General features: G+C 30.8%; 3 protein-coding genes across 9 annotated transcripts; 1 reads left to right on the top strand and 2 right to left on the bottom strand.

Moving 5' to 3' along the window:
* Positions 1–3,090: 3,090 nt before the first annotated feature.
* LOC129957173 (uncharacterized) lies at positions 3,091–15,977 on the bottom strand. 4 transcript variants are annotated; one of them, XM_056069363.1, is made up of 3 exons: positions 15,499–15,977; positions 10,639–10,738; positions 3,091–7,237 (listed from the first exon to the last, which is right to left on the bottom strand). In XM_056069363.1, exon 3 carries the CDS (start codon positions 7,004–7,006, stop codon positions 5,510–5,512), a length of 1,497 nt encoding a protein of 498 aa, XP_055925338.1. In that variant the 5' UTR covers positions 7,007–7,237; positions 10,639–10,738; positions 15,499–15,977; the 3' UTR covers positions 3,091–5,509. The 4 variants fall into 4 exon arrangements, with proteins under 4 accessions (XP_055925338.1, XP_055925336.1, XP_055925340.1 ...); XM_056069361.1 differs by lacking the exon at positions 10,639–10,738; XM_056069365.1 differs by lacking the exons at positions 10,639–10,738; positions 15,499–15,977 and adding an exon at positions 10,282–10,610.
* A 9,690-nt stretch (positions 15,978–25,667) lies between these two features.
* LOC129956759 (uncharacterized) lies at positions 25,668–26,303 on the top strand. Its single transcript, XM_056068700.1, has one exon. The coding sequence runs from the start codon at positions 25,668–25,670 to the stop codon at positions 26,301–26,303; it is 636 nt and encodes a 211-aa protein (XP_055924675.1).
* A 465-nt stretch (positions 26,304–26,768) lies between these two features.
* LOC129957074 (uncharacterized) lies at positions 26,769–56,672 on the bottom strand. 4 transcript variants are annotated; one of them, XM_056069212.1, is made up of 4 exons: positions 56,470–56,672; positions 50,196–50,291; positions 42,335–42,901; positions 26,769–30,566 (listed from the first exon to the last, which is right to left on the bottom strand). In XM_056069212.1, the coding sequence occupies exon 4, from the start codon at positions 30,288–30,290 to the stop codon at positions 28,866–28,868; it is 1,425 nt and encodes a 474-aa protein (XP_055925187.1). In that variant the 5' UTR covers positions 30,291–30,566; positions 42,335–42,901; positions 50,196–50,291; positions 56,470–56,672; the 3' UTR covers positions 26,769–28,865. The 4 variants fall into 4 exon arrangements, with proteins under 4 accessions (XP_055925187.1, XP_055925188.1, XP_055925189.1 ...); XM_056069213.1 differs by lacking the exon at positions 42,335–42,901; XM_056069214.1 differs by lacking the exon at positions 50,196–50,291.
* Positions 56,673–60,948: the final 4,276 nt, after the last annotated feature.

Raw genomic sequence — 60,948 nt, 5'->3', positions numbered from 1 at the left:
TAGTTTTATGTTCAAAAGGATTTAAATGACGTCAATTCGAATAATTTATTTTCTTTCAGTCAATAAATATATTTTAAAATACTTTGATGTTTAAATTTTAGACAACCCTTTGGTCTAATGGAAATGTATTCTGCGAGATGAAATAAATAAACCTATCCTTTTAAATAAATCAGCATTTCTATCTTCTGCTATCCAATCTCACCGATTTATAAAGTTTGAATATTACAATTTTAGGAAAATCAATATTTTCATAATCTTAGGCGAATCATTCTTGAGAAACAATGGGAAATGACTGGTGTACCTTCTTTGAGACGGTCAATAGAGAGAAGATAGATAATCGAATATTGGAAGTTTTCCTTACAATTTCGGCAGTGAGTTAATTATTTTTCAAAGTTAGAAAAACAACTTTCATCTGCAAATACTATTACTGGCCTTTTCCATTAGAATGGACCATTTCTTGTATCAATTTTGAAATAAGACCTGTTGAATGAATAAATTCTATGTCGGCGCATCATGGTTCTCGGTATTGCTCCGTACAAAAAAAGCATTACTTTGTGGTTATTTTGCAAATTTTATAGATGCCTCGAAATTATATGCGACGTATTTAATAGAGTTTCATATCATTGAAAAAAGTTCAAACCGACAATTATTGACCATGATGCTGATTTAAAGAAGAAAGTTGAAAACTACTATAAAAAAGTAAAAACATTTTTGGAAAATTCATATTTACATTTCTGTTTATAAAATTGATCTTAAATAATGCTTTTACTTTTAATTCACAATATTTCACCCCAAAGCCATGTGGGCGGAATACCCTCACTCACTGCGTAGAACTGTCCATCGTGCAGGGTAATCCAGAGCAGATAATAACAATTTACGTCGCCACTTTCAAAAAAAAATGAAAAAAAAAAAAAAAAAATTAATTTTATAATTTTTACAGTATGAAATTGATTAAATGCACGTGTGATAAACATTAAAAACTTGAATACAACTAATAAAATTGAAATAAAGAAAAGAAATTTAATGATATCAATAAGTAAAACCGAATAAATTAAAAATTTCCCAAAACTGCGTATTTTTTAGCTGTTTATATATATATATATATTTTTTTAAAGAAAACCCTTTTATAGTGGTTTTAGGAATTTGACGGTTATTTGGTTTGAAGATCTTAGCTTCAAAATCAATTAATAAAAAAAGATGGGTTTTTTTCCCTCCAATATCAATGACAAATCAAACGATAAATTCCTACTTTCTATCATAAATCATTATCGTCTGCATTTAATTGAAAGAACAATATTTGCAAACGATAGTTCATTTCTTCAAATATGTTTAAAGTGCACAGATAAACTTTCAGTTCTTACCGAATGATGCAAAGTTTTGGAACCTGCTAAAAACTTCAACGCTCTTCAGTTACACAAACTTTGCAACATGTCTAGATTTGTATAGTGGTTCTATAATATTTGTACTTTGGAATTATTTATTTTTCAATAAATACTAAATTATTCAATAGGAATATAAAAATTACATATGGTTGCTTCAATATGTCACATTTCATTTTTACTTCATCGTAAGTGAAGTATAAAGAGAGTATTGTAACGTTCAAAAAACTCAAATTCGAAATTTTAATGAAACTATACGTTTTGGACCTCCCTGAGACAGTGAAACAGTCTTTTGTCATTTTGACTATCTTTAAGGAAGTCAACTCAAAAACGCTTTAAAGTAGAAAATGAAACTTCATAAACAGTGTTTTCACCAATTCAATCAAATGTTGAGAAAAATCTGTTCGGAGGAAGTCTGTCTGTTCTGCTGTTTGAGTACAAGTGGACTCAATAATTACAAAACGCAAAGATCCAATGAAAATAGAATTTAGCACACAAGTTCATCATCGTTCAATTCGTTATATTCTCTTGTGATTACAATTTTAGTTTTGTGTCAAATTTTGGCGTGAGTCGGTCTGCAAACAGGCTTCCTAAACAAGTATTTTCAAGATAGATTCAGTAAAACCGGCAAATTCATGCAAATATATATCACCAGAACTGTCAGTTTTAATTATTTTGCATTGTTTTAGTGAACGGAATTCAAGATATTAGTGGCCTTATCCAAGGCCCACAATTTAAAGGGGGGAGAACTGGGGGGGGGGGGGAGATTAATTGAAGCGAGTGCAAGAATGTTTCGAGAAGTGCATTCTCTCTCAATTTTATTTTCTGAAATTGTCTCTGATTTTAGTCCAAGGATTGAAAGGAATTTGGAAATAGTAACTTACACGAATAAAAATCTAGCTTTCCTTCCAGCTTACGGAAAAGAATTATTTTCTTCTATTGTAAATCAAACATTGAACGGCCAGTGCATTTTTTTTTAATATCCGATTGAATATCAGATATTATATTAAGGTTATTTTGGATTAAATTTACGGACGTAAAGCATGAAAAGATTACTTTCAAATTCAGTCAAAAAGACTTTGGACAATCAGAGAGGAGGCCATTTATTTCAGTTAATAAAATTTGAGAATCTATTTCAGCGATAGATAAAAAAAATAATTCTCAAATATTTCAGAAATCGTGTAGCCTAAACGTGTTGAAACAAGAAGTCAAACAGATTTGCTATCAGGTAGTTGGTTCACATCCAGAAAATATAAAAGTAAGAAGCAATATGATAAACATTTTATTACAATTTCAAATCAACTTTGACATGAATTTAAAAATTGCACAAAGAATTGAAAACATTTTCACACCTCGAATACCAATAACACAGAGACACATTTATGAAATTATTCCATTGCCTTTCAGTGCTTAAGAAAGCATGGAAAAAACAACGACATAACATTTAATATTTTTTACCAAAAACTTTTAGATTTCTCATAAAAAAAATCATTCCTTTAAACAAATATTTCAAAAAAATTACTAAGCTACATTGTCCAGTTTTGATTTGTAATATCACAAAACAAAGACATAATTTGCAGTATATAAAATATCCATACATAAATTTTATTGAATTACAAAATGAATAATAGAATTGTTTTTAACGAAATATCTTATAACATTAGAAAAAGAAAAAAAAAAGAAAATTGTAAATGAAGCGATTCTCCAAATTTTAATATCTTGTGGTAAAAAAAAAATTAATGAAAAATATTTTTCATTTATTTAATAAATGATTCATTCTTTCTTAAACCTTTAAAAAACGTTTCGGTCAATTTTAAATTAAAAGAAAAACTATAATGTTCAATTTTGTTTTGCAACATCACATATAAAATTCACAATATATGGAATATTCATTCACGTAATTAACTTTACAAAAAAATTAAAGGAACCATTTCTGATTCGAATTTCAAAATTACTTTACATAAAATTCGAATTCTTATTCCAACTAATTACAAATTCAGTTATGTTCAATTTTGTTTTGGATTATCATTCATCAAGGATCAATTCACAAAATGCATATAATATACACAGCACAGTAATTCACATTATATACAATTGATAATATGCAAAATATTCTGAATACACAATATGCAAATAACCCCACATCATATACAAAAATGCATTCTCTCTATAATCTCGTTTGGGACAATGTGGATACAAAAACCTTCGTCCAAAAAGGATGCAATTCTATACGCACGACCTATTCATACTTAACTGGGATGAAAATTAATAACCAACCATTTAAAATAAAATTACAAATTGAACTTACAAAAAAAAGGAATTCCTCTGCTAGGTAGCTTAAAATCTTAAATACGTCCAGCATAACATTATTCCTTAGATAGACTGATTTTGTTTGTTTTCCTTAAGAAATATCACTTCAACAGAAAGTTTTTCATTTTAATAAATTACTAGCCCCGTGGGCGTCCAGCTGTTCTACCAAATTATTTCCATTGAAAAGTAATTGGGAATGTCATAGAGTACCGATTCCGTCAATTTCTATTTCATATGAAAGTTAGTTAAGCCTTGATATGCCGTCGATGGTTCCCATTTCTCGACCACCGTCCATTCTCGAGTAAAACTGCAGAATCCCCTACTTCAGTGTACATTCTGTGAGGATGAAAAAACTTAAAAATATACATAGTCAACAACTACTAGTAAAATATGCAAAATACTGATGTCGCCGATTTTTACATCACATGAAAACAAATGTCTTCTACGTAGATTACCAGGTGCTGTTTACCTCCTTTTGCTCGATTTTTGAGAGATATTGCAAAATGAAATTTATATGGTAATGCCATCCCACAAGAAATGAGCCAAATTTCGCAAAATTAGTTTCTTTAAAATTGGCTCTAGAAAACTCAATAAAAAGCATCAAAACGGTCATCGACGGAGAATAGCATTGAAAAGATTAATTTAGTTGTGTCAGGCAACATAATGAGCTGCATCTTCTCACAGCAAACATATAGTAAAATTATAATTATAATAATATATGTAAAAGTAAACAAAGCATTATTTCAAATGACACTTGCAGAATAAAGATACAGCACGCAGGGTGGTTGGCTATGCTTGGAAGTAACGAAATTGTCAGTTGGTAACAAAATTAGATCCGGTTGCCAAGGCTGACAACCTTACAAAAATTATATGCTACAATATATCTGGAAAAGTAAAAGGTAGATAACTATTGGTGATGATTTTAGAAACCATAAGAAACCTTTCGAAACAAAAACTTTCGAATTTGGTACCAAAATTATGATAGAGGAACTTTGTTGTTGTTTTTCCTATCAAAATAGTAAGAACACATTTTAAAAAAAATTCTCATAAAAATAGAGGTCAAAGGAGGCAGATGAAACTAGATGACATATCACGGGACCATGATTTTTCCTATCATATAAAAATAGGCGAAATCGGATCTATATATGGGGCTAGGTAAAAGCTTCGTCAGTTTTTTTCCTTTTATTATTTTAAATAGATAAATATATATTTTTTTGTCATTTCGAAGTTTTCTCAACAAGTGAATAATTCATTCATAGCCAGATAATTCATGACTGCAAAAATTATGGATGAAAACAAAAATTTGTGTTCATTTCATCTTCTGAAAAATCGAACATAAATAATTAAATTAATCTTCACAATTACTGGTAGTTCATGCTATGTCAAACAAGCATTTTTATTTGTAGCTTTTTCTAGAAAATCAGTCCTTTCTTGCTTTTTAATTTCACTTCAACTTCACAATCATTTCAAAAACACAGGAGGCCACGGATTCAGCGTTTAAAAATAAAGATAATCAGTTCAAATCAATTCTGTTTACACATTCATTCGGGTATGTTGTTGTCCAGATTGCTTGCATTTCCCCCATAATAGAGGGAAAACTCGTGCGAAAATTTCCCTTTCTAGGGATTAATACGTCCTTAAGTGAAGTTATAAAAACCCTTATCGTTTACAGCATAACTTCAAAGGTATCCAAATTTCCCTCTCCTAATCTGAAAATTTTCAAAGAAATCCCATAAAGTACTACTTATCCCCGTATATAAATTAAAGTTAAAATCCATATTTGTTTTCCTTTCGGCCACGCACGTTCTTCGTTCTCGAACTTAATTTGCTCTAAGTAATTTCTTAGGCTGTTCGGAATGATCTTCATTGCGGCGTTTCCTCACCGCACGTCGAAATACTCTTTTGCAATCGGAGGCCCATCGATCGTACTTTGCTCCGCTTTGATCTGTACGAATTTCACGCACAAACTCTCGGAACCACTCGCTTTTCCAGTCCTCAGGAAACCGCAATCGAAAATATGCCACGAGACGGTCTTTGCTTTCATTCGCTAACTGGGATTCACGAATGAAGAGTCTTAGGAAATCCCACTTGCCTGCAGTTACAAGAGCAGGTATAAAGTTACACCCCATACTTTTGTTGGCCAGAAGTTTCACTTTCTCTTTCACATTCAAATGCCTCAAAATAAATTTTACGGTCACAACATCGTTGATCTTTATGAATTCAGGCAAGAAATGCGAGTAATGAGTCAACGTATAATTTTTATATTTCTTCGGACTCATGCGAAAAAATATTCGGAACAATTTCGGATAGTTGAATCCTGAAGAACTGTTATGGGCCAGAATGAAAAGCAACCGGCTGTACTTTTCATTTGTGAGAAGATAGAATTGCAATATATATTTTGCGTGTCTCAAGAATTCAAATTGCCAGGGCCAATCCAGAAGACACTTAAGGGTTTCAAACGGCGCACTACGACACAGTTCTCGTTGTTCACTTACACGCATATGGCTCATCAAAAAGCGCAAAACGTCGCTATATTTTTGGTACTCGTGCAAATAGAAACAACGATCAAAAGAACGCATTTTTGCTACACGTACAGCTAACCTTGTTATTATGTGTAATCTGTCCAAGAGGTTTAACTTGTGAAAAAAATACTGAGTTGCAGTTCTATAACCTTGAAGTGCGACATATTCAAACATATATTCAAAGATAGAAGATAAATCTCTTTGCTCTGGTGGAAGAATTAATTCCTCCTGATATCCTCGGCGATTTAATAAACAATAAAAAAAAACCACTATTCTAGGTTCTGTAATCGGCAAAGGGTTAACCTTAAAAAAAACTTTTTTGTACGAATAGGGTACTTCCTTCCAAAGTTCCTTTATATCTTGAAAGAAACAATAGAGGCAGGCAAGTTTGAAGCACTGCTCGGTGCTTAACTTTTTGTTGCGGATCAGTACTTGGGCCGTTTTCTCGTAGTCCACAGTCCCGAGGCGTGTCCAACATATATGTTCTAGGTTCTCTAGTCTAGACAAAACTCCATCATATTGCTCTAAAAAATTTTCATGAAACTTCACCCATTTTATTATTTCCCTAGAAACAGCTTTCATTGCTCCAAGCAAATCCTGCTCCAGCATTAGAGGCAACGAAAAATTAGCTACAATATTTCTCGAGATTTTATCTATTTCTGGCTCAAATTCTTCTTTAGTAGCATCCTTCATTCTTGCAGCAAACATATACATGTTAGGGCAACTACACAGAATAACCGCCGCCCTTCTGAGAGCAAGATCCTCTAATGTCTTCGGGTACAAGTCCATTGCCATCGATTGTAAAATTGTCTTTTCACTTTCCGACAGACGGTTCTTTAAAATCGCATACACGATATTTTATGTTCTCCTACGTTTATTGTTTTCCTTACAGATGACGCTCACATTTTATGTCTTGAAAATAAAATTCGCTGTTGGAAGTTGGTTCATACTGTAATATATGCTTGATGGTTAAGGACATTTGAAAACAGGTCGATCTGTTGTACCTATCTGCCACAATACCTCTATCTGAAACGAAAGAACAAACGGATGATCAATCTTTTCACAATAAAATTTTATTATTAAAAAATTTCGTTCAAAAACAAACAAACGACATAAAAATGCAACAGAAGTTACTTATTGCTAAGTTTGAGAGGTTAAAACAAAACCGGAACTTGCAAAAGGTGCCTATATTGTTTCATAGACTCGGTGCAATTTTCATCGCCTGTGATAGACAATATAAGAATTTCAATAAGTGAGATTTGTAAAAGGAGCTTGGCAGATTAAAGAGACTTGGTTTTCATGGAATTTGCCATGAAATGTCAACGGACATTTTTTTAACACTTCCTTGTCGGTATTCAGTATTTACATTAACGCATAGAAAGTATAATAAAAGTGCTGCAGTCGCTAAAAAAAAATTTTAACTCGAGATTTTGACAAATCTCCACGTTTTAGATCTCAAGGAATTCGAAAAACACACTTTTGGAATAAGTCCCCCTGCTACAACAATAATTCAAAAACGCTTTGAGCTAGATAGATTAAATTTAGTATGTGGTCTTACATATAATTTTAAGATTTATATCTAATTCAGAGCAAAATCTGTTGAGAGGAAGTTTGTCTGTCCGAATGTTGAAATATAATGTGACACGAGAATTATAAAGCGAGGAAAACTAGATTGATAAAATTCGGTACATAGATTTAACATTTTTATTGAAGACACCCATCTAAATTTTAGTTCAAATTCATCAAGTGGTTAAACGTCTGTACTTTCAGGAGCATATAAACGCATTAACTCAAAAAACACAAAAACACACTTAAATACCTGGGCTTCGGTATTGATTTTGTGACAGCATTTTTAACTCTATGTCAAATTTTGGTTTTAACTGGTTTGGAAAAAAAGCTTGTAAAACATAACTTCATATTTATTAGAGAGTATGCTAGAAAGTTTTGGGGAGACCACACATGCTGGTATGAAGAAAAATCCTGATGGGAGCGGTCAACTGAAATGAATTGGTGAACTTTTTATATATGTGGATTTCTAAAAAGTCAAGTCGTGATACAGATACGGCGTGCAGCTTTATTTGGAGAGCTATCAGTTATTTGCCTTACGTCTTCGCTGTAGTGGTCCAGATGGAAGATACATAGTTGATAACAAATTGAAGCCCAATTTTGTAGACAAGTATATTTTTAACCTTGGGATTTTTGACTCTGAATTGCGAACGAGATAAAATTTTTAATGACGACTTTTGATTTTCTTTTGTTTCTGACTTTTAGGACATATAATAAAAACAGGAAGCTTGTTTTTTCTGCCAAAATTGACTGTAACTGGTTAATAATCTGCAACATCCTGATAATTAACTCATGTACAATTTCACAAATATAAAAAGGTTACAAAAGAAAAATACCATTTGGAGTCGATGAACACTTGGCAAGAAATTCACAGGCGCGCTTGCAAAACAGTCCGCTGCAACTCGCCGCGAGGCCAATCAAGTATCCGATATCTTATAGAAATCGGAAATGATTTATATTTTCAAATGAATTAATTTTCGAAATCAGAGTGTGTGTGCGCCAGCAAACAATCTGAATTGACAATGCCGAGAACATCATTTTTATTTATGTGATATTTACTTGCTGACGTGTGGTCATCGCTGGCGATTCGATTTCGATATATCATTGAATGCATTAGAGGACCAATGAGATGCAACAAGTTTTAATGACCATAAATGTTGAGCTTTTAAATATTATTTTTAAACTAAAAATTTTTTAACTAAAAAGTTTCTTAATGTTTTTAAAAGTAAAAAAGTTTTTATTCTTGCAATGTTCACAGATCGGAATTTTTTACATGAAAAAAAAAGGGTGGGGAAGGAATTAAGAAACTACAAAATCCCTGTATTTTCCCGGTATTTATGAAAATTTTCAAATTTCTCTATTTTTAAATGATTTTCGAATCCCCTGCATTTTCCCTGCGAGGCGGCAACCCTGTCGATTTTCTATACTCTGTTTCACCCTAACTTGGCAGTATTGTTAAAGGTAGAAAATGTGACGCTCCGCTTTGGGAAAGAGTTCCCCATCAATTCCGACTTTAAAATAGTTAAAATGCGCAGAAATTTATCAAATAATATCATAAATTACAGAAATCATTTTTTTATCAATATGTATTTAAAATTATTCTCAAGTTAGAAGTGCTTATATGTCAAGTATTTTGTAAATAAAGCGAACGAATAAAACTAAAAGATTGACATAATGAATTTCACTTTGGCTAGAACCGGTCTTCAAGGTCAAATATTTGGCGCGCTTTTCTTTTACGTCTCCGCCAACTCAACTTCATTCAGTTCGCAACCATTATCATCTTTCGTACTTTTTTATTCTCGCTTTTTTAGCAGCTGATATTTTTGATACTATTAATCGCATTAGTAGTTATTAGTTTTGTTTGGTGAATATTTATTCGATTCGTCATTTCTATTAACTTTTAAAATGGTTGAAAAAGAGAAAGTGTTATCACCGACTACGCTGTGCACACCTTCAAGACGAGTGAAAAAAACAAAAAGTGCAGCACGCAGAAATATATTAAATGTTTGTTCTCGACTCCGAGAAGACCCTTAAGATTCTATCAATCAAATCGTCGATAAAGTTTCGCATCTTACAGATGTTTCGCAATGAACAGTTTTCCTTTTGAAAAAAGAAATAAAAGCATCCTTTAAGTACCCCTGGAAAGAAGCGACCAGGCTCAGTAGATAAACATTCAGGTCTTGTAAAATATGATGATTTTACATTATTCTGTATTTGACGAAAAATCCATGCATTTTTTTGCAGAAATGAGATCCCAACATTAGATAAAGTTTTAAAAGATGTGAACGATGATATAAATATCTTTTCGAAAAACATTAGCCGAACTACGCTTTACAGAATATTGAAAGATATATTGTTTTCTTTTGAAAAACAGTGAAACGAAATGAAATAATTTTAATGATTTATTAAAATAATGTGTCAATAATATTGAAAAAATAATGAAAATAAGGAAACAATTAATTCTCTGATAAAGTGATAATATGATAAAGTAAATAAATATTTACCATTTGGCGAAAAATTTGCGAGATAAAGTTTCGCCAGCGATCTGCATTTCTAGTAACTTTGTACTTTAAAGTAACCCTGTTCCCCTGATGACGACTGCGATTCGGCATGCCTAGAATTTACACTACTGCCAAGTTAGGGTGAAACAGAGTATAATAATTGGAAAACCATGTCATGGCTTATACATTCAATGTAGATCGATGCGAAAATGTAACGAGATTCCTCTTGTTGTTTGAATAATCATCAAAATAAATGAAATTTACAAATACACAGCAATTTATCAAACTTAAAAGGATACAATGTTTGAAAATAATCACACTCTGGCGAAATAAGAAATCATAGATTTGGTACCACCTTACCTTAATCGCAGAACTCTTTTCTTTGTCATAAAACTATCTGCAAGGAGGAAATGTTGTAGAATTGTGACAATGCCTCCCTCTTCAGGCTCATTATCCATACCTATGAGTTATTGTTCTGTATTAGTTAATAGACGTGAATATCTTTTGGCGTTAGACAACTACGAATTCAACAGACAACATCAGTTAGTTCTTGACGACAGAATAAGGGTCTTCCTTATCGAGTTGCTATTTCGGTCTCAACCCCCTCCGTGTCTTCGGGTAATAATACATTCAAATACGACATTCCCCATAAAATGGCGATCTATTACTCTGGCATCATAACACATTTTCATTCATTTGACTGCAGATTAATTCTCCTGCTGTCTACGCGTGTACACTTTCCAAAAGTGCCGCTCAACTCTTCATGTATACATTCGTTAAAGAAGGCTTTTCACTTGGTCTTCCAAAGAGAGTGCAAAGTTGGCCAAAAAGATTTTCGATCCGCTCTATCTAATCACTTCATTGGGAGTACTTCGACAGTCCAGGAAAAAGGTAAAAACTGTGCGTCTCAATCAATCTGATTTCTTTAAAAGAAATAATAAAAAATGACATGGATCTTTACATCGCGACATTGCTTCAAAATGCAATGTTGTCGCTCCATTGTTCATTCTATTGTCCTCTAGTGTTCATTGAATTCCTAAAAGCTTGAAAAGCTCAGAAAAAAGAGAGAAATGAAAATGTGTGTCGCGATCCGAATGCAAATTTATAGGCAAGCCGTAACGCAAAATTCTGTTTCCAAGCAGTTCCTCTGCTGCAGTCGGAGCTTCCTGATCGGGAATAGTAATGGTTCTGGCCACTTGGGAAAAAAAAAAATCCATCAATCCAATTAATGAATTGATGCCACTGATCGTAAGACAGATTCTCTAAAAAATAAAATTCTCGTCAAAGGTTAATATTTCGTGAGTATTGTACGCCAATGCAATGCAAGGCATTCTCTGCCCAAACTCCACAACTTTTTTGCTGGGTGTGGGCGATAACACCTTTACTGGAGAGTATGCGAGAAAGTTTCGGGGCAACACTCCTGTTGATTTAATAAAATAACTAATTATTTCTATGTCAATGATTACTCAAAACAAATCGTAATTAACGACAATATTTTAATATTCAGTGAATACAAAGATTCTTAGACAAGGGAAAAACTCAAATTACCGAAAAATTCAAAATTTTGCAATTATTGTTTTTTTTAAATTAAAAAATAAAATTAAAAACATTCATGTATTTTTTTTTCCATAGTTCAAGAACATTTCATAGTAAAAATGATTTCTTTCATCAGTTAATAATTTTAAAAAAATCTTTTGTTTTATACAAATTTTATCACTATATATAGCTATATATATATATATATATATATATATATATATATATATATATATTTTGCTAATTTAATTATAAAGAATATTTTTAAGAATATCTTACAACTATATTTTTCAATATTTTAACGAAATTCAAATCATTTTCATTATTTTTTTAAATTTTTTATCTTTGGTTTTCTTCCTTTGATAACAGAAAAGACATAAATATTGGACATTTTATTTTCAAATTAACAAGGTTTCTTTCCCTTGTATGAGTCTTATTAAAAGTCATTAATTATATTTTTTTAAATTTTATTTTGAGGTATTTACAGCAATAGAAGTAAAACCCTTAAAGCACTAGAAGCCAATATACACAGAAAAGGTAATTAAAATAAATCAGGAAAAGAAACCAGCCGTAAAGAGTTTAAAAATTCATTTGATACAATTACAATATTATAACAATTACAATATCAAACAGCACATTCAATGGTAATGAGCCCAAACAAAGCCATGTATTACACGTAATATATTGTAGCCATCCCCGGGCTTTACTTGGCAACTTTAAATATATCCAAAGTTGCCAAGCTCCATTATACCTACTGCAACCTTAACTTTTATACATAATGAACCGGGCGATTAAATTAGGGGCTGCCAAAATATATAAATACCAAAGAAACTTTCTACTCGCATTTAATTTCAATAATATTTGAAATACAATTTTAATTGCATTTTTAGTAGGAAATCACCAGATGAAAGATTTATTCAATGATAAATCTATATTAAAATAAAGACACACAACTTACTCTGAAAAATACAGCCAAACTTCAACACATCAAAAAATCTCTATAAAAATAAATTTTTTCAGGAACTTTGGATATCCATTAACAATTTAGTATCGGTATATTTAGAATAATTTCTAAAAATGTAGTAAAAAATTTTATGCATAGTTATTGCAGTAAAAAAAAGACTATTGAATTCTTTTATAAATGTAAATGTAAACATGCCCAAGAGCACACTGAAATTTTGTCTGATCTGAACACTGCCAAAGGAAAGGTAAAAACCATGGATAAGTCCTAAGGCACATCACCGATTACAGTACAACTCTTCCCATAAGAGGTTGTTAAGAGTTAGCTGATACTACCTCAAATCTAGAAGTGGGAGGATAGATTTCCTTCTTAAGGAATATATTTCAAATAAAAAGGGGAGAGGGGAATCCTCTTCATCAACTAACTTTTACTGAAATAGAAATTTATTGAAAATTGGTCATTCTTTTACAAAAACAAAGTTTATGCCTTCTGGTGAAACATGTTATTTTTAGTTTCTATTCGCCTTCTCCCAATTGCAGTGAAATTTTAATTTAAATTCAGTTCAGTTTTAAAATTTAACTTATAGGGAACATATAGATTAATATATATAATTTTATAGAAAACAAGGCTCTAAAATAGAAACTACAAAGACCAAAATAAAAGTTCAACTCAATTAAGGATACAGAAAGCAAGATGAAAAATTTGTTCAAAAAATAATATTCTTTGAAAAGCTTTTGAACCTTATGAAAAGAATATATATTCCAAAGCTCTTTCATTTCATGGTATTTACATAGTAATCCAAAAAATTAAGCAAAGTTTTTGTGGTTAATGGCAACCTAAATTCATCCATGATATGTTTTGAAAATATGTCTAATAAATCATATTAATAAATTATGAACAATTGAATCTGTTTCTCAAAATACCATTAATACAATTAAAATAAGAGAGAAAATACAGAATATGTCTTCAGATTTTTATAATTTTTTTTTCATTCAATTTTTAAAAATAAACTGCAGAAACTGTTTGAGTAATTTTTTCACTCTTTGCATAGGTTTGAGCATTTTTTTACTGTAGGATGGTCTTCAATATTAAGCAAGTGTATAAAGTTTTATTGTAAAATTTTCATTTTTTTTTAATGAGGTTGAAAACAATTTTTAAAAATTACAATCAATTTTTGGAAACGACAACTTAGTTGAAAAATGAATCTATAATTTAGAAGAAATTGAAAAATAATGTTGAAAAGGCATGTGAAAGAGTTAGGACAAAATAATTCAGTGCCTTAGAATCCTGAGAAAAAGTAATATGCAAATGGAATCTAAACTTTGGAAATTAGTAATCAATTTATTTTATCAATTTGCTCTTATGAGACATAAAGATTGTTGCGATTGAGAATGTTACACAAATTTTAACATTTTTATCTTTAAATTCATTTAATAATAATTGTTATCTTAATAATTTGCTCGCTATTTTTAGTAAAATATGTGAATTTTTGAACCAACTGGATTAACATTTACACTTATGTTTATACAGTTCATATGAAACAATGCTTTTAATCTTAAATCATAAAATCCCAGTTAAAAGACTCTATATGTGGAATTACTTGCCATAGGTGTAATATTGCAAAATGAATTTCTGGGAAAATTTTTTGCTAAAATGTAATAATAAATTAGTAGTTAGAAAAAAAAAATGGGGGTGTGGGATAGAAAAAGGAATAAAAATAACTCCTACTCTTCACTTAATATATATTGAAATTTGTTTGGTATAATCTCATTACTAAATTTACTATTAGAAAACTCCCTTTAGTAAGCAAATTAATTTCTCCAATCACACTTACTCTATTTTTTCAATCATGTACCACTTATTTTCTATTAATCAATTTTTATCTATTTTATTCTAGTTCTTTTTTATTTGTGAAAATTTAAATGATTTTCAAACTTAAAGCAAATCAAAATAATGAAGAACTAATAGTTTTATTTCATTATGTGGTAAAACATTTCATTTTTTTAGAATAAGAATTAAAATAAATTTTTAAACTATTTTTCTTTTGGTGATTTTCCAATTTGCATGAAATTTCATATTTTGTCTGTTAAAATTTTTCATTATATTTTTTTTCTTTAAAAAAACAATTGCATTTTTCTAATTGTGATTGATAAATACGCTTCTATTAAAGAATTTGATTTTTCTAGTAGCCAATAAATAAGTTTGTAAAAAAACAAATTCTATGAATTATAAAATATTAGAATAATATCAATACTTAATCGAATATAATTGTTCAGATTCTTATAAGTTTAATTATATTATTAAATTATTTATAAGCATAGAAAATCAACCTTAACAGTATTAGATATAAAAGTGAATGCAGGGCTGTCTGGAGTCAGATCAGATAAATAAAAACAAACAATTTTTTTAGAGTTAATAAAATAAATATAATTAAACTAATATAAAACATTAGCTCTAAAATTTCAATACATTATACAGTCTGAGGTATTTCTGGTAATTAATTTCACAATGATAGATAATTGATATATTTCTTCAAAACAGAAGTGAAAAAATAAATTCTATCTCACAGTTGGTTTTGTTTTACATTCGAGTATTATTTTTTCTTTACTACAGATAAACTACAGTTACGCATAATAAAATAAGAATTATTCGAGTTGTCAAAAAGGAAATCCAATATTAATATCTATAAACAGTTCAATAAATAATCTAATGCACATACATACCAAGTGATACTCAGACTTCTTTATAGAATCGAATTTCAGGCAATTTTTCAATATTCACCAAAAACGAATTAGTTTTACGAAACTAAACGATGATTGTCCATTTTAGCTTTTTCGCCACTTTATCTCGAATTCACAATTATTTAACCATTTGGTTTAGTAACTCGAAACACAGTTCTTAATCTGACTTTAGTTGCAGCACAATGCAATTCCGTGACAAAAGAACGGTTTGTTTGCTGATGATGATGTTTGTTAAAATTTGGAAAAGCGGTATAGATATAAATGGTTAATTCATTCAATAATAATCTGAATTGAATGTATATAAAAAAGAATTTCTCATATTTTCTTTTGAATATAAGAATTAAAGGAAGGCTGTTATTCTTGTTTAGTTTCAGAGAAAATATCTATTTAACGTTGATAGCTCCGAATTGATAATCGATATCAGAGGCACGCATTTCATTTCTCTCTGCTCCGCTCGGGGTTGCAAGGGATAATGGGGGAAATTCTCATACGAAGACAAATTATACCCTCGCTGCGTGACGCGCTTGCTGTATGGTTGCTCTGCAGCTAAATGTTTCCGCCAAAAGATGAAGCCAAGAATTTGAAACTTACTCGCCAAGAATGTAAAACAATTTTTATATTAATGTCATGAGCGAGGATAATTTCTATAGGATAAAATATGCCTATGTATATGTAACCTAATATATTTTAATTGTATTGGCTCATAGCATATGCCTGGAAAATAGCGGAGCTTCGGATCCTTCTTTTTATTATTAAATAAACGACAGTAACTAATATGATTTTATTCTGCAAACAAAAAATTAATTTCTATTCTATTTATCATCGATTGGTTTTCGAAATGAAACTGTTTGTTTGTATTGGACCAGGAATGAAATAGATATATTTCAAAAAACTTAAATGGAAATTAAAAACGCGAATTTCATGTTGATGTAATTTTATTCTCTTGCAGTATGTTCGTGATTTTGGCTTTGTCTGCTGGAGAATTTCTAATTTGTTTTCTTCATTTAAAATCCGTTTTAACATTCAGAAATTTTCTAAATTGTTTCATAATGTTTTCATTTTTTTTTCATTTAATATGGACTTAAAATTGAATTAGTATTTTACATAATTCATTAGAATACATTTAAATGTTTTTCATAGAAATTATTTATTAATTTAGAAAACATTTTATTTCTAAAAATAATGAAAATAAAATGAAATAAAAATTCACTCGTTATGAAGCATTAGACACCAAGTCAAGTCATTTTGAAATCATGGCCGGATAAACTAATGGGTAAACAACAATTACACAGCGGCGAAAAATTAGTGTTTAGTTCGATGATTGCCTTTAAAGAAATGTGGTATTGCAATATTATGTGGCAACGAAATAGTTTCATCATTGCATGCAAATGGAAAAAGATTTACCCAGACATGGATGGATTTCAACTATTATTTCACAAGTATCTGCAATTTTAATGCAAAGACAATATACCAAATTTCATTCATTAAACTCGTTACGATTTCAATGATGATTTTTAAAGACAATGCAATAGGCACTATCCCAAGAACGATTTTTTTTTAATGTTCGGATTAAAAGTGACCTGAAACACCATTAACCATTATAATCTAAAAGATGAATCATGAGCTACACAGTTTTTAATTAACGTAACATAGGATCCTCACAAATTGTTTAAAAATGACAGGGAATTGTGACTAAAACAGAGCTGCTTAGCACGAAAAGATAAAACAAGTTATAATTCAGCTTACTTGTTGTTCAATAATTACTAGTTTAGTTCTTGTTCAATAACTATTATTTCCTGTTCAATAAGTTACTTATTCAATAAATACTAGTTTATTTCTTTTTTAATAAGTTGCTTGTTTATTAACTATAAATTTAATTATTGTTCAATATGTTGCTTGTCCAAAGAACCACAAGAGTAAAATAAAGCAATATTTTAATCCTTTAATTGCAAATGGCGCAATATTGTATTTAAAAAATGTTGGAGTTCACATTCTATGTAAGATATATCTATATATTTAAAACAAAGTCGTAAATCGTGTTAGTTACTCCATTTATAACTGAAGAACGGCTGCACCGATTTTAATGATATTTGATTTTTTGGATTCGTCTCAGACCCGAATAGCAGAATAACCATAAAATATCGTAAAAGTTCACGAAAAAAAAGTTAAGGGGAATCGTAGTTTAACTCCCTTCTTCGCCTTTAGCGATAACGCGCCAAAGATGGCCACACCCGTTTTCTCTTATCTAGGACTCCTCCGAAAAATACGGCGTAAGCTCATGGTTGGCGAGTTCGCGATTTTTGAAAAGTGCGTCAATCGGGGGGTTAAACTACGATCACATCAAATTTAATCTTGATCTTAGGGGTATTTTTTAGGATTTGGTAATACTGCAACAATTGTCAAGTAGGTCAAAACTACTAACTAAATGATTTGTTTTGTTTTTACCAATTTAATGACTGAGCTTCGTAACAATATTAAAAACATTTTAACAGATTGAGAATTCAACTATGCTATTACCGTACAGCATTTTCTTAGTAAACTGTAAGATAAATAATTGCAATTGGAGAGGTTCGATAATGATGACGGACCTTTTTTGTATTTTAAAGATTTTATTGTTTCTCCGCTTTCGGGAGTTGGTTTGAGCGTTGCCTTTCGGCTTGCTGCTTCGTCGATGATGTTACAAAGACTGATCGTTGTTAACATATACCGCTAGAGGGCGTTACAAGTGAGAGGCGGGGCAACATGCTTACGTAACATACTCCCGCCTTGAAATTGCACAATTTCAATATTCAGACACTATATGAATTTCACATATGACAATGAATTCGACAGAATTATTACAAAAAATGAATAAATGTAAAAACAAATAAAAAATACTGAAATAATTCTTATATATAAATTTACACAAAATAATACTGAAATAATTCTTATATATACAAATGAGTTAAAGTCTCTATATATTATTTACAATCATATACACATATAAATCCAATTAATTTTTTGGACGTAAACATATTTGACTAATGCCTCTTTTAATAACACCATTCAAAACTCTTATCACAACAACTCTGACTAAACCATCTGAACCTTTTATTAATTCTTGAATTCTACCCAGTCTCCATTTATATGGAGGCAAATCTGGATCTTTGATTACAACCATATCATTAAAATTTACATTATTCTTAGCAAACTGCCACTTGTTTCTAAGATGTAAATTATTCAAATAATTACGTTTCTAATTTTTCCAAACTTGTTGTACTAATTTAGTTAATTTTGCCATTTTGACAAATAATTAATTTCCTCTGAAAATTCAGAAGGTTGCACCTTGCTTACCAAGAAGTTGGATGCTGTTTGAATTTCCATTATTATTATCTTACCTTTTTTACATTTTAGAAGAACACTTCAAATGATTAATAAATCTGAAAAGATAACTTACAATTTTAGTATAGTTGTTACTTAAATTTAAAATATTAAATAAAATTATTAGAAATATTAGTTAGCAAATTCAATTCACATAGAGTTTTGACTTCTTTCATAAAGTCGTTATTGATTGCATACACTCGCGATTTGCTGCACTAAAGACTTGTTTTCACTTCACAGGATTTATTTTTTGAACACACATAGATGACTGCAGCGTAGGCCTTATTTGAGGCATCACAGAAGCAATGTAGATCTATGGTGGGTGGGTGGGTGGAAACCCATTTGTGAAGTTGCATGCCTCCTTTACTTAAAGGTTCTATTAACTGCTGTTGTAAAGCCTTGGTTTCTGGTAAGTTATTTGAACCAGTTAAACTGTCGTCAACATGAACATCAGTAAGAAGTGCTGATACTTGAGGAAATTCACCTTTTCCCTTCTCAGCTAATGCCTTGAGTGTTCTGGAGGCTAAAAATGGAGCACATTTTGTTCCATATGTCACAGTCCGTAGTCTGTATGTTTCCACAGGAGCAAATCTATTAGGTTTATACAGAATTTTTTGCAAGTCTCTATCTGCTTCTGCGACCAAAATTTGGCGATACATTTTCTTTATATCTGCACTAAATGCAAACTGATATGTTCGGAATCTTGGAATGATGCAAAATAGTTCCTGTTGAATTGTTCCGCCGTTCAATAAAATGGAATTAAGTGAAACTCCATTGTTAGAATTTGCAGATGCATCAAAAAGGGTGCAAGGGTGTTGATGTGGTTTCTGGGCGAAACACGGCATGATGAGGAATATAATATTCACTATTGGCAATTTCAGGAGAATCTAAAATTCTTTCCATATGATTTAACTGGAAATATTCATCCATGAAAGCCTTGTATTGTATTGCCATTGTTTTATTTTTATCTAATCTTTCCCAAAGTAAATTTAAACGCCTTTCCGCCATTTCTTTTGAATCGCCTAATGTAGAACGTTTTTCTTCAATTATTGGTAATTTAACAACATACCTTCCGGTACTATCCCTCTTATGAGTGGAAAGAAAATGTTCCTCACAGTAAGTTTGTTCATATGTTTTTGATTCGACTGAATCATCTGTATTATCATCAGGAAAAGATTCTAAGTTAAAGAAATTTTTAACAGAATTCTCCAGATTATCATTTTCAAAAATTAATCCAGAAAAGAAATGAGAATTTCTGCCGTTGATTGTTCCCGTTACTAAATATCCGAACACACTGTTTTGTAACAAGAGTGAATTATCATATGATCTAAATTTTTCTGCCTTCAATAAATCAAAGAACAACTCACATCCGAGTAATGCATTAATTTTACTAGGAATATGAAAAGTCTCATCCGCAAGTTTTATCTCACTTGGGAAGTTAACTTTTGAGATATCAATTTCTTTAGAAGGAGTTAAATGCGTTATTTTAGGCATAATGAAAAATGATACAGTTCTGGAAAAATCATTGCTTTCATTAAAAATGGTAGTGGTTAATTTATTTTTAACGAAGAATTCTCCTCCGTTAATACCAGAGATGGATGCATTAACCTTTTCCCGCTTCAAATCTAAAGAATTTTCCAAATCTGCAGTTATTATGTTTACCGAACTCCCAGAATCCAACAGGGCTTTTATTTTTATTTTTTGACCAAATGCATCTTCAATAAATAACTGCGCGGTGCATAGAATGTTTGAACATAGTTTCGAGTTACTTGTAAGCGCTGACTCATCATCAGGGGTTAGTTTTTGTCGCAACCTCGATGAGCCAGACGGTTCATTGTTTACATAAAGTTGCTCCCCCGCGTCTGGGGGCGTTACCCCTGCAAGGCGCGTACTTAAGAGTTCAGGATCCAGATGTATCAAAGAATTATGGCCTAGTTTTTGACAGCTTCGGCAGTGGAATGTGGATTTGCAGGGTGGCTTATGCAATTTCAAACAGTTCTTACAAATGTTATACTTTTCTAAAAGCTTGATTCTTTTAGAAACACTCAGTTTTAAAAATTCAGAGCATCTTTGTAAAGGAAGTTCAAATTTACATAAAATACATGGCTTTACATTACTTAGTTTATTCGCATTAAGATGAAAGTTTTTTGGCTTATTTATTGCGCCTTGAAATTCCTTGTGGAACTTGCTAATTGTAGGGTATTTCCCTAATTGATCGAGTACCATCGCTCTTGATTCTAAAAATTGCAAGAGCTCCTTCTATGAAGGTATTTGTTTTGATTGGATGGAAATTTCATATGCCTTTCTGCTCTCTTTCTCAAGTCTTTCTAATATTATATTTACTAATATAGCATTTGTTAAGTCATTACATTCTAAATTCAAACTTTTTAAACCTCTCAGACTTTTATTTATTGTGTCTGTGATATTTCGTAGACCTTTTGGAGACTCAAAATTTAATTTTTCTAGTTTTAGCATATTTCGAATGTGAATATCAACAATTGCTCGCTTATTTTCAAAGCGTTCTTCGAGAGCAGCAAACAGTGACTCAAATGTATCGTCACTTGTTTCTATAAATTTAGCTTCACCACGGAGGGCAGCTTTTAAATAAAATAACTTTTGATCATTCGTTAATTCGATATTATCGTTTATTAGACACATAAATTGATTTTTGAAATTACTGAATTCTTCCATTTTTCCGTAAAATAACGGTAAGGGAATTTCCGGAAGTTTCGTTTTTAATTGAATATGATTGATATAAGCATTCAAATTTGAATTTTGATCATTTATATTATGAATTACTTTTTTCTTAACATTATAATTAGAGAGTAAGCATTTCAAACTTACCTCTAATTCGTTTCTTTCTTCTTCGATATCCAACATTTCTTGATCGCACTTTTGGCTTAGCGTTTCATCTTCGTCGATTTCTAAATAATTCTTGAATAAAATTTCTAATTCATTTTTTATTTCTTCCACAATTGCCAGCTTTTGTTGACAGCTGAATATGAATTTATTTTCTTCTTCAACCGTTGAACTACTTTAAACAAACTTTTTAACACTTGTTAGTTTCGCCCTTATCCTTCCACGGATTCTATTTAACTCTTTGGCTTTTTGAGTTTTATTTTTCTCCATATTTTCGCTAATTCGTCTCCGGCTCGCTAGGACCAGAATGGAGAGGTTCGATAATGATGACGGACCTTTTTTGTATTTTAAAGATTTTATTGTTTCTCCGCTTTCGGGAGTTGGTTTGAGTCTTGCCTTTCGGCTTGCTGCTTCGTCGATGATGTTACAAAGACTGATCGTTGTTAACATATACCGCTAGAGGGCGTTACAAGTGAGAGGCGGGGCAACATGCTTACGTAACAGCAATTACTTCAAAAAGATAATTATTAAATATCCGTGTGTACGTCAAAGTATTTTTCAAACTTCTTAAACAAAAAGCAGAATTTCACTTTTTTCAATTTCTATTTTTTGTGTGTGTAACTATTTTAAGCCAAATTTTTGCGCAGGGTAAAGACCACTGAGCAGTCGAGTACAGAAGTCTGACTTCTAGCTCAAATGAAGATAGAACACACACACTCGCTTGCATAACCCCTTTTTACAAGGGGGCTCATTCACGCACCTCACAGAGAGAACACAAGGAAGCAAACAACCATGCCTGAACCAGAACTCAAACCCGGAAGGCCTAGATAACGGGGAAGACGTGCTACCCCTAGGCCAGGACGCCGGCATGTTCTATAAATCAGTAATTCATTAAAACGTGTGAAATTCATCATATTCGAATAAAATATCTTATTTCTGAGAAACGTTTCCGGATAGGATCATAAATAATTCGAACATTTGGCTTCGAAACATTACAATTTAAAAATAATTGCTACTACTAAAAAATGAAATAGGTTGAATCTATAGAAGCTGGTTTCTAGCGTCCCAGGATACTTTTCCAGTTTTCTTGATTGGCAGACGATTTTCAGCACGGCTTTGCTTCAAAATGAACTGTGATTGTGACAGTTTAAATTCATGTCTTGAACTTCGGTGGTGGTCTTTCGAATGGAATATTATTTGCAACTTTCCGTTGTGTATTTAAAAATGATTTTTTATAATTCATTATTATTTTTTTAAAAAGCTGAAAAAATTACAACAGCGAGATAATCTTCGGCGTGATGCTTCAACTGTTGATTTGAATCGAGCTATACGATTCGTTTCTATACGATTGCACAATTGATTACAGCTCGCATCCTTTCGCTCGCATTGGTCAAATAGACGTTGTTTGCGAGCATTGTGACGCATTAAAGTTTGCTGGAGAAACGTCTGGATTGTGCTGCCTTAATAGCAAAGTGAAATTGCCATTATTGACTTCGCCCCCTGAGCCATTGCGTTCATTGCTTTTCGGTGAAAGGCAAGAATCACATTTTCTAGTGAACACTCAAAAATACAATGGCTGTTTTAATATGATTTCATTTGGGGCAAACATTATCCAAGAGCCAGGATTTAATCGGACATTCAATGTTTATTATATTAATTTCTGTTGAATTCAATAAATTTCAATTAATTTCTGACATTCAATTAATTTCTGTTGAAGACAGTCAATATTCATTTTCTTTCAAAGATACGTTTTGTTTGATAGATGAAAAACGGCTCAAATGTAGTTTCAATTGCAGACGAAAAAATTTAGGTCAATGTATTTGTTTCTAAAATAAATAAGGCATGCTAACATAAAAAAAGAGATTATAAATGAGTAATATTGATTTCGTTTTCGTCAGATTCACCATCAAATTGCATCATTGCTACCTCTTGAAGATGCACAGCATAAATTCTTGCAAATATACATCATTGGTAATATGGAGGAACAACTTGATCGACGGGAAGAGATCAACCCAACAATGAAAAGAAGCAATTCTCCATGATTTGCAACAATTACTTCATGAGCATAATGCATTAGTCAGGCATTTCAGAACAGCATTGGAACGCATGTTTTGTTTTTACCAATTTAATGACTGAGCTTCGTAACAATATTAAAAACATTTTAATAGATTGAGATTACAACTCGAGTAAATTCGAGCTAAGCTCAGCTCGAGTTGACACGTCACTACCGTGTCTTTTCTTTTCTTTTTTTTCATGTTGTCTGTGATTTGTTGTGAAAGCACTTTTAGGCTACCGGTCAGTTTCTTTGTTTTATATTATTATGTCGCGATACAGAAGTTCTAACCTTTCCCAACAAACCCGCAATGCAATTAGGCTTCGGAACATTGAGAATCAATCCACCGAAGAAGAACGAGAAAACGCACGCGAAGAGCGCTGTGAAAGTATGGCCCGGCTTCGAGCTTTTCAACCAGAAGAGGAAAGAGAGGAAGCCCGTGAAAGGGCCTGGTTGGCAATGAGAAATCGTCGAGTTCGACGTAGAGATCAACAGTGTAAAGTCTCGATCCAAAAACAGGTAGCGATATGATCAAATTTTTTTATTTACAGCTTTATTACATAAAAACAACTCTTTCTAATCTAGGTTAAATGAATGATGCTATTTACAACAAGAAAATTACACAAGAATAGTTCCTCGAACCATTTCGAAGGAAACAACTTTACAAGAACAGCTAACAGGCTGTTGGCGTCTTAGGCTACTCCGGGGGGTAGCTCTCGGGATCCACCGAATTTTCTTCGGGTGGAATTCTACGCAGAAGTCCGATTCACACGAAGCTTCTCCTCCTTGGTTCACACGAAGCTCCTCTCCCTGATTCACACGTAGCTTCTCTCCGTCTTCTTCCGAAAAATCTCACCTTTTATTTTCCTCTCAGACTCCCTGTTACCCAATCACCGTTCAGAACAACCTCAATCGTCTCTGGTCGCCCGTGGGAAAATGTCCATTGATGATTCACCCTCCACCATGGGAAAAATGCAGGACATCTGGAGTGTTTGACACTGTCGCCTTTCGAAGACACGATTTATTTCCCTGGGAAACGCACGTGTGGTTCCTTATCTGGATTAGCACTAAATGGCCAGATGACCGTACTTAAAAGGAGGGTCTTCCATTTGGCAATCTGGAGGCACTTAACACTGTGGGAGTTTCGTTGATGAAGAATGGCCCGGAATGTACATTATCGAGTGTGGGAAAAAGGAATGTCACAGTGGTCACCCAGGAAGAAGCTGAATCATTACAACAGTGAGATAATCTTCGGCGCGATGCTTCAAGTGTTGATTTGAATCGAGCAGCGTTTCTACACGATTGCACAATTCCTCATATCATTGCTTTTGGGCAATATTCGTGTGGGATCGAACATTGCGGTAGCAGTTGCTTTTTCTGGCATAGCGACCACATTGTTGGAAGAATGGCGTACGGCTCATTCAGCGTTAAAGTTGCCGTTAAACCTACAAAATTCTAAACAAGTGACATGTAACAATTCGAAACAGTCCGCAATGGTCAAAATTTTAGTAGCATCTAAAATCATCATATGGGACGAATGCACGATGGCGCACAAACGCGTATTGGAAGCATTTGGCCGGACATTGAAAGATCTGCGCAATGATTTTACTGTCTGGCGATTTCCGCTAAATACTGCCAGTCATTGAAAGATCGACTGCTGCCGATGAAATAAACACTTGCCTCAAATCATCAAATCTGTGGGACTATGTGAAGAAACTTCAACTGACAACAAACATAAGAGTTGCAGTGTTGAACGATCCATCTGCTGAAGATTTCTCCAAGCAATTGTTGACTATCGGTAATGGCCGTGTTCCTGTCGACGAATCGAGTGGATTGCTTCCATTTCCTCGGAATTTTTGAAATTTCATTTCATCGAAAGATGAGCTCATTAACAAAGTGTTCCCGAACAATTGATAACTACAAAAATCCTAAATGGTTGAGTGAGCAAGCTATTTTGGCGGCTAAGAACAAAGACGTGGATGATTTAAACTTCGTAATTCAGAATCAAATCGTTGGTACTCTGCATTCGTACAAATCTATTAACTGTGTAACAAACAAAAACGAATTCACCAACTATCCATCTGAATTTTTAAACTCCTTGGATATGCCTGGCTCACCACCGCACAATTTACAGCTGAAGGTTGGCTCGGTGCTCATGATGCTTCGAAACCTAAGCAAACCAAAACTATGCAATGTAACGCGTTTGGTAATTCACGCGACCATACTCAAAGGAAAATTCAAAGATGAGGAAGTTCTCATTCCGAGGATTCTCATGATCCCAAGCGATATGCCCTTAGAGTTTAAACGAATTCAATTTCCAATTCGAGTTGCATTCGCAATGACGATTAACAAATCACAAAGCAAATCGTCGAGTTATTGTCTGAATCTAGAAAACTCATGTTTTTCTGATGGTCAATTACATGTGGCATCTTCACGTGTTGGTAAACTATCCGCTTTAATTGTTCTTGCGCCTGACAACAAAACAAAAAAATGTTGTATATCAGAAGGTGCTTGACTCAAGAGAACAAACCAGAATGTATATATAAATATTATTGAATTTTTTTGCCTTATATTATTATAACGTCAAATATGATTAAAATCGGAACAGCCGTTCTTGAGTTATAAATGGTATAACTTACACGATTTACGACTTTTAATATATTTACGTGTTTTACGATAATTTCATTAATTAATTCTTAGAAATTTCTGTTTATTAATTTATTTTAAAAATTAATACACAGGCATCTGCATAGAAGGCTTGCTTATAATACCCAAGTATGGAACTTGAGATTACAAATCTCCCATGGGTGCAAATAAAAACATTTGTTTCTGAGTAATTGTTCCAAATAAGGGGTTAATAAATCTTATTAAATCAACCAACAAGTATTATCAAGAAACTTTATTAGGCAGTAAAAAAATATTTTTACAAAACAACATGATCAATAAAGAACATAATTATTACATAATAAATTTTCACGAAATATATAACTTCACATACTATTTATCAAGTGTAAATTTAAATTTTCCCAATAAAATGTTTTAAAATTTGGCATATAATAACTTATGACATAAAAATGAATTTTCTACTTTTGCTTACATTTTACTGAAAATATTTTTTTCTTTTATTTTCGTAGAATTTAGAAGAATTTTTTGAGAATATTTCTTACAACATATGTTTCAGGTAAAATTTCAGATTCATTTTCAAAATATAAAGAAACTGAATGACAAGCTTGCATACAGTGGCGTGGTGACGTAGAGGATGAGGCCAGTAGCGGATTTTGAAAACATGAGGCCACAAACTTTGAATTATTTTGAGGTCCCTCTTCAATAAAATAAATTAATGGTAAGAAAGTAATGAAAACAAAATTTATTTGCGTTTTTAATTTCACCTTTATGCTTGTTTTGTAATATTAGTTTTCCATTTTGAAGACAATCCCTATAATAATAATGACGCTTATTTTCCCCCATTTGTACAGAGAATATACTTTGTTACTGACTATGCTATATAATTTTTTAAAAAATAGCTATACACCGCTAAATCTTTCGCATATTTCTTATGTATGAATATACTTCTTTCTGAATATCTCTGCTTTAAAATTATTTATTAGTCTAGCATATTTTATTTTCATCCGTGTTTTCAGTTGTTTTTATTTCCCCATTCTCTAAATATTGATATTTTCATTCAATCCTTTCCTTTCTTTTCTTAAAAAAACGTAAGAGAAAAATATCTTTTAAAGAAAAACGTGCCGGCTAAGCACAGCAATTTGCATCGAATAGATTTTGACACCCCTCTAGGTCTGAAGTGACCACTCCTGATGCCTTTATGAAAAACCGCTACTGAAGAAGGGGATAGAGGCCACTTGTGATGCCAATGGGACAAAACATTTGTGCACTCATATTAATTAAAAATCACCAAGGAAGCAGTGTATGAATGGCGTTTTTGATGCCAACTGGACAAATTGAAAATTTTTGAAATGAAATATCATACAGAGGAGAAAAAACACAGACATACTCCTAGTATTATTTATATTTAATTGATTAATTATGATTGCCGGCGAAAAAGATTATAATATTCTGCAATTTTGCTGCTTACACAATAAACAAAGAAAATAAATAAAATGTTCGTTTGAACAGAAATATTCTTACGCATTGCACAAATGTGCTTATGGTTACTTTCCTTGCTTTGCTATTTCAGGAATCATTTTTAAAAGATGTAATATCAGTGTTGTTGTTTTTTTTTAAACAAACCGGTATTAAAATATTATAGGGAATCTCTACTGAAGCCCCAAAAACTCTATATTGGTCAAAGAAACATACTGCTGGAAAGTATGAATTCCAGTATAAAAGTATGAAAAGAAGTTTGCAAACATTATACAGAAAAGAATAATGCTTGGAAAGCAATACACTTACACTTTTTGCTTTTGTTTCACAAAACGCAAGTTTGAACAATGTAAGTAACAACTGATTAAATAATTATAAGTTTTGCACTACTGTCGAAAAAAAGCTAATAAAAAATTTTCAACTGCATAATTCAGATTTAAAATGAAAATTTCGAAATCTCCAACAACTATTCATAAAAACACATGAACAGGATTTCGACAGATAATGTATAAAAAAAGTTAGAACGACGAGGCTAAGAAAAACTTCACTTTCTTAGTAAGTTATTTTTTAATGTTTCGCCAGAGTATTTTTTAACCATCTCTAGTATTTCCGATAGTAATAATAATAATCTCAATAATAATAATAATCGATATGCATATACAATTTTTCTTTAAATTTCATGGATAAAATATTGTTAAGATTGTAGAGATTTTATTAAATAACGAAAATTCATTATTTATTCACTCTGTAAGTAAAATATTTAAAATTTACATTTCTTGGAATAAACAAAAATTGGTAAATAAAAAGGCTTAATTTCAGCCATCGAATGATATTCGAAGCTCAGTCGCTGCGGTTTCGTCAAGCTCAAGGAATTTTTTTTTCCAATTTACCGCAAGATATTATTTATTCACTCTGCCAGCAACATATTTAAAATTTAAACGTCATGGAACAAAACAAATTGGCAAATAAAAAAGGCTTAATTTCGGCCATCGAATGATATTCGAAGCTCAGTTGCTCCGGTTTTGTCAAGGATATCAAAGAAATTTTCCAATTCACTGCAAGTCCTCGAGGAGAATCTCGCAACATTCTCCTTCAGGATCTTCTTCTCTTCTTCAGACAGCGAAGTTTCGCGAATGCACAGTTTAACTAAATGTCCTTTGTCTCTTCTCATAAGATCTTTCAAAAGTCTCGGAAACCAGAGACCGGAGACAAGTCTCGTTCTGTTTCCAAGGTCTACGTTTCTAAAAATTATTTGGAGAGTTTCTGTGTCTTCAACATAGGAAAATTCAGAAACGAAACAATGTAGCTTACGGAGAAAGTGTTTTCTAAAATCTACAGGACTGCGGACAAAAAATTCCTGAATCAAATTCGGAAAATAGTAACCGGACTCTTTAACAACCGAAGTAATATGTCCTAGTAAATAATCATACTTGCTTTCAGGAAGGAAAGTCCAGATGATTGCTGCAATGTCCAAGAAAAGGTCCTGCAGTGGCCAGTCCAGAAAGCAACACAAAACTTCGCAACGACACGCCTTTAAAGCTTGCACCTGATGTTCGGAGCTCATCGTGGATAGCAAATAGCATAACACTTTTGAAAGCTTTCTCTTCGAAAAGACGGAAGATTGTCTTGTTAGATTTCGACAGCGTTCAGCAATGATAAAGTGGATTGTTCTAAATACAAATGAGTCTTGCTTTCCATTGCTTAGTTTTTGAAAAAAAAATTTAGTTGCTGATTCATTCCCCGTGCGCGCTGCAAATTCAAAGGCGTCCTTCGTAAAGGAGATATCCTTTAAATATGTAGAATTGATATCAGAGTCTTTACCCTTCAGACACTGAGCCCAGTAATACTCCAAATACGTATCTCTGCCTAGAGTAGGATATCTTGCAAGCTCCGCTCTCTTAACCTCGTCAGGGAGTTCTTCCCAGAGAATTGGAATGTGGTCCACTAAACAATGCAAACATGCCAATTCATATCGTTTCACAACGTGTAACGTTTCAGCACGTGCAAGCTTTTCCGCCGTTTTTTGATAATCAACCGATCCTACAGATGTCCAACACATTAGTTTTAAAATACTCGCATCGAAATGTTCATCTGAATTGAAGAAAAATTTTCCGTGGAATATTTTCCATTCAAATATTTCTATAAGAAGAGGTTTAACTAAGTGTGCCATTCTCTTCTTTAGCAATTCAGGTAAAACAAGTCGCGACACTTTATCTTTAATCTGGTCAACAGCCGGTTCGCATATTACGTCAAATTCCCGAGTATTAATAGATTCGATTTGGAAGATATCATTCGAAGCAAAAACATCAGTTTCATTGCACACATTAGCAACCACCCTTCTGAGTGCCATTTCTTCGAGTGACAGCTTCAGAACAAAGTTCGGTCGCTTCTCCATGGTCATCAAAGAATCGATATAAAGTTTTATATGAATGACAGTTATTCAAAGTAAGTGATATCTGCAATGATAACTTGATATATCTGGATTTTAATTTAAGTAGTATATTTGATTTTATATCTCTCAAAAATATAATATACTTTTTTTAAAAAAATAATTCATCTCTGAGAAAATTATCGCACTATAATAGTTTGTTTTCTATGAATTCGTCACCGCTGCTATTACTTTCATCAGTAGCTCCAGTTTCTTTTTTCTATTTTTGATTTGAAAGCAGGCAATTACCTGAAAGAAAAAACAAACAAAAAAATTATAAGATCTATCTTTCAACAATGAATCAGTATAAGTATATCAATCAAACAGTTAATAGTACTTATTCGCAAAAATTTGCAATGGAAGGTTAGTTTAAAGAAATTTTGTGGCAACACATTTATCTATATCGTGTGATGTACAGACTTTTAAGCGGATATTTTCGATTGTCTTATAATCAGTTGTAAACATGTCTCGATAGCTGCAAGTGGCATTCAAATTGGAAGAAGTTCTGTGCAGTGATTCTAATTTGGCAGGCGAAAAAGGTTATATTACACTGAAATTTGCATGAATTATGCGTCGAAATGCAATGTCACTCGAAGCTATCGCCAAATGATGCAAATAATTTGAGAATGCACGTACAGATATTGAGGCCACTGAGCACTAGGGGAGAACCATCAACTACAACAAATTTTGAGATTGAAAGTTTCACAAAATGATGCAATGTGTTTCAGAATGGAGTTGAGTTTGAATTTTTATGGCACAATAGTCATCTTTGGCTAAGCTGCGCCACAATACTGAAATTAAAATATTTATATCAATTTATAATAAAATTAAAACTTGGAATGTCTACAAAATCAAATGTCTAAAAGTGCAAAAATATGAGTCCTGAAAATGCGCATCAATGTTGTAAGGTATGGTACTGTACTAAAAAACGCGTCAAATGTTTATAAATGATTATATATATATATATATATATATATAAACGTTTTTTAGAAAATTAAAAAGGTTTACATGCGGAGTTTTGGAAAGCAGCTCGCCCAAATCAGGCTGAGATTTCTGAAAATATGCAAGACGCTGTACAGGAAACCGTGGATATTCTACCAAAATGTGTATGATAGACATAGGATTGTCACATATTGAGCAAAGTGGTGTTAGGTCTCCCATCAACAAATGTCGGTGGGAGACATGTAAGTGTGCCCAATCCTCAGCCTAGTTAAAATTGTGTCCAGTTTTCTGTTGTGCAAAGTGGGCCAGAGATCTATTGTAGGCTTAATTGTATGAAGCTTATTATAAATCTGTGCATCCCATTCATTTTGCCATTTAGAACGCAAAATGTGACATATATTTCTTGTAATCGGAAAGAGGAATCTGTTAGAAGGAAAGTAAAAGCCAATTTGGCTGCCATATCAGCCGTTCCATTTCTCGGAATTCTCACATGTGCAAGAACCTAGCATAAAATAATTTGAAAGCCTTTCCAGATAAATTTGACATACAAGTTTAAAATATTGAAAAGAAAAGGATGGCTGCGAGCATGTAAAAATAGGGATTCCGAAGCGCTCAGTGAATCAGTGTATATTATATAGTTATCTGCAGAACAATTTGAAATAAATGATAAAGCTTTTAAAATAGCAGTTACTTCTGTGGTAAAAATGGAATTAGCGTTTCATTAAGGCGAACAACTTTTTTTATTTAAAGCTTTTCGATACCTGCAACCGCTTCGAAGTTAGGAGGTAAAAATTGATTTTCAAGTTCCTGATTTTAGTTGCTTCTAACATCAACAATGTATGTTGCCAGTTTTGAAAAAATGAAGTAAATCTTTCACTTTTCTTTTATTACCTCAGTACGAAACTGTTTAAATACATATGGAGCAAAGGTTAAACACTTGAATAAAACTAAATAAATAAAAATAAAGGAGGAGAAAGATTTAATGGCAACATTATACATATAAAAATGATCAGCTTAAAAATTTCCAGACGCTGTATTTTTTTAAAAATGAATTTCGTAATTCCAAAGCTTTTGTGAATTTCATGATCAATTTTGGTTTGATGCCTGCAGCATTAATGAGAGCATACTGTAATAAAAAATATTGTAATAATAAGATAATTATAATGGCTTTAACTGAAATATAGGTACTTTTATTAACCAACTAAAACCAACTCGCCAAGAAAAATAAAAATTGATAAACTTAATTTATGCAATATTTTCGAGAATTATTCAGTCAAAATTTTTTTCATTCACTATGAAATTAAGTTTTACCTTGGAAAATATTTAAATGCCGTAAATAATATTTTATATTATTTCAATCAATAAATAGATACTTTTGAAACAATTGTGAAGTCTTAATTTTACACAGCCCTTCGATCCTATAAATCATATTCAATAAAAAATTTTTGACAATCTAAAGTTTCAATTTTCTGAGATCAAAAATGGCAAAGTTATGAAATTTTGATCATCTTTATTTTAGAACACTCAACAATTAAATTATTTTATGCAAACAGTCCGTATTTTGTTCAAGACGGTCGGTGGAAAGTTGGATCGCATGTTTTTGATAGAATAGTGACATTCAAATTTTCAGTTCAATTTGTTTTAATTGCAAAGGAGTGGAACTTTTTTATTTAAAATATTAGTGTCTCGAGAATATTTCATTAAACATGACTCACAAAACCGAGGATCTGTATAAAAATTCGAAGTTCGTAATTCATCAGAACATAACATAAATGCATAAAATATGATTATTTATTTCATTTAGACCATTTTTTATTAGATGTATACGCCAATTAATGAAGTTTTAGAAATTGGCAGTTGAGCCTTGATTAGAGTGAATATTCTGTATATATTAAACTATGTATGCCTTAAATAAAATTGAATTAATGATATATAGCTATTTTAAAACGCCGCAGAAAACTTTTTCTCACTTTTATTTTTTTATAGAAGATACCACATTTCATACAGACACGTGCTTTAAATTACATTTTCCAAGGTTTAGTTTGTACTAAGCGTTAATTTAATCTTTCATTTTTAGTTTTTGTCAACGTAATGGCAACACGCTGATAAAAGTTAACTTTTTTCCATGCACATCTAAAGGGTTCGAGCAAGTTAAATTTAAATTTTATTTTATGCGAAATAACTTGTTGAAAAATAAGTATAAAATACTTTTTTAAATAATTCATTAAATTTAATTTATAAGTTAAAACAATGATATCGTTAAAAAGACAACTTTTTCAACTTAAACGTGATGTAAAAATTATTTTTGTGGGATATTTTAGGAAATTATCGAGGGAAACCCCCGAAATTTCGCTTAATTTTTAATTAATTAAAAAGATTTTAAAAATAGCTCCGAGGTGCACATTTCCGACCTAAAAGGTATACATATGCCGAATTTCGTAGCTCAAACTGTCTGCCGATAGAACGCCAACCGGCATACATACATATTCAGCTTCATTACACGTACTAGTCGCCTTTCTCAACCAACCGGTTCGCTAGTATTAATGGTCGTTAAGATTTTCAATTAAATAGTTTATGTAGCTTGATATCTGAACAGCTTTTTCAGCAAAATATTTTTGAGCTTCAAATTTTGATAGTCACATAATTTACTCATACTATTATGTAGGTTTTAAGCCGTTTTGTTCATTGTAGTACTTATTTCTAATTTTCTATCGGCGCCCGAAGAATTCCAACTTTAAATTAAAATGGAAATGATTAAATTGCAATTAATATAAAAACATTTTTTTTATAGAAACCAAGCAAAAATATGAGAATTGAAATCAGAGTCGTTCGTCATTGAAATCTTATGTGTACAACATAATTTTTATAATTTCTATATCACAAAGAATTATTCAACTAATATTTCTCAGATTCATCATAAAATTCAGTTTTTAGTTTTACTTTCAAAAGGATTTAAATGACGTCAATAGTAATATTTCAAAATCTGTCTATAAATATACTTTTAATAATATATATATATATATATATATATATATATATATATATATATATATATATATATATATATATATATATATTATAATAAATATATTTTAGAGAGTCCTAAGGAATCATATTCTGTGAAATATTCTTGACACTCCAGCTTTTAAACAAATAAATAAACGTTTCTACTTTCAACGATCAAATTCAACCGATTTATGAAGTTAGAATATTATAATTTCAGAATAATCAACATTTTCATAATCATGGGCCAATCACTGTCGAGAAACCCTGACAGAAGATTGGCGTATCTTTTTTAAGACGGTCGATGACGTGATCTGACATTGCCCGTTTTTATGGAATCATGATATTCAAATTTTCCTAAATCAATCAATTTTAATGATCGATTTAGTTGATCGGAAAGCAACTTCTTCTGTCTAAAATATTAACGTCTGTAAAATATTTTGTTAAATATGATACACAGTGCAGAGGATCTATATAAAAATTTAAAATTCGTAATTCAACAAAGCATTTATTGACTCAAGTTACATAAAATATAATTGTTTTCATTTAGACCATTTTGTTATGTATGCCCCAAATTACCTGATGGGCGCTGATTAGTGATTATTTTGTACATATTAAACTATGTTTGCCTTAAAGAAACCTTAAGATTTATAGAATTAATAATGTAAATATTGCAAAAAAATCATCGAAAACTTTGCCTAGCATTTATTATTTTTTGAATATCATATTTCCTATTTATTTCATTTCATACATACGCGTGCTGAAAATTACACTTTTATATGTTTAATTTGCAATAACAGTTGATATATTTAATTTGAGCTTCTGTTAATGTGGTGGCAACTCGTTGATAAAAGCTAATTATTCCCCATTTACACTTAACGCGCTCGTGCAGTTTAAATATTATTTTTATTTTGTGCGAAATAAATTGTTGAAAAATATAATTTAAAAATTCATTAAAAATAGAAATTTAATTTATGTGTCAAAAAATTAGTATCATTGAAAAGATCATTTTTTAAACTTTAACTTGATGTAAAAATCATTTTTGTGCGATTCTATTTTCCTAAGTTATCGCGAAAAACACTCGAAATTTCGCTTAATTTTTAATTACTTGATATTCTAATTAAAAATTTAAAAAAAATCGCCCCGAGGTGCACATTTTCGAACTCCCAGGTTTTACATGTACCAAATCTGGTAGCTGTAGCTCAAAAGGTCTGATATGTAAAGCGCCAACACACACATACAGCTTTATTATAAATATTAGCCGCCTTTGGCGACCAGCCGGTTCGCCAGTATTACCGCTCGCTACAATTTTCAATTAAATATTTTAAGTAACTTGTCTCTTAATAGTTTTTCAAGCAAAACATTTTTAATCTTTAAATTTTGATAGTAATACCAAACTTATACTGTTATTTAGATCATTTCGTTCAATTTACAATATATATTTTTCCTAATTTGTTGTCATTTCCGGTAAAACTTCCAACTTAAGTCAGTTTAAGTGATTGATTTAGTTGATTGGAAATTAACTCATTTTATTTAAAATATTAGTGTTTCAAGAACATTTTGTTAAACGTGATTTCCACAGCAAAAACTTTCTGTAAAATCAAAAATTCGTTATTTATTAGAGCATTTATTGAATCAAGTTACATAAAATATAATCATTTACCATTTTAGCAGATCTGTGTCTTTTACTAAAGGTTTACAAATTAGCTGTGTGGCCCTGATTTGAATGGATATCCTCTTCATATTAAACAAAACTTGCCTTAAAATAAAACTGATTTATTGGATAAATAATATAGATAGTGTAAAAGATCATAAAATAATTTTTCTTGAATTTATTTTTTAGAAAAAATAATATTTCACATTTGTTTCATTTCCTACAGACACGTGCTTCATTTTTGCAGATTTTATTTCCAAAAAGATTTAATTTATTTTTAATTTAAGCTTTAATCAATGTGATGGCAACTCTTTGATAAAAGCTAATTTTTTCCCATGAATTTTTTATTTTGTACGAAAAAAAATTGTTGAAAAATATAGTTAAAATATTTATTTAAAAATTAATTAAAAATATTAATTTTAAGGTTAAAACATTGGTATCACTTAAAAGATAAATTTTTAATCTTTAACTTGATGTAAAAATCTTTTTTGTGCGGTAATATTTTCGGAAGTTATAGCAGAAACAAGCCAAAATTTCGTTTAATTTTTAAATAAATAAAATTCTAATTAAAAATTCGAAAAAATATCCCCGAGGTGCACATTTCCTGCCTCCAAGGTGTACACGTGCCAAATTTGGTAGCTGTAGATTGAATGATCTGGCCTGTAGAGCGCCAACACACACACATATTGAGCTTTATAATAAGTATAGATATCGATGTATATATAAAAAAAAAAGATAGATGACAAATAGAAGATAGATTATCGAATACTGAAAGATATCGAATTTTCCTTACAATTTCGGCCTTCAATTTTTAAGGTATAACTCTTTTTCAAAGCAATAAAAGCAACTTGCATCTGCAAATACTATCATACATGGCGTTTTCCATTAGAATGGACCAATTTTTGGATCAATTTACCCAGTTTGATTCGAAATAATGTTCATTGAATAAATAAATTCTTGGTAACTTCCATGCAGCATGGAAATTGTCGCACGGCATTATTCCGTACAAAAAAAAAAAAAAACCTTGTAACCTTGATGAGTATTTTGTAAATTTTATAGATGCCTCGAAAACTATATGTGACATATTTAAAAAGGGATTTTCCATAAGTGATCCATATCATTAAAAAAAAGTTCACATCGGCAATTATTGACTATGTTGCTGATTTAAAGAAAAAAGTAGAAAATTACTTAAAAAATTTACAAATAATTTTTGAAAATTCATATTTACATTTCTGTTTACAGAATTCATCAGAAATAGTGCTTTTACTTCTAATTCACAATATTTCAGCTCGATGCAACATGCGCGGAATTACACACCTAAGGGGGTAATATTGTGCACAATCTTTAAAAATTGGTTATTTTATAAAATGTAAACAGTTTAGACAAAAAGAAATTGAAATAGGTGAATAAAAAATCATTATTAAATTTATTGATACAAAATTCCCTTAGGTGCAATCTGCCTTAACACTGATGGTTCTGACAAGAACGAATGTATCTATCTTACCAATGAACGTCGAAAAAAATAAAGCACTTGATACTTTGTAATTCGCAATCATTGCTCAATAAATTTTAAATCGATAATACAAATACTGATAAGTTGTACGTGAACTCTTAAGGAATAGTAGTCAATAAGAAACAATTACCAATTTTTTAATAATTTATTAACTGTTTCTTACAGTTTTGAAATAAATTATAACTAGATAAGAAGTATTCTATTTCTTTTCTCTTGATATAATTACAATAACCGATTTTATGCATTCGGTTATTGTTATCAAAATTCTTAAGTCTTGAAATGATCATATTAAATAGCAGCTACTCCATTTGTTAAATATTCTTCGAAAATGTTTTTAATTGTTATAAAAGAATTTATTCGAAGAACTGTTGCCAGAATACAATAGCAGAATTCCGGAAAAACACTAAACGATAAGTTTATAAGCAGACGATTAATAATTTACATCACGAACAATTATTCAGTTATTTTTATATTTTTTTACTAACAAAAATTAAACATTTAATTCATTATCTCCAAAATTAAATCTTTCTTATTTTACGAAATTTGAAACAGTTTTATAACAATTATTAATAACTTGTGAAGAAAATTCGCAATGATCTATTTTTAAAAAATCGTCAATTCAATTGATCTTCTTAGTGCAGTTAAAAAAAATGTTTTAGACGATAAAAAAAAAATTATGTATTTTAAACTCTTAAACAAAAATAGATTTTAGTGTAAAAAAATTAGGTATGAAGGTATTTTAATCTCGAGCAACGCCGAGTATATCATACTGAATACATAAAAGGTATATACTTGATATGAAATATTAAGTATATACCAAAGGTTTCTCTACGTTTTTCTTAGAATTTCAATTAATTAAAAATTAACAAAATTTTTATATTTTTTCCACCATAATTTATATAAAACTTTAGAAGAACTATGAGGATACAATTTTGGAATTCAAAAATTAATCACTTTCTCGTGTACGAAATATACAAAGAAAAAGTATTGTTAAAGCAATTTCCTCTGAAATTTCTGCGAAAAATAGATAAAATGTAGGTTAATTTCTCATAGCCTAGAGTGGCTTCAGCCGACGTACATGTGTTTCATTCGCTCGCAAGGTCTTGTTTCTGCTTGAGAGGCTGACTTTATTCTTTTAGCGTAGTATGCCTACGCTAAAAGAATAAATAACCAGAGAAATAAAGTGAATAAATGGTATCAAATAAACAAACCAACAAATACCATTTACTAACTTTATTAACAGTAAACAATAAACTTTACAAATGTAAAACTCTAAAATACAGCCAAGTAAAAAAAGGATTTTTACATAATAAATTATCGAGGAAAAACGTATATTATCCATCAAGCATCACTCTCAATTTTTGCAATAAAATATTTTAAAATTTGCAACACGCTAACTTGCGATTGTAAGTGAATTTTATTCTTTTTGCATACATTTCACTTAGAATATTTCTATCTTGCTATTTTCTTTCACAATACATTTTCAGTAAAAGTTTAAGTACGATTTTCAATGCATATAAAAAATTGATAGTAGAACTTGCGTGAAAAAAAAATCGTTTTAACCAAAAGTTTCAATTATTAACAGCTTTCTTATACATAATATAAAAGTTGTCGTAATTTTCTTAGTTTAATTTTGCTATTTCAGGAAGAAAAAAAAAGTTGAAATTTTAATTAAAAATTTCAAATATTTTTTAAACTAATCGAGATTTAAGTAATGTAGGAAACTACAAATACTCGAAGTACTTTGTATTGGCTTAATAACTGAAGCAATATTCACTTCATTTCCGTTTGTGCCATCATTTTTAAAAAAGGTTATTTTGAACAATGCAATTATCAGCCAATTAAATAAATTACATCATAAATTTTTGTCCACAAATTGTAAAGATTCTATGATAAAAAAAATTATTACATAAATTAAGTTTAAAATATAAATGTTTGTATTTTATTTCCTTTATTTTTAGAAACAAATTTTGGTCAGCAATTCATTTCTAAAGTTTACTTTTAACAATATCGACAAGAAGCTCAAATAAAATATGGCTGCCATATTGGTTATGTCCAATGCGGCTGCCGAATTTTGACGCACACAAGGTTCTGGTGATCAGTGAAGCACCTGGTTTTCCTCACAGCCTCTTCCAGTCTATTCTTGTTTTCTTTGGAAAGAGTAGCTTCTTGCATGCATATATCAATCAAATCCCACCTCTCTCTCATCACAAGTTTCCGAAGAAGTTTTATAAACCAATGACAGCAGGGAAGTGGCCTGTTTTTACTAAGATCCACGTTTCTCAGTACTACTCTGACAGTTTCTGTATCTTCAGCATAGGGACATGTGAAAAGAAAGACATCCAACTGACAGACAAAAGTCTTCAGGATTGCGAAGAGAAAACTTCTGAATTAATTCAGGAAAATAGAACCACACTCTCGTAATTTCTTATTAATACATGACACCATTTCCCAATAGTTCTCTTAGGAAACAATGTACCAAACAATATCCGCGGCATCCAAGAAAAAATCTTGTAATGGCCAGTCCAGGAAGAATACCAGAGCGTTGCAAGGGTCATTTATAAAAATATTGATATAATCCTGGAATTCCCACCAAATTAATAAATAAAATAACGTTTCACAGAATTTTTTATGTGGAAAGTGGAAATCTTTTCCATGATGTTCTTCTACAATGAATTTATCGGCAGTTTTAAGTAAATAATGGAAAAACTAACTTAATGTTACTGCTTTTCCGTGAAAGAAAATATTCAATTGCTGCTCTACTGCCTGTGCGTACTGCATACTCACAGGCATCTTCAATAAAGCAGTCAAGCATAAAATTTCTAGTAATGAAATCAACAACATAGGGATTATTTTTTTCCTCGGATATTTTTTCGCTCAAACAGTGAGTCGAATAATACTCCAAATACCGGGTGCGACATAAATTCGCGCAAACTTCAAAAAATCATTAAAAAAAAAGTAATGAAAAAAATTGCGGTTTGCGAGAATATGTTCAGAGAGCCTTTGGATTTTTTTATTCCCATTAAAAAATGCATTTAAAAATGACCGATAGATGGCGCTCACACGTCATACCGAGATGCAAATCAGGTGAAATCAAACCGGTTTATGCAAATCAGGAAAACAGAACACAGTAACATTATAGTACATTTTATTTTAAAGCAAAAGATGCTCAACATGACCGCCAAATCAAGGTATTAAGCAAGTGAGGCGCGTAACTACGCCTATTACAGCTGCGTGTAACATGTCTGCATCGATGCCATCAACGACCAATTGAATGGCATCTTTTAGTTCTATCAAAGTGGCAGGAAAGCCCCGGTAGACGCAAGACTTCAGATATCCCCACAACTAAAAGTCCGCTGGAGTAAGATTTGGCGACCGTGAGGACCAATCATTCTTACACTCTCGGCTTATCACTCTGTCCTCAGTCAATGTGTCCAGGAGGAACGTTTTAACGGAACTAGCAACGTGGGGCGGGGCACCATCCTGTATGAAGGTGACGGAAGATAACGCACGTCTTTGCTGCAAAGTAGGCATATCCTGGTCTCGCAAAAGCCTAAGATAGCATTCTGCAGTGACGGAACAGGTTTCCTAACCGGATACAGGACAATGCTCTTCAAAAAAAGAAAGGACAAGAATGAAGGACGCAGTGAAACCGCACCAAAAGAGTCACATGCGGAAAATGTAGTGGTTTGGTCGTGTACGCACGAGGGTTTGATGTCGCCCAGATACGACTGGTTTGTGTATTGACGTCACCATGCAATGAAAAGTGGGCTTCATCTGTGCACTTGATGTTCAGTAACCATTGTGGGTCACGTTCCATTTGTGCGAGCACCCATGTTGCAAAGGCTTGTCTTTTTTCGCAATCTGCTGGCAACAACTGGCGAAATGCTTCTAGCTTGTCGGATGCAGCTTCAAGATTTCGTGCAGATTGCGTCGGATCGACATTTCCGGCATTTCTGTTACTTCACCTGCTTCACGTGCACTGGAACTTCCCGTTGAAGTCTCGGCTGCCACATTTCTCATGACCCTTTGGAAAACAGGGAAGCGGTCAGCGGTGACGGATGGTCTGCTACTTCGTGGACGATCCTCTAATCTTCCCGTTTCTTCAAAACGGCGAACTAAATTCAATATCCCATTCGATGAAATTGGGTTTTTTTTCGCCTTAATTCCTTTCACCGTCCATAACTGTCGCAATGCCTTAGTCGCGGATTCACCGTTCTTATAGAACAGTTTAACCACTAATGCTCGATCCGGTAGCGGTTGCATGCTACTGGCGTCGAATGACAGATCCATTGTCAGTCTTGTGTTTTATAGCTATGCTGATTTGCATAATCCGTCTCGGTATGACATGTGAGCGCCATCTATCGGTCATTTTTAAATACATTTTTTAATGGAAATAACAAAATGCAAAGGCGCTCTGAGCATATTCCCGCAAACAGCAATTTTTTTCGAGCATTACTTTTTTTATTATGATTTTTTTAAGTTTGCGCGAATTTATACCGCCTCCGGTAAGTGTCTCTGTCTGGAACAGGAATTGCAGTTTTCTCTCCCGTAACCTCTCCAGGAAGGTTTTTCTCAAAAGAATTGGAACGTAGTCCGCCAAGCGATGCAGACAAGCCAAATCATAACGTTTACGAAGGTCAAATGTTTCAATACGTGCAAGCTTTTCCGCTGTTTTTTCATAATGGACAGCTCTCGAAGATGTCTAGATAAGTTGTCTTAAAATGCTCACATCGAAATATTTATCTGGATCCATTAAAAGGTGTTCGTGAAATATTTTCCAGTCTAATATTTCTAAAAGAAGAGGTCTAACTAAATGTATCATTCTCTTCTTCATCGATTTAGGTAAAACAAGTCTCAACACTTTATCCCAGACAATTTGAACAACTGCTTGGCATACTTCACCTCTGTTTTGGCGAGGAAGCAACTCGGACTCGGAGACTGAAATCAAACCCTGGCATCAGTTTATTTCCACAAATTAATCACCACTCGTCTGAGGAACATTTCTTCCAGTGATGGCTTTGATATCATTGTTCAAGTCTAGCATGTTTCAGAGATCAGAACACGAAAGTTTTCCTTGAATGACAGCAACTCAAAACAGCTGCTAGGCTAGAAATCTTTCATTTGTTCAAGTCCACCACGTTTCAGAGATCAAGACACGAAAGTTTTTCTTGAATAACAGCAATTCCAAGTCGCTGCTATGCTAGAAATCTTTAATTTGTTTAAGTCTACCAAGTTTCAGAGATCAGGATACGAAAGTTTTCCTTGAATAACAGCAATTCAAAGCCGCTGCTATGCTAGAAATCTTTAATTATAGCCTTGTTCCTTTTCCATTTATAAGACAATGAAAACATTTCGAAAATATTGAATGCATTTTGATTTTCTACAGAACCAGTTCACTTCTTTCTTGGAGATTTAAAAGAGGAAAGAGTTTCTTTTTCTTTCCGTTTTTATTTGTACCGAGGTCTTTACCTGTAAAGAAAAAAACAAAACAAATGCAATTATTGCTCTCGATGTACAGGGTGAATTATAATTACAGTTACGATTTCAAAAATCAATAATTTTAAAACTACTGATCAGAATGATTTTATATTTTATCAGAAAAATCGTGAGGCAATGGAATTTTGTTTGGCGAAGAAGAAAGAAAGTTCCAAAATGTGCCGATAGATGGCGCTGTCAGAGTTCACATGGTCTGGAGATATGCGAATTACTTATATGTAACAAGCGCACCGCAGACATAGCTGCCAGAAAAATGCAGTGCACCAGCTCTTTGCCTGAATGCTTCATAATGACTCTGGCTATTAAGGATGTGATTTCTGGATTTGGGGGTACTTGAAGAAGTTTAGTTTAGTTATATTAACGACTCGTTGTAAAGCAACACTAGGGCTATTTTGGGACGGAACTCGTCATTTTGAACCGCGGTCAGATGACAAGGGCGACACCAGAGCTGGCACCCCCCTCTCCACGCCACACCACACCAGCGGGAGGACATTTGGCATGACGGATTTAACGTGCCACAGACCCCCTTACATGACGGTTCTTCGGTGGAATCGGGTCTCGAGCCTGAAACCCTACGGCTCACAAGCCGAGACCTTACCACCAGGCCACTGTGGCCGACAGGGTACTTGAAGAATGTTGTTTACAGCCGGCGGATAGAGAATCTAGCAGACTTGAAGGCAAACATCGCACACCATATCCATTGTATGAGTACAGATACCCTCCGATCTGTTGTGGATCGGAGATTTAGTAGCAGAACAAGGTGGAGGGCAGAACTTAAGCCTTAACCACCCATCAATAAGGTGTTTGTTCCATGAAACTTTTTTTTTTGTCATTATCACTGTTGTCGCAATAAACATGCATTCTTATTTTATTGCTAATAAATTTTTAACAAACCCCTCAACTCTATTGTTTCATTTTGGCTAACAATATTCCTGTATTTAACGAATCCATTGAGAACGCTATCTATCGGTACATTTTGGAACTTTTTTTTTCGATTGTTCAGCTAAAATATCAAGTCATTCTGACCAGTAGTTTTAAAATTATCGATTTTTGAGCTGAATCGTAACTATAATTATAATCACCCTGTATTTCGATGAAACATTGTATTTCATTTAAAATACAATGGAATGGCAAGGCAGTTACTTGATCTTGAAAAGCTCATCATAAATGCTGTATGAGTAACAACTCTCTAAAATATTTAGTTAACATTTACTTATCGAAAGCTCTTTCATCATCGCTTTCTGAAACAGACATTTGAGTTCTCCTCTTCAGTAAGAACTTGGCTACACTTACCAACTGTTTGAATTGAAACTATCAAAAAATAGGAAACTATAACTCATATCAAGATGGTGTCATTGCATATTATTGTAAAAGAATAAAACTTAATTTTTAAAAATTTCTATTTAGCCAGTACTTACAAAGAAGGGAAAAAAAACCCTTTTGATAATTAATTTTCTCTCTCCCTCTGTCTCTATATAATATATAAGTAAATATAATTTTGCGGATGTTTGGCCGAAAAGAAGAAATTTTTGGAATTAACTTCAATTTATTTCACATAGGAAGTATTTTATTGTACAGAGAAGATGTGATAAAAGATGCGCCAGAATATATCGCGACACAAACGCAAAAGAGAAAGAAATTTTTTCTTTCTGTGATTTTACTATGAGATTCTGTTAAAGATTTCTTTACCATTTGTTGATTTCGGCAAGGAAATCTTAGATATATTTTTAAAAGATGTGCATTTATTAAGTAAAGGTGGCGCTGCAATTTTCCGCCGGGATGGAGGGTTGGTTGTTTGGATTTTTTGGTGCAAGAGCCATTTTTGCCAAGCATATGGTATGAAATCATACGAGATTTAAAAAAAACTCATCAAATTCCGATGGGGAGGGTACATGTAATCTTTTTAGAACACCCTTTTTCACAGATGTGTAAAAGGGAACTTGGTCATATGTTTCCAGGGTACAAACAAGAAATTCCTCTGTTTGCCTCATAGCAGTGTACTATCACTGCTTCAGAACCAAGTTCTTAGGAATTTATACTAGAAAAGTGCACATTTTATTGAGAAGAAAGAACATTCAGAAAACTTTATATTTTTCTAGCATTAAATATATATCTAAAATATATGGACTTCTCTGAGTTTAAGATACCAAAAAAAGTATAAAAAGTTGTCACAAAATAATTAAAAAAATATATGTAGTTCTTCAGAGATTTTTAATCTTCTTTTTTTAAAGATGCAATTGTTATGGACCCTGTTGAATGCTTTTAAAATTTCAGGGGGGGGGGGAATGCATATTTTTCAAAAGAACAAAGAATAAAAAGGAGTTCCCAAAGAATTTGTTCAAGGAACGAATCATTTGTGCTGTTATTATTATAGGAATGCGACAGTTCTTAAATTTCGTGAAAGAACTTATAATCTGAATAATGCAATTGGTAACATATTTATATCGATAGCTAACGCACATCTATATTTAAAAAGCCTAATATTTCAGAATCTGAAGAATGAAGATATTTCATTGTTTAAATGTAATTCACAGAATTTAATTTCTTCTGCCTGAAACTAAATATCTTTTACAAGAAAAAGATACTTCATAATTGAGATGGAGAGAACGAAAGAGTAAATCACTTTTCAGAGGAAAAGGTTAAATGTGCAACTGTTAAGCGCCAATCATTTCATTTTAATACCAGTTAGCATCTGCTACTTAATAATTTTTCTATCATTATTGACTTCTTAATACTTGCGTTATAAATTACTATTCGTTTAAGTATCTTGAGACGACCACTTTCCGATGATTCCATCTCACTAAGGTGTCAGGCGCGGAAAGATGTGCGTATTTCCGGATTTTACTTTTTGTCAACGGATTCTAAAACCTTTTGCGCATGCGTTAGGACGTGTTTAATTTGTCAAAATAGAGGTGAGAGGAAAAATGAAAGGAGGAGATGATGTCTAACCATCATCTCTCTCTCTCACCATCATATTCTCTTGTCACCTCGCTGGTTCTTTTACCAAATGTGGTACAAATGATAGGTTGAATGGTCAACAATTGAATCATGTCTGAACGTTAACGTTGCATTGACCTCTAAGTCGATCCACCAAAAACAACCGGAAAATGCCACACTTTATTCACCTGTTGCCTTGCCGATTCCTTGTCGAACTTTCCATACTGCCAACTAAAATAATTAGTAGGAAATTTCTATTGCTTATAATACATTGCCGGTAAGATGCATTTTAAATTATTATATTCGTTAATATCCAACTCGTCACACCACTGTTCCGAAGCAATAAAGACTTTTGCCGACGAAGGGGGGGGGGGATTGCCTTCCCAGGCCACCCATTGTCGCCGCCTCTGGTATTAAAGATTTTTATCTCTTTGCTCCTGGAGTGGGATCCACGAAGACAGCAATTTTTCTAAGCGCACATTAGAAATAATCAAGTAAATGTGAGAAATGGATTGTAGTGAAAGCTCATAAGCCAGTTAACAGCTACGCTACAAGGTCAATTGCTTTTGTATTGTGGTCATGTTACTCGGCTGCGAACCACAAGGCCCAGATTCTATCCTCGCTCATTCCAATCCGCCACACGATCAAGAAATAAGAAAACATTTCAGAATGAAGTTAACCTAAGTTAATTTAAGATAAAAATTAAGAAATTAATTAATATTTAAATTATATATATACAGTGGTGGCCAAAATTGTGGACACTTTTGAAAATCGTTATGCTTTCTAATTTTGTATGTTTATAGAAAATGTTACATTTCACAAAATGTAAACTCTTACATATCATTTTAAAAAGAATTAAATGCTGATTTCAATACAGAAAGCAAAATTCAAATATTTGCAATACAAAAAAAGTCATTCTTACTTTAAGCTGAATAACAAACACAGTGACGAAGTGGATTGCAATTTCTAAATTTCCTGGCAAATCACTGCTCTTGTTCTGGGAACCAACCAAATGTTAATAACTGCCAGCAGAAGCTGACATCATGTTTAAAGTTGGAACAAGTCATTATTATGTTTTTTCTGTAGAAGTATGACAGCTTTTTATGTAAACAAATTGCAAGTTAGAAGTTTTGTTAAACTTTTTAATATACAGTTGGAATTTTTGTAAATATTTCTAATATTTAGTCAAGAATCAATGACACCAAATAAAAGAATATATCGGGCTCCTAGAAAGAGAACTAAGATTATTGTGATGCATGAATGTGGTCTCTCCTATGCTCAAATTGCAAGATAGGTGGGTGGTTCAATGACTACATCTGGAATCCGAAAATATTGTTTACGATATCAGGAGTCAAATTCAATAAAAAACAAAGCAGGAAATGGCTGAAAAAGGTGCATTACATCTGTTAATGACAGAAAAATAAAAAGACTATCTCCAAGATAGAAAGAATGTTATCAGCGGCCATCAGAAGTCAATTGAATGATGTTGGCATTTATGTCAGTTGAGGAACAATCAGGAGAAAATTATTAGATGTTGGACTAAGAGGTAGAATTGAACTAAAAAAAAAAAAATCCCTATATCAATTTAAGCAGCGTATAAAAAGATTAAAGTGGGTAAAGAAACGCATTAATTGATCAATGATCACAAGTTATAAGGAGTGATAAAACAAACATATTGTTATTCGGTAGTGATGGTGAAAATAGATAAGACATAGAATAGGCGAAGAGCTACATCCTGACTGCATTCAGGCAACTATGAAGAATTAAGTTAGTGTTATGATTTGGTCATGCATGTCAGCAGACGATATTTGTCTCCTTCATGTTATCGATGGGACATTAAATGCAAGAAAATATATTGACACTATTTTATAGTCAAAATTTACACCTCCCATCAGTGATCTATTTGCCAACAACGCATCATTTATATTTCAGCAGGATTCAGTTCTTTGTTACACAGTAAAAATATTGAAAAAGTGCTTTAGTACAAAGAGCATTGAATTGTTATCATGGCCAGGAAACAGCCCTGACTTCAAAATTATTGAGAACTTATAGCACCATTTGAAAATTCTCGTACATATGAAGCGTTCATCAAATAAAAGAGAATTAATTGAGGCTATAATTGTTTCCTGGCATCCTGTAATAACAAAGGAAGAGCTTAAAACTCTATTCAGCTCAATGAAACATCAAATTGAAGCCTTAATAAAAAATAAAGTCTACCCTACTAAGTACTGATAATTCACTATAGTTATCAGCATCTAATGTATGTCAATAATTATTACCACTCAACTTTTTTGAATTACAAATATTTGAATTTTGCTTTTTGTATTGAAATCAGCATTAAATTCTCTTTAAAATGATATGTTTGCATTTTGTGAAACGTTACATTTTCTATAAGCATACAAAGTTAGAAAACATAAAAATTTTCGAAAGTGTCCAGAATTTTAGCCATCACATTATATATATATAGTACTGATCTTGATATCTCTAATTCAAAATTTAATCCTAATTAATTTCCAAAGTTTTATCTTAATTCAGCCCACATTAATTTCATTCTAAAATGTTCTCTTATTTCCTGATCCCATTCCATCTTTTTTTATTTAATCAATGCGCCAAGAGCTCTGTAAAAATGCAAAAATCAGTGGTTCACACACTCCATATGAAGGGATAAAAAGTTGTTGATCTAAACAAATTATTTTAAAAGATACCTAGATTTCCCTATCCAAAATCGACATGTGTACAGACATTCCTATCAGAATCTCATGATATATAATGACCAGGGATATATATTTCTGTCCTTTTCTTTCTTGTTGTTGTGTTAGATTGATGTGCCTCGTCATTTCTTGTACATAGATTCTGCCTCCAGGGATGGAATAAAAGCGAAGTTTAAAAAACAATGTGGCAAACAATCTCTTCGGCCACACAACTGCTTAAAAAATGTGTTTTACATTATATATATACATATATACAGAGAGAGAAAGAGAGAGAGAAACTCCAATAAAATATTTTTTAAGGGTATTTAAACAAAATTTCATAAAGAAAAAATATTTATGTATGAAATACAGATATGCCATTATTGTTAATGATGAACATACAGAAGAAAAGAAAATATATTTAAAAAAAACATATTTGATTCAAAATATTTGGAAAAATATTTAGAAAATAAATAAACTGAATAAAATTTTTTAAAAAATCAACATATAAACATTTAAAGAAAATGGAAATTGGATATGTTCTTTCAAAATAAAAAATCAAATTACATGAAGTACAACAAATTAATTTGATATATGATGAATTATTCAGGAAATAAAAAAAGAATCTGTTAATTTTGATACATCAGTAAATATATATGGTTTTGAAAATTCCGTTTTTCATTAAAAAAGATAAATCAGAAAAACAACTCAATCTGTGATATAGAAAAGACGATGAAAAATATTGTTATTGCAGAGTTACTGTGATACCCATAGTCTGTGCATGAAATTTATTCCCATTTAGTTTATTAGTTTTACTTGCAGAGTCCTCCCAAGAAAGAAAGTAATTCTAAGGACATCTTGTAAATTAAATGAATAAGATATAATAAGTGGAAACCACAAGTGAGTGCAAAATGCATAAAAAGTTTCCAAAACAAAAAATTTAAAGTATTTTCAAAATTATACTCTAAATCTCTTATTTTAATATTATGGATATTTCTGAAAATTTTCAAGATATTTTTTTTTATAAAAACATAAATGATATCTTTCTAAGTATTACAGGATTTTCTTGACAAACAAAGTTAAAAAGGAACTGAAATTCAATTAGAATTACCAAATAATTATGATATGATTTTGACATAGGGAAAAGAAATAAGAGACTGCATTTCTCAATGCTGTAATATGGAATAATAAATACATGAGAAGTTATGATAAAAAATAAAGAAATGAATTATCTGATTTATTGCAAAGACAATTCTTATGGGTAGGTAACAAATGAATATCTGCATTATATACAGTTTGTACATAAAAGAGATTCAATTGACTTAATTAAATAAAAAAGCCTCTGATCATTCGGAAATCAATCTTATATTAGAGTTTGATTTGAAATATCTAAATGAATTCTACGAATATCATACACATTTATATGGTTATCATACAAATTTAATTTTAGCACTAAAAATATCAATTTAATCCAAAAAAAAAAAGAAAAGAAAAAAAATTAACAATTTTATATGATAAACAAAATTATGTTGATTGTTATAAAAGTTTGAAACTGTACTTGAAAATACACAAAAATATATAAAAAATTATCAAAGACAGTTAACAAAAATACACTGATTGAAATAAAAAAATATACTAACTTAAATGTTGAAATGAAAAAGAAGTAGTGACTATGGAACAACTTGATTCAGAAACAAATTCTTACAAACTTATGAATAACTCCACTTTTGGTAAAACTATAAAAATCATTAAACAAGAAGTGACATAAAATTATGTTATAATATTTTTATAAAAATAATAAAAATTATCAGCTTTTTGAGTTTTTAAAAATAGTTAATTAAATAAATCTGTAATTTTATAAAATGTTTAAAAATTTTAATACAAAAATATTTTCTATAGATAAATGAAATATTTTATAAGAAATTTTAGAACAAAACATAATTATTCCACACACTTTCATACTTCTTTAAACAGTAATTTTAAATGTTATCATTTTTTTTCTGGCACATATAGTCTTTTTATTACTTAATCATAATGTATATAAATGTACTGTAAAAAAATGAGTTGATTTAAATAAAGAAAATTATTTAATAATACTATCTTGAATACTGAAATGAAAATGAAACAAGAAATGATTTTGAAAAAGTTTTTTTTATAATATCATGAATAATTTCACTTTTGATAAAACTATAGAAAATATTAAATAGAGCTTAATAATTATCAACTTATTGCATTTTTTTTAATCATCTGGATCAATCTGCAATTTAAAAAAAAAAGCTTCAAGATTTAAAAAAATAAAATAATGCAAAAGAAGATATTTTCTGTATGAAATGAAATACTTTATGAGAAATTTTACAGCAAAATATAATTATTTCAAGAAATTTCATTTATTTACACTAGCTTTGGAAGACATCACCTTAAATATTAATTTTAAATATTATATTTTTAATTTTCTGCCACATATAGTCTTTTTTGCAACTTAACCATCAAAAATAGACTTGATATATAATAACCATAGTATTTGCTGGTTTTCATAAAATTAAGTTTTGTACAACACTGAAATATTATAAGGATTTTAATGAAGGTTTTAAAATAATTAATTGGATATTTAATATCTTTTATCAATGATAGATAAGAAAATATTTATAACCCAAGAAATGCTGGTTAGGGCAATTCTTACGTGATGCACGGGACATTTGCATGTGTTTAAATCAATAAATTTTACTGTAATTAAGGTAATTCAATATTTTGAAAATTACGAGGTATAAGCCCTTAACTTGCACTTCAAAATGATATGCAATTTTTTTTCTACATTTAAAAATAAAGCAAATAAAAAAATTAAAATGCATGTGTGATGCACGGGATTCACAAAAAATCAGAATTTCTGATCATACTGGCATTAATATTAATTTCTGTGATGTTTCTTGGATTTATTGACTGTAATTTTTTTAATGAAAGAATCAGTAGATTGATGTGGTACTCAATATTAAGTAAATATAAAATTTTATTAATAGTTTATGTTGATTTTTTGGCTGTGATGCACGGGACAAGTGTGATTTGTTTGCACACACCTGAGATTTATAACATTTCTCAATATATTTAGGTTGTTATATTTAGAGAATACATGACAGGTGAGATACTAATAATGTATTCACATGATGATTTATTTACATAAAATAACTGCCAGTAGATGGCACTAGTGTATGCATAATTTGAAATGTTTTAAAAAGTAAATCAGCTAAAAATGTGTTTAAAAATATGTGAATCAGTGAACCAGATGAAAATGCAGTTATATGGAAATATTGGGAGAAAGATGAAGGAGGCAAGTTAAGATGTAATGTGAAAGAAAGCTGCATTGGTGAAGTTGTGTCAAGCTTAAAAGAAACATTTTCTTTGTTTACTTCCAACTTAAATATTAAACGAATTCAAAATGAAGAATTTCTGAATGATAAAAGAAACCCTAATGTAAGATTTCTTCAGCTAGACTTCGCTATGAATTACAGCTGTGAATATCAGAATGAAATTCAAAGCGCTCTTTGGTCTAAAAACAGTGTGACTTTATTCACAACAGCTGCATTCTCTCAGGATATTTGCTCAACATTTTTAATTTGTTCCGATGCAAAAGAGAAAGAAAAAAATACAGTCAGAGCATTTGTTCAGTTGCTTTATTCTGAACTGGAAACCGATTCAGATGAAAATGACTGGAAGAAGTGATTTGGATAGATGGCCCATCATCTGAATTCAAGAATAAATTTATGGCTCTTTTTCTACAAGAACATAGCTTTAAATACCAGAAAACATTTAGCTGGAAATATTTTGCCACTTCCCATGGGAAGGGTGTTGTAGATGGTATAGGAGGAAGAGCAAAATCACTTGTTCGTCAAAAAGTTATGAGCAAGCAAACATCTTCTGACATTGTACAATTTGCTTCTGATTTTAACTACCTGGTAAAAGTTTTAATGCCAGCAACAAAAGTTTTATTTGTTGAAGAAAGAAATATTCCACAAAATAATGATGTATGGATTAATGCTGTGCCTATTTTGAACATTTCAAAGTTACATGGAATGAAGTGCACACGAAATGATGGACTATCCCTCTTTCTAAATGCAGCTAACCCAATTATGCAGGAACAATCTCATAGTGATACCAACATAGAAATAGGAAACTGGATCTTGGTAAATTATGATGGTAAGGAATACCCTGGATTGATAATTCAAATTATAGGTGCAGAAACTGAAGTATCTGTGATGACGAAGAGCACAAATGGTGCATATTGGAAATGGCCTAAACATGAAGACAAACTGTTCTACACACAGAATAACATAGTAAAAAAGATAAAAGCTCCTGAAATTGTAAATTCACGAGGATACTACAGTTTTGTAGATTTATATTAAAGACAGATGATGTATGTTTTTGTAACAACAATCAATTAAATTGTATTTTTTTTAAATCTTTTTTTTTATCATTAAACATAAATAAATATGTAAACACCAAAAATTTCTGAATGTCTTTTATTTTCCCCCTTTTTTAAACTTAACATGAACAATGCACAGGATAAGGATGTGTGATGCACGGGACAAATTTAAAATGCTTCTATTTTGAAAAATTATTAATATGAATTTGTCTTAATAATAGAATTTTTTTCCTTCTTAAAAGTGCAAAGTAGATTAGAAATTATTTCTGTCTGAAAAAAAAAATTAGTACTGCTAGTAAAACTTATAGCAGTTTTAATGTGATGCACGGGATATCCTTTAAAATATATCTAAAATCATGAACTACAATTTGAAAAAATTAAAATGAGAGTAATTTCCTTTTTAAACTAAATAAAAATATACCTGTAGCTACTTTGAAAAGCTAAAAATTGAATAAAAGTGTATAATATTTGTTTACAGACATTATTGAAGTATATATGTATGAATTCAAAAAATTTTCAATATTGTAACCACTATTTTTGACCTCCATGAACATATAAAAACAAACTGTTTAAAAAAAAATACATGAATTAAATAGCTCAGACTGTGTGTTTGACTAATCTATAACCAATAAAAAAAAATTTGAATTTATTTTTTGAAGGTATGGTTTACTTTTGGGAGAATCGCCCATTATATCATCTCTTCAGAAATAAGTAAATTTGTGCATTAAATATAATTTTTTATATATATTTAAATTATTTATTTATTTATTATTTTTTTTAAAAATTAATGATGGAAGAAAAATTACGTAACTTGCTTACACCTCCCCTCCCCCAGTTTACTTGGTGATTATTACCACACACCAAAGTCCATTTTACATAACGTAACAATTTCTCATTTGCAAACATAAGGCCGCAAATATCTACATATACTAAATAAAGTACATCTGCTTGCAATCCTAAGATATCTAATTATATATATAATTTGATAATAAACAAAATCTACTTTTTATTCAGTAACATTGTCTTGTAATAAAATCCTATAGTATCATTTCTAAACTACATTATTAAGTTTGTTATCAATGATTGTTGCCATCAAAAAATTTGTTTGTAGGGTGTTGACTCACCTCTCCCCCCCTTTTTTTTTCTAGTCATCAAAAACTAGTTAACAAATTTGCAGTTGATAAATTATAACAAAATATTCCAATTAAGTATATTCTTCCATATATAAATGTGAAATCTAAAAATAGATTGCATACAAAAGAAATTTAAACCCATCAGATTTTTATCAAATTTCACTCATAAATACTATAATGCAAAAGTATGATTTTAGTAAGATTCCATGAAAATTCATTAAATAAATAATTTTCATTAGTTAAAAATTATGTTTCCATAAATTAGAAAATAACATGTAATCTTTAATATCCATTCCTAATCAATGAAAATAGTATTAATATTTTAAATTGTTTAACTTATGTGCTATTAATGTTACTGCTTATACTGATATAATTAAATTGGGTTTTTCATTTTTTGAAATCTATTATCAGCACATATTTAAAAATTTCTTTATAAACAAAGTACATCTCTTTGTAATATTTTTTGTTTTATGAAAAGCTCCTTACAATATTTAATACAAAAGTTAAGCTTATCTCACAAAATCGTTACAAATCTATAAACAATAGAAACACAGATACATCAACATACCAAACTTCATTTTGATACATTAATATTTAATACTTAAAACTGGAGCAGAAATTGGTAGGAAGTCATATCGGTCGCAAATGAAATTAATCAATTTTTGATAAAGAAACTACATATAATAATAAGAAAATAAAATTAATTTTTTTAAAAAATACAAATACAAATATATATATATATATATATATATATATATATATATATATATATATAAATTTTATCACGGTTTTAAAAATGTAAATATTATCAATGCAACAAGCCTTTTAAAATTATGTTATAGTAAATGACACGTGAAATAACAAAATACAACAAGAATGAAGGAAGTGGAACAAGCTGCAGCTTCCATATTTTATTTTAATAAAAGTATTTCCGTTTCAAACAATTGGACTCATTTTCATATTAAATATAGCACTGAAGCTAACTGTGCATAATAAAATTTTACGAATCAATTACCATGATAATGATAAAAATACAAGCTACAGAGGATTTATATTTTTGGAGGCTGTTGGTACTGACATTTTTTTAAAGGCTGTATAAGCATAACACACATTTGTTTATTTCCATCACTATGTTTTACAGTTAGTTATTTTATTGTGAAAACTTTTTCTGAGAAATTGTTAACCATTTTTAATTAATGATAACAGCTTTATAAATTTTGCTTAATTTCCTTTTCATTAGTTTAATAAAGTTACTTTTGAATATATATATTCAATATTTTTAAATTTATGTTAGAAAATATATATAAATATAACTGAAAGAAATGTAATAATCTGTTTCATATAAAAGCAGCTCTTCTTTTCCACAATTGTTTAATTAAAAATGAGTCAGTATTTTCAATGCTATATTAAATGTACATTAAAAGTTAAAAAGAGAATTTGTTTAATACAGGATTTTGAATTATAAAGAATGAATGATAAAAATAAGAAAAATGGTATTTAATATTAAATATCCTCCCCGAAAAAACTAAAATCTATGCAACTTTTTCTTTTCCCACCCATTTCACTATGTCAATGAATTAAACTTTTTTTTCATCATTTTTCCTTTACATAACTATTTTAAAGGGTTGAATTCAAAGAACAATGAGCCAAAACTGATATTGAATTTAGATTATTCTTAAGATCTTTCATTATATTTTACAATGTGAGTAAAATCCAGAATTAGTTTACTCTAACTAATCACTAATAGCAATTAAAAATATATATTTTTGTATTATTAAGGTATTTATTGAAATTTCAGACAACAAAATATAAAGAAGCTAAATTTAATTTACGATTTGAAAATTTAAAATACAAGTACATTTATACAAAAAAAATACATTAATATGTTATTTTAATTCTGAACAATGAACTATTTTGTTTTTGAAATGCTCCATAATAATCAAACTTACACAATTCATTTACAATGCCCCAAAATAAAACATTATATTTTATTGTATAAATTATGCATATAATAAAAATAAAAATGAATTTTTTCAAACGTGAATGGATTATGTTTGATACAGTAATGTTATTCAGTTGTTCGTGTTCGGTGTTTCCTTCCCCCACAACCAACCCTCCTCTATTTTTAATGTGTTCTGAGTAGAGATTGTAATTCTAAACTTGAAACAGATATAAGATTTCTGTTTGAAAAATTCAATGGCAATAACATTCAAAACAAATAAAAAATGACATTTGCAATTCTTTTTTTATAGGGAGTAAATAAACATATAAATTAGTCGTCACGAGCACCTTTTAGGAGCAATTATTTTTAATTATTCAGCAGATACTTCAAAATTGAATTAATTATTTGCTGTAAAACGAACTTACCAATAATTATGAAAACAATGATTTACAATCGTAATTCATTGCGATGATGTACATGCACTACATCAATTATTCATCAAAAGGAAATAGTAATAATTTTCAACGAACAATATGGAATTAGTAAACTGTGAGTTTTGACAACTCGGTAACAGTTACAGATTCCGCTTCATTACCCAAGCCGTAATATCAATCATTTTTATTAGCACCTGTAGATAGATGTCGCTAACAGTATACAGTTATCTACTGGCGTTAACTGAAGCTGCCATGCTAAAGGAAGGGTTATAAAACTTAGTGCATTTACAATGATTTTATTCTGCTCTTTTCTATTTCTCATAAAGCATTTTTTTTTTTTTCATTTTATCCCTTGCCTGAAAGGATAAAACTTTCTGAAACTCTGAGAAAAGCTATTTCGTTTCTTCAATAAAATAAATTTTTTCTACTCTTTCAGATATTAAGGCGATTGAAATGCGCAAGGATAGAACCTGGGACCTTGTGGTTCGCAGTGCAGTAACATAAACAGGATACAAAAGCATATGATCGTGTAGCGTAGTTGTTAACTGGCTTATATGCTATTCACCACAAACTCTCCCTCCAGTGAGTCGGAGGTGAGACGAATGATATGGCTGTTAAGTGGTGATGTATTAAGCAAAAAAATAATTAGCAAAAAAAAAAATTGGATTAGATATAAAAAAAAATATCTAAGAAATCGCACGTTTCTTCCAGCCACAACAAACAGCGGAATAAGAAGAGAATAATGATTGCATTTTTTTTTTTTTTTTTTTTTTACAGTTACGCTCCTTATTACTTACTCAATAGTCGTAAAAAAAGTTGCCAGCAAAAATCAATTTACAGTACACCTATTTTGGTACAATTTTTTGTTCACTAAATGTTATGATGGAAATTCCCACCAGCATGCAAAGAAGGGTTAATAACCCTTGTAATAATTGCCTTATTTTCATTAGCAAGAATGCTTGCGATATCCAATACAAAAATAAACAATAAAAGTATTTTCTGTATGATTGAAAACCCGATATTGATATTGGCCGTTAGCTGATTGAACCCAATGCTTCTAATGATAGTGTCCCTTGTGTATGGGTTTCCTTTCCAGATTGCTGCAAAAATGTACTTATTCAAAACAAAATCAATATCGATTTATTTTAGATAATTAAGTTTAAAAAATTTTCCTGTTTTTAAATTCGTTTGCTCATTTATGTAATTCTTTTCCCTATTATCACAGAATGCCCAACAATATTATAACGATATCTTGCCGATATTGATCGATATTCAGAATATGGAACAACATCGTAAAAATATCGTACAGTTTCTTGCTCTAATAAATTTGTTATAGTCATCAGTTTTATGAAAGTGTAGAAAGAGAAGAGAGAGGTTGTTGGTTGGTTGGTTTATGAGGTTTAATGGCACAAGAGCCTATCTTGGCTAAACTGCGCCATACATAAACAGAGAGAAAGAAACATTAATTTTGTTAGAGACCGACGTTTCTTGCGTAGAGGGATATTTTCCCTTCCGCCGTGTCGTCAAACTCAGCAGCCATTAAAAATTACAATGATCTCTCTCAAGCCTTGGATATAAAAGGCTACATGTCTGCAACATAACATTTATAATTATTTGTTTATCTGTTTAAGGAAAAGCAAGAAAAGTTTTAGCAATTTTCTAAAAGAGCAAATTCTTTCCTTTTTCTCATTCCGCTTATCTTGGAGACAATGTGAATGAAAAAAAAAAAGTCTTATTTGTAAAGGAATCCACTTACCATCGGGCAACCCTAATAGCACAAATATGTTACAATATTATATAACATTGATCAGTATTCACAATATATAATATTATGGAATATTGAAAATTATCATATAATATCGCACAATATTGGGCAACAGGCTGTACTACCTGGGAAGCTAGATCAATCATCAACTAATGCGATTTGATGACGTCTTCGGATTACAACATCTGTGAAAAAGAGATTGGATGTAGACAGAGCCAAATAAATTTATTGGTAAATCGGATTGCGTGGCTAATTTCAATGTTTTTAATTCGTCGGCATTTCGAAATTTTCTTTGGTCCCTTCCATTTCTTATCAATATAATGTTAAAATATAGTCTGCAAGACGAATTTATTTTTTTAAATTTAAAAACCATGCCCACAAATTATGTATATTCTTTTAAAGTTTTTGAGTTATCTTGATTAGTTAAATATAGCCGTAGTTTATATTCATAGCGATCTTGAATAAACAATTTTTTAAGGTCCTTAAATCCCTCAATGCATCCATTAAAAAAACACAATAAAATTTTTTGACATACAAATATTTTATTTATTAAATTATTAAAAACGTAAGAACTTATTAAAAATTTTATAATTATTATTATAAAATTATTAAATTTTTCCAACAAAATTGCTTTATTATTCTTTAAAACTTCATGGTTTATTCATTCATTGTGTATTATTTATCAAAACTGTTAAATATATTAAATGTATCACTTTCTACCTATTTTAGTATAAAATTCATCATTTTCTCTTGCTGCATTTCTAGTAGAGTTTTTCCTTGATTCAAATTTTTGGCTAAATCATGTTTTTATGCCAGATTCGAATAACTCTAAATTCTGATCTTTGCATTATTCTGCATTTCTTTTCTTGCATTATTTGTTTCCAAAAATATGATTTGTTTTAAGAGATCTGTAAATAATAAGCAAAAATAAACTACCGTCGGACGTTTATAATAATATAAATAAATAAATGAAGGGAAAAAATTTATTTAAATATTGGGAAGAGAGATAAAAGTTAAATTAATTAAAAGCGAATATTTAAAAAGATGTGTTTAACTGGATGCAGACGGTTTGCTATGGTAATCAGAGAGAGACAGAAGAATTCCTAAATATATTAATTACAGTACACTCCCGAAGGTCGGATAACAAAAATGCTGGATCGGTCGGAGTTCTAAGAACTAATTTCCTTGCCTACCAATACCAGGAGACAAAGTTTTTTTTCTCTCCAAGACGCACTGTTATGACACGTATTTTCTCACTTCTTATTGAGTACTAAGCCCTCCATTTATCTCAAGCCACGTAGAATGTGAGCACGGTCCTGTGAATCATACATGCAGTTGCCCGTAACGCGCCGAGTTCAAACAGAAGGCTCTGTACTGGTAGTTTATATACAGAACTGCAGGTTTAGAGAATTTATTAGAGAAAAAGTAAGTTAAAGGATATAAACTGGATATAAACTTTGCACATTTTAACATAAAATTCTGTAATGTTCAACTTAAATGCAGGAAACATAAACAAAATATTAACGTAAATCGTAGGCCTAATTCTTAAGAAAGTTGGCTCAAACTGCTTTTATTTTTCACTGATACATGATTACACAGATATGAAAAGGTAACCCTAAGATAAGAGTCAAAACTTACAGTTTTTAGATTTTGAAAAAGTCCTCAATGGATGACTTAGTAAACGCCTTGCCTTCCTCATTTAATTACAATAAAAGAATACTCAGCCGGATAGTATGGAAGCAGGAGAGTCACGAACCGGATATTCGGGAATGTACTGTATTCTATTCTGTGCAGCGAGAAACAGTGTATTCATTATTTAGCTAATAATATGTAACGATATTGTGTGGCAATTTTTTTATGATTAATTCGCATGCGGATAGTGTAATAGTTTAATAATAGTTTACACACATTTTAAATCATTAAACGTTGCAATATTTAACGTTTACCACTATTTTAGAAAAATGCACAATGTTAAAACTTATATTTCAGAGAGATGTGTAGTTTTTCTTAATCAATTCATTACAATTCGGGAAAGTAGGAGGCTTGTCCTTCTGCTGCAGCAGTAACGTACAGGACAAAGAGCAATAGGTGATGTGAAACGTTTACGCTCTGCAAAAATGGAATTGACAACTTCTTATGCAGATACGTTTTTGGAACCGGGAACTCGTTTCGGGTTCCAGATCCGAAACTCAAACGGAATTATTGCCGAAAATTATTTTAATAATAAAGACTTTATAATTGAAATTTTAATAATTAAATAATATGATAAATTATCTTTGATAATAAAATAATTTTTATAAAACTCGTTATTTTAATATTTTTTATTAATTAATTCCATTCGTTAATTTTTAATTAAAATTAATAAAAAATATTATTAATTAACCATTTTCTTAAAAATAATTAATTTTTCGTTTTTCCAGTTATGTTTATGAAACATTATTTAGAGTATTTCGATTAAAATATGCAAAAGATATTTTAATTGCTTCATATTTATTTGTATATGGGCTTCCTATGCATTTGTTTTTATTTTCTAGAACTAATTCATTTAATGGAGGTTCAGTAATGAAACTGCACAGCAAATTTTCAATCAAATTATTACTGCTAACTAGCTCAGTACTCTATAAGATACTTTATTCATCATCAAGAAATTGCAAGTATTTTCTTGGAATTATTGGAGATCTATGTTCAATATTCAAGAGATTTAA

This window comes from Argiope bruennichi, chromosome 11, assembly GCF_947563725.1.
Source record: "Argiope bruennichi chromosome 11, qqArgBrue1.1, whole genome shotgun sequence".
In the NCBI taxonomy this organism is placed as follows: Eukaryota; Metazoa; Arthropoda; class Arachnida; order Araneae; family Araneidae; genus Argiope; species Argiope bruennichi.
Note: the sequence above shows the minus strand (reverse complement) of the source record. Positions and strands in the feature narration are given on the sequence as shown.

Excerpts from the sequence above, each read along its gene's own strand:
- LOC129957173 (XM_056069363.1), bottom strand. The coding sequence starts at position 7,006 with ATGGCAATGGACTTGTACCCGAAGACATTAGAGGATCTTGCTCTCAGA.
- LOC129956759 (XM_056068700.1), top strand. The coding sequence starts at position 25,668 with ATGAGCTCATTAACAAAGTGTTCCCGAACAATTGATAACTACAAAAAT.
- LOC129957074 (XM_056069212.1), bottom strand. The coding sequence starts at position 30,290 with ATGACCATGGAGAAGCGACCGAACTTTGTTCTGAAGCTGTCACTCGAA.